This window comes from Zea mays, chromosome 1, assembly GCF_902167145.1.
Source record: "Zea mays cultivar B73 chromosome 1, Zm-B73-REFERENCE-NAM-5.0, whole genome shotgun sequence".
NCBI lineage: Eukaryota > Viridiplantae > Streptophyta > Magnoliopsida > Poales > Poaceae > Zea > Zea mays.
Genome location: NC_050096.1, coordinates 188,073,020 through 188,142,989, shown reverse-complemented (window position 1 = coordinate 188,142,989; position 69,970 = coordinate 188,073,020). Strand labels below are relative to the sequence as shown.

Genomic DNA, 69,970 nt, shown 5'->3' with positions numbered 1-69,970 from the left:
GATAACCCGGAGACTATAGAAGTATGGCAGATGTATTTCGATGGCTCGCTGAAGCTGCAGGGGGTAGGCGCAGAGATCCTCTTCATTGCATCTGGAGGTGAACAACTCAAATATGCTCTTCAGTTGTTATTCTCAGCATCCAATAATGCAGCAGAATATGAAGCTTTGATCCACTGGTTGAACATTGCCATATCACTGGGCATTAAGAGGTTGATGGTATACGGAGATTCACTGGTGGTCATAAGTCAGATAAATAAAGAATGGGATTGCTCGAATGACTCTATGGGCAAGTACTACGCAGTCGTCCGGAAGCTGGAAGACAAATTTGAAGGGCTGGAATTTCATCATGTGGAAAGAGATCGCAATGCTGCAACATACGCGTTGTCGAAACTAGGATCCAGTCGGACCCAGGTTCCACCTGGAGTTTTCGTCCAAGAGGTGCCACGCCCAAGCATTTCCTCAGACCAAGCAGAAGAGTCCAATGTTTTAAGCCAGCCAGAGTCAGACTCTAATGACTGGAGGGAGCCCATCATCAGATATATAAAAAACGAAGAGGAACCGGATGACAAAGCCACAGCAGAACGCATCACAAGGCAGTCAGCCCACTACACCCTCATTGGGGATGCACTGTACAGAAGGGGCGTAAGTCCTCATGAAGTGCATTCCTTCGGTTACTGGGAAGCAACTGTTAGATGAAATCCACATCGGACAGTGCAGGATACACGCAGCATCCAGGACTCTGGTTGGGAAGGTCTTCAGGTCTGGTTTCTACTGGCCGACAACAAAGAGTGATGCAGCCGAGTTAGTTCAGAGGTGTGAAGATTGCCAATTCTTATCAAAGCAGCAGCATTTACCAGCACAACAACTACATACCATACCCGTAACATGGTCATTTGTGTGCTAGGGACTAGACATGATTGGACCCTTCAAGAAAGCTCAGGGAGGATACACTCACGTGTTGGTCGCCATTTACAAATTCACCAAATGGATAGAATACAAACCCATTGTTTCTCTAACCTCAGCCAAGGCAGTGGAATTCATACAAGATATAATATTCAAGTTTGGGATACCGAATAGCATCATAACCGACCTGAGATCCAATTTCACTAGCTCTGAATTCTTTGACTTCTGCGAACAACGAAGCATCCAGATCAAATATGCATCAGTATCACATCTAAGGGCCAACGGTCAGGTGGAAAGGGCTAATGGAATGATACTGGAAGCACTCAGGAAGAAAGTCTTTGACAAGAATGAAAAGTTCGCGGGAAAATGGATTAGAGAGTTGTCGTATGTAGTTTGGAGCTTAAGAACTCAACCTAGTCGAGCTCTGCATGGAAATACTCTTTTCTTCATGGTCTATGGTTCAGAGGCAGTGCTACCTACCGACCTCAGGTTTGGGGCGCCAAGGCTAGTCTTCGAAAACATAGCTGAGGCAGAGGCTACCAGATTAGAGGATATTGACGTATTGGAGGAAGAGCAATTGAATACGGTAATTCAGTCAGCTAGATACCAGCAAACCCTGAGGCGCTATCATGATAAGGCTATATGACATCGATCCTTTGAAGTGGGAGACTTGGTCCTTCGCCGAATTCTAACGGGGAAGGACGACACAAATTGTCACCACTATGGGAAGGGCCATTTATAGTAGCGGAAGTCACTCGGCCAGGATCATATAGGCTTACTCAAATGGATGGCACGGAAATAGGGAATTCATGGAATATAGAGCATCTCAGGAAGTTTTACCCTTAGCAAGATTTCAAAAGCTATCGGGGGAGCATTGTATTCTGTAATTGGAAAATACCTCATCAATAAAAGATTTCATTCTCAAGGGCACTCAAACTGTTTACTATCAATCAGCACGCTTACTCGGCATAGGGTGACCACTATACCCTACTAACAGAGCAATCGACTTAAGTCGGCAATGACTTAAGACGGTGCAACATGCTCATGCTTACTTGACTTATGGTGACCACTATACCCTACTAACGGAGCAATCGGCTTAAGTCGGCAATGATTTAAGACGGTGCAACATGCTCACGCTTACTCGACTTAGGGTGACCACTATACCCTACTAACTGAGCAATCAACTTAAGTCAGCAATGACTTAAGACGGTGCAACATGCTCACGCTTACTCGACTTAGGGTGACCACTATACCCTACTAGCAGAGCAATCGACTTAAGTCGGCAATGACTTAAGACGGTGCAACGTGTTCACGCTTACTCAACTTAGTGTAACATGCTCACAAGGCGATCTATATGCCTTACCAGCTGATCAACTAGCCTAAATTAGAAAAAGATTCCAAAACCAGTGCACTGCATTTACTTCTACAATCATTCATGACAACTGTTGAATTCTAACAGCAGAAACAAAACATTATAGTTTTTAGCGCCAAGAACACATTCTAACATCCTACCGAATATTCAAACGCGTTGATCACACATACATATAGTTCACAAATGCATTCAATGCCTTCTAAACACAGCAAAACATCTCTACTTGGCAATGTCTTTCGCAGGCGCAATCGAGGATGAAGGGCGACTCGAAGCATCAGGTGTAGCCTTGACGTCCGCAACAATGTCATCAGGAACAACTACACCCAGGCCTTCTCATCAAGATTCGCCCCGCGCGGATGGCTTTGTCCATAGCCTTGTCACGCTGGGTCTTCAAAACAGCGCAGTTGTCCTCTGCAACCTTGGCAGCCAGTCGAGCGGCCTCTAGCTCCTGGGCAACTGATCTCTTGGAGGCACGCAGATCTTTAATGACAGAGTCCTTGCTTGACACCAGCTGCCTGAGCCACAGGATCTCATCCTAGGATACTTGCAGTTTATGGTGATGATGATCTAGATCTGTCATGGTGAAGCGGTGGCTCCTCTCCAAGATGGTTAGAGAATTGCTGGCGTCACGATATAACCTATCCAGATTGTCGCGAGAAGCTGCAAGTGCTCGTTTCTCCTCCTACAGACAAGAATCAGTTCTCAAATACCCAGAAATCAGTAAAAGCATAGCAGATCCAATTAAGTAAGCTTACCTCATTAGCCACCCTTTCATAGTCAAGCCGAGCATTAAGAGAGGAATTCAAAGAATTTGCGTCGTCTAAAGAAGCAGAGACCCGGGCCAGGTCGATCCGACCTTGGGAATACTTCTCCTCAAGCTCAGAATACCGCCGAGTTGAGTTGGTATGATACTGAAGATGTTTCTCCTCGGGCTCAGAGTACCGTCGTGTCATATCTGACAAAAAGCAACCGAAGAAAGATACATGGTCAAAAAACAAATTAATCAATCAGCCAAGGAAGAATCAAATATGCCAACCAGCATTCGACACTTTCAAATCAACTATCTGTTTCTGATGCAGCAATGGATTCCACTGCATCAGGGACAGAGCTCCTTCTGGAACAATAGCGCCATGCGATTTCAATTGAGCAGACATCCCATCAACCAAAGTCTATTATTAAAAACAAGTGAGTACGAAGAAAGTAATTTACCAGGAGGAATGACATAATGAAAAAGCTAGTTTACCTGAAGATTAGAAAAGAATGAAGGCAATCCCAAGTCATGAGAAGTTGTGTTATAACTCGATGAAGGAAGATTAACTGGAACAATCTGAAAAGCATCGTCGGGGGTTGATTCAGCTCCACCAGCAGATATCAAAATCCTGTCATCCGGTGCGCCGACCTCTAAGGCGACTCCCTCACTTGAAGCTAAAGAAGTATGCATCACTATCACTCCATCAGAATGTGGTGGAGACAACCCAACGTGGACATCCATGGAGGTATGGGAAGGAGAGCTTGCTCGGACACCCTCGGGGGCTGGGTTGCAGCTCGCACTGTCCATTGGAGCCGGATCACTACCGACAACACCCTTGGGGGCTGGGTTGCAGCTTGCGATACCCACCCGAGCTGGATCATTACCGGCAACACCCTCGGGGGCTGGGTAATAGCCAGCACCACCCTTGGGGGCTGGGTTTTCTGCAACAGCCACCTCTACGGCTGAAGGATCCTCAGTCACCTCCATGAGAGTCGGGCAATCTGGACCAACCTCTTGACACCGAAGACCGCCTTCCAAGGTCGACGATGCGCGAGATGCTACCCGGGATACCTCTAAACTCACATCTGGAATGTCGGAGCAAACATCCATCATATCACCATCAGTCGGCTCTGACAGCATATCCTTAGGAACGACATCCTCAAGGGCCTGATCAAAATCTGTTATGGATAATTCTTGCAGGCTTACAAGAGCAGACAGAGCTGGAGAAGGAATATCACTATCCCCTCTGCTACCTCTATAACGCCGGCTATTCTTGCGAATTAGTGGAACTTCTTCTTCTTCGTCCTCATCAAAAATGCGGACAAAGGATGGTGCAGGATCACACCCATTGGGCTCAGCTGCAATAGGATTACACCCATTGGGGTCAGTTTCAGCAGGGTCACACCCATTGGGGTCAGTCGGTGCACGGTCACACCCATGGGGGTCAACTTCAGTAGGTACACCACCAGTGGGATCAACTCCAGTAAAGACCTCTGCTGGTACTTCTTCACAAGCAGGAGCAGAAGGTCCAGCATCCTGGTCCAAACATGACAACCGCCGGAGCCGTCTCTTTTTCTTCTTCTTCCCTTCAGCATGTGCAGTTGGGCGGCTGACCTGGCAAAGATGCTTTGGGCGAGTACCCTTAGGATTTCGGGTGTCCACTATTCTGTCAAGCTCTGGTATAACTGCAACAGCCATTGTTTCAGCAGGGGCCGAGTCAGAAGATTCTCCAGCCAACATATCGAGCACAACATTCATCTCTGCATCATTCGGACTTGCTGACATCTCAAAATGAACTTGCCTCTCATCATTAGGAAGATCACAAAGAGAAGCAACCAAGGCCTCAATATCTTCGGGAGAGGGTCGCACTCTAAGACCCAGACCACTATCACCAGCAGGAGGATTAGACACGAAATTGAAAAAGGACTTAGGAGGTGGCAGATTCCAAGCAGAGTAGGCAACAGGAGCACCAACATTGGATATTTTGCCTCTCAAGATCATGTCTAGTTGGCTCACCAAATCCTTAGCAGGAATTATCCTATTAGTAACCCAAGTGGAGTCGGTAACACCACTGTACAAGTAAGCCGGGTATGCTTTGTCCTTCAAGGGCTGGATGTTCTTAAAAACAAAATCAGCAACCACAGCTTCGGCGGTCAGACCCCTTTCCTTCAGCATACAGACTTCAGCAAGCAGAACCCTAGCCTCTGTTATTTCCAAGGCAGTAGGTGACTCAATCCAACTTGGAGTGCGCACATCTGGTTATCTTCCCGACCGAGGGGAGGGACTTGCCATGGTTTTCCACGATGAACCACTCAAGACGCCATCCCTTAATGTTGTCCTTAAGCGGAATATCAAGATATTCCGTTTTCCTTCCGCGTCGCATTTCCAGACTCGCACCACCCACGAGTTGGTGCTGACCCCCAGCCATCCTAGGTCGACAGTGGTACATATACTTCCATAAACCAAAGTGGGGAAGAACTCCGAGGTAGGCCTCGCACAGATGAACAAAGATAGAGATTTGCAGAATGGAATTGGGATTCAGATGAGTTAGGTTCAGATTATAAAAGTCAAGGAGACCGCGGAAGAAGGGAGAAATGGGAAGAGCAAGGCCACAGATAAGAAAAGGAACATAAACAACAGACTCGTGGGTATCCTCTGTTGGGACAGTAACCCCACGGCAAATCCACCAAGAACAAAGCTCTTTCGGAGGAAGAATTCCAACATCGACAAGGTAGAGGAGATCCGATTCTGAGACAACAGACATATGGTTACCCGCGAAAGGCAACTGGCTGTTGGGGTCGATGGGAGGAATGACCACCGCAACAGAATTTTGGTTCTTCCGCTTGGGCGCCATCGCAATCTCATCAGCGGATTGAAAGGAAGCGAAATCAGAGGGAAGCAACGTAATGTTTGGAGGCAAAGAGGTGAAGTTAGGGCTCAGAACGCAGAGGCGTGCGGCGACGTGATATAAATGGGGTTTTCCTGGGTCAGACACCATTTCTAAAAAGTGCTAAGTCATCACTCGAAAAAAGCAAGACGTCCTGGCATAACTCGGCAGCTACCTCTAAAGCACCGACGTGGCCCAACATAACTCGGTAGCTACCTCTAAAGCACCGACGTGGCCCAGCATAACTCGACAGCTACCTCTAAAGCGCCAATGTGGCCCAGCATAACTCGACAGCTATTTCTAAAGCACCAACGTGGCCCAACATAACTCAGCTGTTACTTCTAAAACGCCGACATGGTACAGAGCAGCTCGACAGTTATTTCTAAAAAAACGCTGACAATGCATAACTCAGTCGTTTTCTCCATGTAAATGCCGGCAGAACCAAATACGACTCAACAATTACCAGTCATTACTCAGGTGTTATCTCTAAAAACAACGACAATGCTGGGAATGAATACAAGCTATTGATTGACTATAAAAGAACGATGGAAAAGCAAAAAGGAGAGACTCAGAACAAGCCGAAATTTTCTTCAATATATTGATAAGGGAAGTTCCTCCACAAACTCAAAGACCAACTCATTATGAGCCGACCTTCGTTCCCTTTTTCGCTACATTACACTACTACACCACCACACTACTTACACTACTCTATACTACTAACTACTACTACATTATTTCACTATTACTAATAATACTTCTACTGCTACTTATCTATACTAATATTTAAGCCAGTGGCGCTTTGCCACTGGCCCTGCCGCTGCCGCTGTCATCCTTGACGCTGCCGCCGTCGCCCTCATCGTCACCGTCACCACCGCTCCCCTACTCGGACGAGTCGGAGGAGTCCTCCTCGTCCGAGGAAATCTCCGACTCATTCAAGCCCTCGAGCCCAGAGCGCTCGACGGCCCGGATGTACGTCCACACCTCGGCAACGATCCCCTGGGAATCGTCCGAGTCATCGGACGACACCGGGGGAGAGGCGTAGGCTGGCGGCCCCTCGAACTCGGAGGAGAACTCCTCCTCCGAGTACTCGAAGTCACCGAAGTCCTCGGAGGGGGGACTCGGCTCGCGCTTCCGCTTGTCGCCGGAGTGATGCGACAAACTTCCACCTTTCTTGCTCTTGCCCATGGTTGAGTAGAAGAGAAGAGAAAAAGAGGAGAATAAGCAACAAACTGCCGATAGATGTGTGAAGACACCAGTGAAGCAAGCGCTCTATTTATAGAGGTAGAAGGCAACCGCTCATCTCCTACCACGGTCACTGAACAGTCGCAAATATTAAATAAGCAATTCAAATCGTCTGGGAACAAGTCAGGCGTCAGACGCCGTTTCACGTAACACAACACCCATTGGGACTGAAGTCAACTGCTTGGACGATATGATTACACCCAGCGGTCATGTCAAGTTACTACTCAGGGACAGTTTGCTAAACGCTTAGCGCACCAAGCCGTCCCTTGGCTACACCCATTGGGGGGGACGTCCATGAATTTTCAATAGATTTTCTCAAGCAGTCACATCCATACAGTATACGCAATGAATGTATCAAGACAGAAGGAAGATATCGATAGAGATCGGAGGAAAGTCAAAAATAGCTGCTAAAGTACAAGTCTAATCAATAGAAGCATTGAAGCACGAAGCGAAATGAAGACCAGCCAAGAGCCATCTACCGGACGTCCAATCTGTCGCAGACCAAATAAATTTCAAACCTAATAGAGCATGGGCAGACCGCGTTGTTGATCTCAAAGGCAAAACTGTATGCTGATCTCTAAAGCATAAAGCTGATCATATAATGCTGATTTCTAAAGCATGAGACGAAAATATAAGGATGATCTCTAAAAAAGCATGAGATGAAGACCTTTGAGTGGATTATTTTCAGTAATCCACTCAAAGCTCGGGGGCTACAACCATTGGGTGCACCTCCGGTGCACCCAATGAATTATTAACCCCAAAAGATAGAATACTGATCTCTAAAGCATGAACCAGCGGTACAATGCTGATTTCTAAAGCATGAGATGAAGATAAAACAATGATTTCTAAAAAAACATGAGATGAAGACCTTTGAGTGGATTATTTTCAGTAATCCACTCAAAGCTCGGGGGCTACACCCATTGGGTGCACCTCCGGTGCACCCAATGAATCCTGAACCCCAGAGAACAGAAGGCTGATCTCCAAAGCATAAGCCTGAGACAGAGCACCGATTTCTGAAGAATAAAGCGAAGACCGATGAATAACGACAGAAGAGGATAACAGAAGATCGTTTTTGCCGAGTTACTCAGAGTTCAGAAGCAACGATTCGATAGGCCTATTTTCAGAGCATTCCTTACCAAAATCAAAACTGCAAGTTGGACCTAGAATCTTTGGGTCGATTATTTCAAAATCAACTCAAAGATTGGGGGCTTGTGGGGGATAGATATCCCCCGGGTCCACTAGAAGGCAAGAAGGCCTCACGAAAGGCCTCGGTCCCATTATTTCGCAAGGCCATCCCTTCGTGGGCCAGGGGAGGAATGTCTGGCAGAATGGATCAACATGAGATCGGATCGACTCGAGCCCGTGCGACTCACTAAATTCAAACGTTATCCACAGCAGTGATCCGATTCTCCCGCGCAGCGCCCTCAGACGTCGGAACTGGATGATGATAAGTCGGCAGGATTATAGGAAGACAAGCTCAGTCGGTTCACTATTACTTAGGCACATGTTGTTATCATATCCGCATGTAACGCCCCACGGTCGAATATATAAGGCCTAGGGGCACCCCATCAAACAAGATCTCACTCATTAGCTGTCTACTCAGCTCTCTAGTATCCCTCATACTAGAGAACTCCCCTGTAACCCACCACGTAAAAGATCCACACAAGGAAGTAGGGTGTTACGCCTCTCTAAGCGGCCCGAACCTGTATAAAATTGTCCACTGTCTCTTGTGCATCTAGCACGAACCATCGAGATACAGTCGGTAACACCGTCCTACTCCAAAAAGCACCTCAAGGGGCAACCCCAGGTGCGCGGTCGGACCCAAAACACCGACAGTCCGCGGTTGGCAGGAAAGGAGCAACGGCTAGGAAGTGGTTGGTGGCTATAAATACAACCCCAACCACCTCCATTCACTTCATCCAAGCACTCCAATCTTTCACATTCAATATAAGGGCTAGCAATCCATTCAAAGACACAATCAAAGCTTCCAATCTCTCCAAGTTCCACAATTGAGACAAGTGATCATTAGTGATTAGCGACTTAAGAGAGAGAGAGTGATCCGTGTGTTATTTGTTGCTCTTGTTGCTTGGCTTTTGCAATCGTGCTTTCTTCTCTTCCCATTCTTATTCTCAAGACACTTGTAATCAAAGCAAGAGACACCAAGTTGTGGTGGTCCTTGTAGGGGTCTAAGTGACCCGTTTGATTAAGGAGAAATCTCACTCGGTCTAAGTGATCGTTTGAAAGAGGGAAAGGGTTGAAAGAGACCCGGTCTTTGTGACCACCTCAACGGGGACTAGGTTCATTGGAACCGAACCTCGGTAAAACAAATCGACATGTCATCCGCTTTATTTTCTTGGTTGATTTGTTTTCCCCCCTCTCCCGGACTTGGATTTTATTCTAACGCTAACCTCGACTTGTAGTGTGCTTAAAGTTTGTAAATTTCAGTTTCCGCCTATCCACCCCCTCTAGGCGACTTTCATTGCTCAACATAGACCTCTTCCTTAATTGGTCCATTGAGGAAAGCACTCTTCACGTCCATTTGATAAAGCTTGAAGCCATGGTAAGTAGCATAGGCAAATAATATACAAATTGACTCAAGCCTAGCTAACGGTGCATAAGTTTCATCAAAATCCAAACCTTCGACTTGTGAATAACCTTTGGCCACAAGTCGAGCTTTGTTTCTTGTCACCACACCATGCTCGTTTTGCTTGTTGTGGAATACCCATATGGTACCCACAACATTTTGATTAGGACGTGGGACTAAATGACATACCTCATTCCTCGTGAAGTTGTTGAGCTCCTCTTGCATAGCCAGCACCCAATCCGAATCTCTTAGTGCATCCTCTACCCTATATGGCTCAATAGAGGAGACAAAAGAGTAATGTTCACAGAAATGAGCAACTCGAGACTAGTAGTTACCCCTCTCACAAGTCACTAAGTGTTTGAGATGAATTGGGAACTTGGAGAGGCTTTGATCTTTTGAATTGTGTCTAGGAGTGAATGCTAGAGCTCTTGTAATGAATGTGATACTCAGAAATCTTGGATGCTTGGAGTGGTGGTGGTTGGGGGGTATTTATAGCCCTCAATTACCAACAAGCCATTGGGGAGGGCTGCTGTCGATGGGCGCACCGGACAGTCCGGTTCGCCAGCCATGTCACCCAACCGTTAGGGATCGAGAGCTATCGACCATTGGAGGCTTTGTCCTCATGCGACACCGGACAGTCCGGTGCCACACCGGACAGACACTATTCACTGTCCGGTGCGCCTCTGAATCTGCGCTCTGACTCTGCCGCGCACTGTTACGCACTGTTCCTTTGTTCTTTAGCTTTTGCAGTCGACCGTGCGCGAAGTAGCTGTTGCTTCGCTGGTGCACCGGACAGTCCGGTGGCACACCAGACAGTCTGGTGAATTATAGCGGAGTGCGCCTGAAGAAACCCGAGAGTGACTAGTTGGACTCTGTACGGTCCTGGTGCACCGGACATTGTCCGGTGGCACACTAGATAGTCCGGTGCGGCAGACCAGAGCATACTCTTTTTCTTTGCTCCTTTGAATTTGATCCCTAACTTCAATATTTTATTGGTTTGTGTTGAACCTTTATGCACCTGTAGAACATATAATCTAGAGCAAACTAGTTAGTCCAATATTTGTGTTGTGCATTCAACCACCAAAATTAATACTGGGAAAAGGTTAACCCTATTTCCCTTTCAATTTCTTATCTAAACACCTGCTGACCGGCAAAAGCAAAAACCTAGGTTTTACCTTTGACTTCACTTGATCCATAATCAATGGTTAATGATTCCTCAAGAACTTTGTTGTACCTTGTAGTTCAGTCCTGCAATCTTATCACTAAAGGAACTGTTAGTCCACAATCAGTTGCCATTGATTACCAAAACACCACTTAGGGGCCTAGATGATTCACAGCGGCCCGTTCATGAGGTGCCTCGGCCTGGGCACCAGACAGTGTCCTGTGCGCCATTGGCTGCACCATTTTATGTTTTTGCTCCAAACTTTATTGAGTTCCCCAACTTATTTTATTTGTTAGTTTATGTTGAATTTTATGCACCTGAGATAAATGACAAATAGACAAACTAGTTAGTTCATGTGGTTTGTGATGGACGTCAAACACCAAAATCGATTCTAGAAAATGTTTAAGCTCATTTCCCTTTCATACACGCTCCAACAAAAAAATATAGTTAGAACAGAGGGATATGAACAAAAAATGCTGACCTAGCAAAATTTTAAATTATTTAACAAGATAAATATCGAGAACCGTTGATGAGCAAGTTTATTCTTGTTTCCTATATGTATTTAACAACTTACTAAGAGGTTGTTTGAATGCACTAGAACTAATAATTAGTTGACTAAAAATTGTTAGTGAAATTAGCTGGCTAATAAATAGATACCTAACTATTAACTAACTTACAAAAAACAGTTAATAACTGAACTATTAGATAGGGTGTTTTGATGTCTTAACTTATTTTAGCCACTAACTATTAGCTATAGTACATTCAAACACCACATAAATCTAAGTTTAGAGAGTTTTTTAGATAACTAGTGGATATACTCTTAAAATCAGTTTAGAAGTCGTGACGAGCTAAGACAAGCATGCAAAAAATGTTAGAAGGTGTTTGAATGTACTAGAGCTAATAGTTAGGGGGTGTTTGGTTAGATAGGCTAAAGATTAGTCTCTAGTTTTTAGTCACATTTAGTCCTTTTTTTGTCAAACACTAAGACTAAAATATGGACTAAAATGATTTAGTCTCTAGTCTCTCACCTAGGTGCTAAAATAGACTAAAGGCCCATAATTATCTTGTTGTCCAAACCTATCCCTAGTCTCTCTCGCACAGTTGCACGCAGTCTTCTAGTGTTCGAAGGGCATTTGAGTCTTTGGACAGCTACTATTATGACTTTAGAATATGTTTAGTCCATGCAACCAAATAGGTAAGGACTAAAGTTTAGTTCTAGGACTAAAGTTTAGCCCTAGGACTAATTGAAACCAAACATGGCCTTAGTTGACTAAAAAATTACTAGTGGAATTAGATAGCTAATAAATAAATAGCTAATTATTGACTAATGTACTAAAAATAGCCAATAGTTGAATAATTAGTTAGAGTGTTCAGATGTCTCCAACCAATTTTAACTATTAATTATTGATGACATATTTGGTGCACATATTAAATCATCACTATCTACCTCAGATCTAACGTCTCTGGTTGATCATTGTAATTTATAAATAACACCTTCTATTATACCCCACCACGTTAGATGGTGTCCTTAGCAAAATATACCAAACGACTAGAGACATGAGATCTAAGAGGTGATAATTTAATGTGTACACTGTGTGCACAAAACATCAAAGTGCATCAGATATGTTTTCTTAATTATCTAGTGTATTCAAACATTTTTTTACTGGTGTGTCGGCCCACTCAACCGACCGACCCGGCCCACTCAACCGACCGACCCCACACAAAAAGAAACGAGTCGTGGGCTCGTGGCCGAGTCGGGGCCTCGATCTGACCTTCTCTTCAATCGCATCCGCCCGCGTCGTCTCGTCACCCCCGTTGTGGTCGCCTGGGAAGAGGAGGGAGGCCAGCTTGCCGCTAGGGTTAGGGTTTCGGGCGGGAGGGACAGAGGCGGGGCTGCAGCCATGGCGCTCAAGTTCCTGAACAAGAAGGGATGGCACACGGGGTCCCTCCGCAACATCGAGCGGGTATGGAAGGCGGAGCAGGCGGAGGAGGCGGAGCGCCGCAAGACGGAGGAGCTCAAGAAGCAGGTCGCGGCCGAGAGGGAGAAGGCCGAGTTCCGGGCCATGCAGGAGCGCGCCGGCCTCAGGCCGTAAGTGTTCTTTCCCATCCTTCCCCCTTGGATTTTTCCTTCTCTCGGTTGGATCTGACAGGTTGGTCGGTCCGTTGGTCCGGGTCCGGCTAGGGTTTCCTTTCGAGTCAGTGGGGTTCGGGCCATATCTGGCTTCGTCTGATGTGCTAATCGCGCGATGGCTGGTACAGGGCGCAGGAGAGGCTCGACTTCCTCTACGAGTCGGGGTTGGCCGTCGGCAAGAGCTCCGAAGGGTTCCAGGCGCTGCAGCAATCTGCACCGGGGGCAGCTGCCGCGTCCACTTCTGCACAGGCGAGTGCGGCTGATTCTTCCAAGGTACTACTTAATTCCTGCCTCAACATTGATTGTAGTTCGTCTGCGCGTGCGGGACTGTGGGTCAGATGAATTCAGTGTAATTCAAAGCGGGAACAGATAAAAGTATGTCTTTGCCGATGCTATTAAGTAAGAAATGCCAAGGTAAATAGAGTAATGCTGATTATTGCTGTCAGGTGGTTGTGTTAGACTGTTAGTAATTGGAATATTGTTAGCTTATTTCGTAATAAGTCGCATGTTATGGTTGTCAGCACTCAAAACTATTTGTTCTGTGTTAAGAAAAATATCATGGAATATGTTGATGCTGGCATAGATGAGTTCTAATAGTGCTTTCCTCCATGTATTCCTTCTTTTATTAAACATATGCACAGAACTAAGTGGTAGGGGCACAGCTCAAACATGACCTCCTAGCAGTGCATCCTTGAACTGAGAACTGAGTTGCGTTCACTAATCTTGCCTCATAATAGTAGTTCTCCGTGTTAGTGAAACACCTTGAACACGGTTTCAAATTTTAACTTCGTTTCTTGCTTAAACTTGATTTTTTACCTTGAGTTATACTCTACCCTGTTTATGATATCGTTATAATGTTATCATGGTCAGAACATGATCTAATAGTTACATTTCTTCTTTTTTCCTCCACACATTTTCAGGCAGCTACACCGGGAGCTTTATTTGAGGATAAACCCCAATCTGCAAATGATACATGGAGAAAACTCCACTCTGATCCTCTACTCCTAATAAGGCAGCGGGAGCAGGATGCGATTTCAAGGATTAAAAACAATCCAATCAAGATGGCCGAGATAAAGAAATCTGTAAGTTTATGTTTCCTTTCTTAACATGGAATCTTGGCTTCTGAGTAGCGTAACTAGTGAATAGTTGCTTTGTAATTGACTAATTGTTGGTTTGGGATTACAAGGTCATAAATAAGTTCTCAGAAAATATTAGTAGTAACCTCTGATTGATATTTGTTGAACGCAAGGGATGCGGAAAATACTATGGTGCTGTTTTGGTTCACATATTTGTAACATGATGGATAACTGATAACATTAAACTACGTTTGTTTAAGTTCAACCGTAATCTGATGCTATGCTAGAAATTGGTACCGGCTTATTCAAACTTGTTATCGCTGGTACTCGAGTGTTAATCATTACGGTTGCCATTTACGTTACATTTAATTAACCAAACAACATCTATATTGGTTTGTCAAGAAGGTGGATACCCAAAGCCTTTTTTTACAAGCAACTATGACTAATCTTTTTTTTGTAAGAAACTCTAAATGAAAATTATTTTGTTATTCACAAATTATTTGGCAGTATCTAAACGGGTGTTACCTGGACTCAAGTGTGAGTGTAGGAGTTGGACTTGGGTTTGTGTGCATGATTTAGCGAACTCGAAAATAGGATTAGAGGATGTCTATTGTATATATTTTTTAAAACTCAATTTAAGTTCTTTGGCACATAACATGCTGCTAATGAACAAGAACATAGAACAAGTAACCGCCTCCCTCTCTCCCCCTTGTTGTTCTTTTCTCTTGGTGAGTGCAGCCTCCTTGCACCTCTAGTTAGCATGAGTTTCCTGTGCCTTCCTCATCTCTCTAGTGTAGGGCGGGACAAAATACTCGTGGCTCGTGAGCTCGCTCGACTCGTGGTCAGCTCGGCTTGACTCGACTCGTTTCAATTTTGTCACGAGCTGAGCTAACATCTTAGCTTGGTTTGTTAACGAGCCAGCTTGAGCCCAGCTCGTTAGCTTGAATGAGCTATCATTTGTCAGTAAAACAAAGTCTGCACTTCTATTGGATGAACTAATAAGTGATGAACTGTGTTAATTTGTTGTTAAATTGATGTGGTTTATGATATTGTGAGTATAATTGCTCTTTTCTAATGTTAAACTAGTGTAGAATTAACTAGTAATTAATTATATTGTTGTATATATATTTGTATATTATCTTTAGTTCTGGCTCGCGAGCTAAACGAGCTAGCTCGAGCTCGCAAACGAGCCGAGCTGGTTCTCTGGCTCGGTTCCTTAACGAGTCGAGCCAGCTCGAGCTTGACCGAGCCGAGTCGAGTCGAGCTGGCTCGATATCCAGCCCTACTCCAGTGCCCTTCTACAATGGCTCTTCCCTAGGCTCTCTGCTTGATCTCCCTCCATACTTGGTCACTTGGACTTGCCAAAGACAAGTCTAGTGCATGTCCACGCAGGGTACATGCTATTACAGAACAAATTTTGGACTCGCAAGTCCATATAACACTGATCCAAATAACATTTGTGTGGTTGGCTGAATTTGGTTTTAGGAAATCTGTTTTTTTTATAAAGCTCAGTATCCATTTTTAAAACGTTTTCTTTTTAAATGTACTCCCTGACACAATCTTGCTCTTGTATAGGTTGAAGCTGAGAAAAAGCAAAAAGAAGAGAAGAAAGCGAAGAAAAAGCACAAGAAGCATCACCACCATAAGTCAAAGAGTAAGAGGCATCACTCAGATGAGAATTCTGATTCAGATGAAATAAGTGATGGCAAAGATGAGAGAAGGAAGAGGTCTCATTCTTCTCTTCATAAGAAAGAAGAGAACATGTCCAGGCATAAGAAGCAGCACAGAGAAGATTCATCAGATTCAGACGATGAACCGCAGAGAAGAAAGCAGGATGTATCAGAAAATGATGAACCGAGGAGAAGACTACATGACGACAATGAACCGAGGAGAAGATGGCAGGATGACGTTGAACCGAGGAGAAGACTGCATGACGACGATGAACCGAGAAGATGGCAGGATGACGTTGAACCGAGGAGAAGAAGACAGGATGATGGTGAATCAAGGAGAAGATGGCAGGACGACGATGAACTAAGGGGAAGACGGCAGGTTGATGAGAAACCAAGGGAAAGAAGCTACGTTAATCGTCCAAGATATGACCGCTCTGACGCTGATGATAGGAGGAGACACCATTCACCTCGAGACACTAAGCCCAAAAGAGTGGATGATGGCCACAAAACTGGAAATTCCACTTCTGAACACCATTCCCGCTCTGAACAAGGCTCTGGCGAGCAGACAAGGCAAGAGAGCGAACATGACAGGAATAGTGGTCCTTCATTGAACCGACGACGCGGTGGTGTCCACCATATGTCAGAAGAGGAGAGGTTAGCTCGTCTGCACCAGATGCAGGCTGACGCTGAGGTCCACGAGGAGCAGAGATGGAAGAGGCTCAAGAAAGCTGCAGACGACGATGCTAAAGAGGCAACAACTGTGAATGCAAACCAGTTCAAAGGGAAGAACTTCTTGGAAGATGAAAAGAAGAGCATATTTGGAACAGATAAGGGTGGCAGTGCCACGATTGAAGAGAGCATCAGGCGCCGCGCTTTCTACTCGCAGGGTGGGCGTGATGCCGAGGGCAATGCCTTCAGGCGGTGAATATATTGTTTTGTTGTTTGCTGCCTTGTTGGACTCATCTTGCCGTCGTGTTCGTTTTATTATTGTACGTGAAAGTTGAGAACTATGTACAACAATTTCTCAATAACAGCAATTTTATATGCAACTTCAAATTTTTGATACAGAATTTGGCCTAAACTGCACCGAAGAGTGATTGCCTCGGATTTGATCTTGCTGACGTTTCTTCTGGGTTGGTAATGCAAAAACCTTGCTTATTAGACTGTCTCCAGCCGCGTCCCCTAAAGGAATATTCTCTGTCCTTTACAGAACACTCTAAAAGATTCTGTCCTCTATATATTCTCCGTCTCCAGCAGCGTCCTCTAAATTCCGTCCTCTAAAGCTACAGTGTTAACAGATTCACATTTTCCATTTCTTTTTCATTTTTCTTTGTTTTGTTCGCATTTCACGCTGCATAAATGATACGTAAAAATTGTATTCATTAATTTTGAAATTAATAAATTCGAATTGTCAATATTAATTACATTGCTTGTTTTGTTGTTGTGTAATTGTTCTCGATAACGCGCCACATAGTATAATATCCTTGGCAAAATATGTTTTCAAATGGATAAGCTTGCACCGTAAGCCAGTACTCTTCTTCGAGAAGCCATAGCCTAGCTTCCCTTGCACGGCAACCGCATGGCTTGTATCCGAAGCGTACTTCCTCTATAAATATCGAGTGAGCCTTCCATACTTCACTCAACCTTGCCTTTACAAACTCCACAACCATGAATCCCTACTTAGAAAACAATTTTCTTGTGCGGTTGATGGAAGAAATGGAAGAGGAAGAAGAAGAGTTGAAGTTGGCGAGGCACATGGTCAATAGGAGGCGACGTGCACACAATGAGTGTCGTCATGGTGGTTCGATTCCAGGGCGTGTTAGGATTCATCGTGATCACATGAGCGGCGATGCAAGAATCCGAGCGGACTACTTTGGAGCGAACCCGGTGTACACGGATGCTCAATTTCGTAGGAGGTATTTACAATTACCACATTCATTTTACCATGTACATAACTTCATGACCCCTATTATGACACATGAATTCTATGGTAGGTTCCGCATGCGTCGCCATGTGTTTGAGCGCCTTGTTGATGTTGTGCAACAAGTGGATCCATATTTTATTCAGCGTCCAAACTGTGCGGGTGAGATTGGTCTTTCTGCTCTACAGAAAGTTGTTGCTGCTGTTCGAATCTCTTCTACAGACAGTTATTCAGCGTCCAAACTGTACGACGTTAGAACCCAACACTTTGCAACAATTCAAGAGTCTGCTCGAAAAGATATTGAACGAGCTTTCGGTGTACTCCAGAAGAGATGGGGTGTGGTCCGTGGCCCTGCATACGGTTGGAGTCCTGAACACATTGGGGACATCATGAAAACATGCATAATATTGCACAACATGATAGTAGAAGACGAAGGTCCATTGTCTTTGAACACAACCTTTGAAAACATCGGAGTTTACATTGTTGTGTCATGTCTGTTCTTATCTACTGTCGAACTGTTATTGTGTTGACATGTTTAGTTTACATTGTTGTAGTGTCTGTCGTAGTGTCATGTGTGTTCTTATCAAGTGTGTGTACTGTCTGTCGTAGTGTCTCATGGTGCTGTTTCAATTCAATAACAAGAAGTACTACTGTCATGCAACCACATGTGTGTAGAAATGCTAAACAAAAAGTACACCAAGCTCACAGTTAATGAAACCAAATAGTTCAACACATATAGTAAAACATTCAGGTACAAACCATGACAAATAGTTCAAAACAAATACTTGAAAACAAATAGTTCAAACAAGACCTAAAAAAATATGGTACAAACCAGATTAGGGTCTGACGACAGCAACCTCACAGAAACAAGTCCGACTACGCCTCATTCATAAATGACAAACAAACATATTAAGTAAGGAACCATCACTGGCCAGATGAAGTAGACCCAGTAACCCTTGCCAGTATCTCTTGTTGCTTGGCTTCATAGTACTTGCGGAGTAGAGGGTTACATTTGCTCAAATCCATGCTTAAGATCATTATCTCCTCTTCCTTGTCCTCCTTTAGTTTCTGCCTTTCAAGCCTTAATTTCTCTAGGTTCAACTTCTTTTCTAGGAGCAATTTCTGCCTCTCATTTCTGTTCATTGAATCCAACTTCTTTTCCTCAGTTGTAACAACTGTTTTGTACACTGACAGGCGCTCCAAAGAAAGATCTCCCATGCGTGTCATGAACTCAGAATCTGATGAAGATGTGTCCACAGATTTAGTCCTCTTTGCCTTTTCCTTAGAAGAATCTCGACCCAGTGGCCTCTTTGATGTGAAGCTTGATGGTACAGATTCTTCTGCATCCACGTTGACTGTGTTAGAATGTGTGGGATTAGCGTTGGCTTGCTGATTTTGTTGACCCATGTGGTTGTCCATCCATTTTGGTTGGTCCTTAAGAATGGCCCAACAGTGTAAAAAGTGGAAAGGCTTCTTCTCAATTGCTGCAAACCTAGAAGCTGCTAGTGATGTCTGCCACATCAAACAACTGGTTACAACAGGAACATACTAACAAACCTACAATAGTGATGTCAAAATGTTACATTAAAGATGTACCTTGTCTGCGTCACTGAGTCCACTAGGATTCTGTCGGAGGACTGCCATCATGTATCCAGCAAAAGTGGAACACTGTGTTTTGATAGTATCTCATCTACTCATCAAAGATTTTGTGGACCTTTCGGGCAATGTTCCTCGTCTTGAGTTGTATGCTTCAGTAATTCTACTCCAAAATCCTTGACGTTTCTACCCTGTGTTAATAATGGGATCGCAACTAACAGCAAGCCATGCATGGCATACCCTTGTATCCTCTTCAGCAGTGAAGTTTGCTAGCTTAGTTCTTTGAGTTGGCTTTTTTAGTAACAGCTGGTGTTCTTGAGCCCTCGGGTTGCCCATCAACTGGAAATTCAGAATGTTGTGTTTCGATAGGCTGCTCGTCAATCTGGCTAAGGAAGCTTCCATATTGAGACATCACATGGTTCCAATCACTCCCCATTCTATGCAATAGAGGCAGATCAAACATGATATAAATGAGCATGTAGTGAACATGTAACATGGTATAAAGTAAGGCAAACATAGTCCAACAAAACACAATAATTATTGTAGTAACTGAACCGGTTTCAGTTTACATAGACCAGAACATTTAAATCCCCCAAAAGCATGATCATACCAACCGACAAGTAGACCTGAACATAGACCTGAACATGGTACAATACTTGTACTTAAGTTAAATTGGTGACTCTTCGTCTATCAGTAGGTCGTCTTCTGAACCATCTTCTATCAGAAGGTCCTCTACTGCTTCCTCTTGTTGTGGATGTTGTTTCACTTGACTATTAGCCATATTTTCTACCTCCCACTGAGTTTGCACTGCTACGTCTTCAAGATCCTTGGCGAGGTCGTCAATCTCAACTAGTGCTCGGTTCAATTCGTCGACCAAAGGTGAGTTGAAAGGCTGGAAGGCTGATTTGACGACATCAACGATGTCACAACTACGCTTTTGAACAACTCTGAGCAGAGTAGCCAGTGCTTTACGGAGCTTTTCGTTCTCCGAATCCATGGCTACATCAAACACAGTGTTGAATTAGTTAACACCGACTACAAATCAGGTATCTTATACAAACTAGTGCATAGAAGGGATTCCAAACTATGAGTACACAGTTGAAATGAACCCTTAATCAATGTACATTCCATCTATGTCAACCTGTTATAAATTTGCAGATTAGTTTACCATGGTCGCATAAAAAATGCATGCTGAGGTTTAGACCCGACAAAACAACGAGGAACAAAACAGGACTCCATTGAAGAATTAATGTTGAGTAATTTGAATCCGGACAGAACCTCATCATCTGGGACGAAGAACCCCCAAACCCGAAATGGATCCCCCCAAAACCGGTCTAAATTTAAGCATCCGGACACAACAATAAGCCATTGATGCATTAATTTGAAGCGCATTATTTACAATGCTCCAGATCCTAAACCCTAAACATCCCACAAACCCTAATCCATGCCCCCAAATACAAACAATACAATACGGTAATGAATCAGTACTAAACAAAAAGGATTTGTGTAGTTCGTACCTCGCCCTTCGCGGATCTGCCTCGGTGGACCGAATCGAAGAGGAAGACGACGGCGGCGACGAGCTTCTCTTCCTTTTGCCGGCTGCCTTGGACGAAGTCGGCGGACGACGAAGCCTTTTGCCGATGGCGACTCTCCGGCGACGAGCAGGGGGAAACTGGCTTGGATCTTGGGTTGCGGTGACTCGCGCGGCCTCGGTTCGAAGGGGTGCGAGCTCTACGCCGGCAGACCCGCCTCCGCACGCCCGCTTCTCGCCCTCCTGCCTCGATGCCGGCGGCGAAGCACGCCGGATCGAGGGCTCGGCCCCGGAAGATGCAGTCGCCAGCGCGGGGTAGGAGGAGGCGGAAGTTTCCTCGCGGCGGCTGGTGGAGGAGTAGCGCGGATAGCGCACTCTCGGACGCCTCCACATTTAGAGTGCCTGCCACATCCTCTAAAATTTAGAGGACGCTATAGAGTCCCTTGCTGGAGCCGTAGGGGACCTGACAGTCCTCTATATTTAGAGTTCAGAACCGTATACAGGCCCTTGCTGGAGGCAGCCTTATATATATGGGTCAATTCCTGGCTTTTTATTAACTGGCCAGTCATGGAATTTAATTTTGGCTCAGCTCTGCAAAAACCTTGCTTATATGTATGGGTCAATTCCTGGCTTTTATTAACTGGCCAATCATGGAATTTATTTTTGGCTCAGCTCAGTTTGAAGAAAACTCCAACTCGTCCTTTTGGTGGCGCCCATACCAGTCTGTTCCCTCAGTCTAAGGCCCGTTTGGATCTTTGAAATTAAATTCTATTCTAAAAGCATCTTCTATATTAGCTCTCTATTTAACTCTCCATTTATCTTTTTATAAAGATTATTTAACTCTCTATTTATCTTTTTATAAAGATTACACTATATATGTAATATCTCAATCCAACAAAATTTTCTATTTAATTTGACTAGACAGCGTGGCTAGCTAAATTTCGCTAGTGAGAGAACCATTTTGGAGTCGAATAAGTTGATAAGTCAGATAGCTAGTCTATTGGAAATTTATTTTATTATTTTGTAGCTAAAATTTGGCTTGACAAGCCATTTAACTAGTCTCTTGGAGATGCTCAATAATAGTAATTTAGACACTTATCAATTAAGGCCCTGTTTAGAAGGCTTCACTTTAAAAAATATAGTTTGGGTTTTTCATATTCACCATGAAACAATTTCAACAAATTGGTAAGACGGGGTTCAAAAGTGTATGATAGACTCTAGCTTTTGTAATACAATTAATTTGTGTGAGTTTCTTTAATGATTAGCGGGTGGAGAAAGAGACATGAATTAGTAGGTCATATAACCAATGGTCTGGTGATAATTTTTGTGCAACTTCATGAGAAGATATGAAAACAATGTTTTTTGAAACACATTTTGAGGAGCTTCAAAAATTTCATGAAACTAACCTCTAGTTTTAGTTTTTTTGAAGTTAAAGCTCGTGAAGCTAGACCCGTTTGATAAAAGAAGCTAAAATAGATTTGAAATTCTTGAACTAAAGCTCTTCCAAACAGGACTTAAGTTAATACGGTTTTATACAAAATATATTTGTATGCTATTATTATTAAGATATCGAAGATATTTATGTGCTATATATTTTTCATCGTTCACTCCATAAATTTGAAATACACTTATATATGAATTTTTAAAAGTGGTGGAATGTCAAAATTCCAAGCTAAATAACTTATTTTATTAAGTAAATTCTAATTTCTCTAAAATGAATGGATTCAAATGGCCGGTAATTGCATTTCTCCCTTTTCGGTTTTATTTGTTTCATAGCACCTATAATCTTTTAGTTAAAAATAATTGTAGATCATTTTATCAAGTAGGCACAGAAGTTCCTCTTTTTGTTACTTCATTTTGTCAAGTTTTTTCTTAGACACAACTGATTTGGGCGTGCGCATTACATTATGATATAAAAGGTTACAAAGCGCATTATTTATTGCCTGTTGATACAAATCAGTATTCAAACTCGAAACAAGTAGGGGTTGATCCTAGGGGTGTGTCCCCAAAATAAATAGTTTATTAATCAACCATTCTTTATTTATGTTGTGCGTCCCGTAAGTGTGTATGTATAGTACCCCTTTGCCACTATTGCCTACTGTGCCATGAATGCTTCACATCAACTGGATGTTGTTCCCTCGCTTCCTAGTTGCTACACATTCCCCCACTTCCTAAAAATAAATATAAGAATCAACAGGCAAATACAAAACGCTACTGGTTTCCAATTCCATTTCCATGACCACAGGTGCAGTCACTCGGCTTGCTAGTGTGCTGCTTCCTTCCATGGAAGCTCTAATGCCTTGGACCGGAGGGCTCACAGAGGAAACTCTTTCTGAAGAGCGTCAAGGTTGCGGGCGTCGCATGCAGCAATCATGTCCGCTCGCGAAGCATTGCTGGTTCACATGTAGGTATATTATTAGTTAGTTAACTAAATCAGCACTGCCTTGTTGTAAGGTTCACATGTAGGTAAATCAAGCGTACAAGGCATACCTAAGAGAGATCCTCAGGTACTGCCAGGCATTGTCAGCTTTTGGGTTCATTGCAACTGCCCTTACATAGTATCGAATGGAATCCTCATACAAACCCTGCATAGGCAACATGCAAGAAGTTGCGTCCATAGGGGTTATTATCAGGTCATGTGTCAGTTTTAATGTTTTATACCTGTCGCCATGCGTGCAAAAGTACCAGGTCACAAGAATGCATAGTTCCATTCCATCAAGGTTCAAGTATTCTTAAAGAACCAGTTGCACAGACGTTAACATCCTATTAAAAAAAAAGGACTACCTGGTTGGCATAGCTGATTCCCATATTCGCCCATGCACGCACGTAGTTGGGTTTCAAGTCCAGAGCCTGAAAACAGAAGAAGGTATTGTGATTACTTCCAGATTTCAAATATACAAACAAGTGTTATTACACCATCATGGTCAAATCTTGTTTACACCATCAACACTACTCCAAGAAAATTTGATGCCAAGTACTTCAGATTTATGACAGAAACAATGGGAGATAAGAAAAATTTTCCACGGAGGGCACAAGGCCACAAAAGTTGTAGCATGAAACCTCTTCTTCCATGTCTACATTTTATGTCCGTATTCATTTCAAAGCAATAACAAGCCCAACAAGACCAGTGATGCACTATTTAAGAAACTATGTCAAGACACCAATCATACCATCTTTTACTGCTAGTTTTGTAGGTCATACAGATTATAATAGCCAGAAACATTCCCTTCAAAATGACTAGTCAAAGACCAACAAAATACCGGAGCAACAGTCATGTAAGGCATCAGACACGATATAAGCAGGAATATATACAAATTCAGCTAGCTGTGCGGGCAAAAAGACCAACGTTGAAACATTAAACATGTTCCTGAGCTAATTACCTGCTGATACGCCAATATTGCATCAGCACTCTGGATGCTGTTTGCTTGGGTTGCACCAAGCTTGTTCCAGAGTGAATAGTCCTGTGGTTTGAGCTGTAGTGCTGTCTTAAATGAAGCTATAGCTTTATCATACTCTCTTGATAGGTTGTATAAGACTCCCAGAACTATATGAACATCTGCATCTTCAGGTGACATCTGAGCAGCTTCATTAAACAATCTAACAACCTGATGATGCCAACATTTAGTATGGCAGAAGTAAATTATTAAGAGAAATTAATATATTGAAAGATATTAGAAATCAGCAAAAGTACATCTCTACAGCAAAAAAACATATAATCTTGTACATAGGATACCCATCCGAAATCTGAAGATGCCAGAGTGGGTAAAATCGCAATTGCAACGCCGGTGAATGGTATGATCACAATTGCTCCATAAGTTAATTGACTAAACTGAAACATACACACTTATAGCATGCAGTCGTATACTTACATCAGGACCATAAGGTGAATCAGTTGACTGCAGAGGGACAAGGCCACCATATTTTGGTTGATTCTGAAGCCACCTATAAAGATATCTTAATGCTTCCCCCTGCTCCAATTCTGCATCCATTGCTAGAAGAATTAAACCCTTTCAAGATAACATATAATTTGGTATTTTGATTAATCTTCTACGTGAACTAATTTTCAGAATGTTATTGCATAATTGCTATTCCATTATTTAACATAAATCTTGGAGGAGCATAGAAAAGTTTTCTTTTCTTTGAACATGGAAAAGGAAATAGAACTGTTTTCCCTCAAACATGAATCATTTTAATAAGTTTTGTTTAATTGTTCACTGTTCCTAGTGAAATAGCTCCACATCAGTGCAGAAATAAGATTACTTCCAAATCACAAGTGCCAATAGACTCAAGAGTGCTAGAGCAGATTAAGCAGGGTGTCAAATTACTCCCACAATTCGAAGCACTAACCATTTGTGTGACTAACACCAAGAGCAAGAAGAACTTCAAGGTTTGTTGGATTAGCTTCCAACGCACGCATCATTGCTGCAATGGCCTGAATTCAAAGCAAAAGATTTAGACAAAAATCAGCTTCATGATAGAAGTATGGAACCCCTAGGTCATAAAAACAATAGTTTACAATGCTAAAGTTTAACAAAAGTACAATTTCCTTTCAGATTATATACTGAGCTATAGCCTACCCCAGCTTGCTTGGGACTAAAAGGCTATATACTGAGCTATAGCCTACCCCAGCTTGCTTGGGACTAAAAGGCTGTGTTGTTGTATTATAAACTGAGCTACATGCATATCATGCGTGTATCTATTGCAATCTACACAGAACTGCAATGAAGCATGGTTCACATATTCCTCATGAAAAGCATTCTGCAAGCAGGACAACTATAAACAAACAAATTCAGTCTTTCTTTTGCCTCTCTGATTTGGTTAAACAATTCTTTAAAAACTCAGCTGGTGGGGAAAGACCTACCCCATGTTTTTTTACTCTGAGAAGAAACCTCAGCCGATCCGGCTGAGAAAACCACCCAAACCCCAGCTTCACCCTACGCAACTACCCCCTGGTAGGAGGGCCCAAACCAACAAAAGGCGCCACAGGCTGGCGCGTTGCTACTACTTTTTGTGTCGCTAACAGAGCTTTTGGTGCCACCAACCCTGGCCAGTGTCTCCCTCAACTAGGGAGCTTACTGCTACGCTACAAGAATTTTGGCTGGTTAAACAATTCTTAGAAATTGATCTATTCAAAAATCATCAGATAAAGAAGATACAAAAAGGACAGCACATACATGTCTCAAGTGTAGGGTTGCCTATCGTGTATTTTAATATGATCCTAATTAATAAGAAAGGTTTAAACATTTAAAGGAGCTATATCACCTGTTGGTCATCATCATTTTCTGCATGTGTTACGCCTAACAACCTCCAACCTTCTGTGTTATCAGGATTCTTCAAAACTTCAGCCTCTAAAGCAAGAACAGCTTCACTTAAGAGGCCCTTGCGGAAGAGCTCCTGTCCTTCCTGCATTGGATTAGGGTGACCAACATACGGGTTGTTCTCAGAAAAAACATAAACCCCTCGAGAGGCGCCCGGACTTTGTTTGAAAGATGACAAGTGTTCTTGGAACCTACAAAGAATGAAAAAAGGATTGGTACAATAGTTATACCAAAGGGTTCCCTACAAAAATCAACATAATTCACCAATGTCAATATAAACTAATTAGATAATTGTATTAACAATTTACCAAACTAGATGCATGTTGGAACAGATAACTCGGTTACAAAGTTATTATCTGATACAAAGATAGGTTTGATAAAACTCATGAAATACAGATTTTAACTCAATTATAATAATATCCCATGACAAAGCAAATGTATAGAGGCACATGAAATTTCTACTTACTCATCTACCCATGGATCAGCAGAGCTTTCGCCAAAACCACCTCCACTGAATTCCTCTGCCCATTCGTCAGTAACATTTAATTTCGAGAACTCATCAACCCAGTTCTCATTTAGTGCACCATGATTAGGTTGACTAGAGAACTCGCTAACCCACTTATCCGCCCCTTGTGAAAGCTGGAGAATAAAGAATAGTGGAGAGATATCATCAGAGCATGGCTGATTGTGTGAACAAAGCAAAAAGTGTGAGGCTGCCAACAACCAACACCACGTATGCCAGAACGCTAGACGGTTTGTATAAAGGATGTTCATTTGATCAGTGTCCTAGAGAGAATGACATCCAACCACCAGGATCTGGGGATATCTAATCAGAAGCTTCAGCTGTCCTGCTAGTCTATACAGAATGAAATCATCCTGACAATTTCTAGTTTTTCACGTGTTCCTTGGTATGGAAGCTAAAATGTTGAATGCCATGAAGTACCAACGATGAACAATGTATGAATTTTCATTTCTGATGATTATAGAAAACTGATCCTCATTAAGCATGCCATGCATATATCCAACCATCTAGTATTACCTCTTCATGTGCAAACTGATCTGCCCATGAGTTTGCATTAGCAATGTACGGTGTTTGAAATTCATCAGCCCAGCCACTGGATTGGGATGCTGAACCTTCTTTTACTTGATTATCTTCTATAATAAGTTCACCTCGGCTCATCTTTGAAACAAACTGGAAGAACTTAGAATTCTTCCCAAAAAGAAAAAAAGAGATATTGTCAGGTCCTTACAGGATGATCCAGATTACCTATGGTTAACCTAAGGCTGGCTGACATGGAGTCCTAAAAAATACTTACTGAATAACAATGGTTCGGATATGACACAATATACTAACTATTTCGCAGTATACAATGTGAACAATCAAAGAAGCAATGCACGCCATCCCCTCTCTGCATATCTAGTGAGTTACCCTGTGTCACTCCAGAAAGCAATACCATATTTTGATAATTACGGCATGTTTTTTTCTCAAACACGCAGGAGAGCTGCGTAGATAATTACGGCATGTTCACTTTAAAGAAATCAAAAGCCCTGCACAGTGCACAAAGCGACGTCCAATAGAATTTGCGAAAAAGTTACTAAACTGGTGAATATGTGTCATCCATTGAAGCTAACAAGTTATCTATAAAAATAAAATGCAATAAAGCCCTCTATCACAAAATTTCACCAGATATGATAGGAAAAACACTCGACTTAGCTTGAATATTTAATTATCTAGATGAAATGCATTCACATGTAGTAAAAGATATATCAAGATGTGCAAATTGCCATGGATTTTAACTATTAATGCATCACATCCAGCCAATCAAGTGTGTGCAGAGACTAATCATAACATAGTGAAGTACAAATTATCTAGCAAATCATAGTGCACATATAAAACAGAGCTTTATATTGTTGTCACATTTTGGAAAACTTGTGCTAATAACTAAACTAATAGGGGTAACTGGTAAGATTGATAAAATAAGAAAGGGGTTCCTATGGAGAGGAAGAAAGGAAGCAAAAGGAGGGCATTGCCTGGTTGCTTGGGGAAAGGTTTTGTAGACCTCTGGATTTTGGAGGGCTGGGAATTTCCAGCTTCTCTGAACTTTGTTGGGCCCTTCGCATGAGATGGTTATGGTTGAAAAAACAGACCCCACTCGGCCCTGGACAGATCTTCCTATACAGGTCCCTAGTAAAGTTAGAGCTTTCTTTTCAGCGGTTCTCACGTCTGAAATTGGCAATGGAGCTAATAATTTATTTTGGACTGAAATGGATTAATGGAGGAAGGATCGCTGATATAGCCCCACGACTTTTCAGTTTAATCCCAAAAAGAATAACTGATAAAAAACCGTGCAAGAGGCCTTGCTGAATAGAAGATGGGTTGCTGATATTAGGGGAGCTTTGACAGTGAGTGTTCTGTCAGACTATTTAATTCTGTAGAACTCTTTTGCCGATGTGTTGCTGCAGTCCAACATTGAAGACAAGCATATCTTCTCTATAACGACCAGTTCTCTGCAAGTGCTGCCTATTATGGCCTCTTTGTTGGGTCTTGACCCTTCGATCACTATAAAAGAATATGGAAACCTTGGGGCCCTCCTAAGTGCAAGTTCTTTTTGTGGATGGTGACCATGAACAAATGCTGGACTGTGGACAGACTGGCAAGGAGAGGCATGAATCACCCAGCCAGATGCCCTCTTTGCGACCAAGAACCTGAGACCATAAATCATCTGCTGGTCTCCTGTGTTTTCTCTAAAGTCTTCTGGTACACCATACTAAGGAAGTTTGGCCTTCACAGCTTAGCCCATCAGTATGGAGACTATATCTTTCTTCAATGGTGGGAGAGATCTTCAGATATCGTTGCTGGTCCTGAGAGAGATGGTTTGAACTCTCTCATTATCTTGGGAGCCTGGATGGTATGGAAGCATAGAAACAGAGTGGTATTTGATGGAGTTTCGCCCAGTCTCCCTCTTCTTCTGGAGTCTGCTAATGAGGAAAGAGAGAAATGGCTAGTCACAGGAGCCAAGGGTTTATCCATTTTGGCTGCTCCTAGCCACATTGTTTAGGGTTGTTGAGTCCTTTATGGATAGTTTTATGTAAGCATGTTGTTGGCCTCCGTAAGGAGTGTCTGTACCCAGGCTCTTTTCCTGTCCTTTGTTATCCTACCTTTGATTAATATAATGGGGCGCAACTCTCCTGCGCTTTTCGAGAAAAAAGAACTAAACTAATAGGGTTCGGTGGAGACCCTTAGACCATCTCCAGCAGCTTACCCATACCCATATTCAAACTACACTCAACAAACGGTGCAATCTACAGTGCAAAACGGTGTTTTTGGTGACCATATGGGTACAATAGTTCACCCATATGAACACCAAAAACACCGTTTGCACTGTAGATTGTACTGTTTGTAGAGTGTAGTTTGAATATGGGTATGAGTAAGCTGCTAGAGATGGTCTTAGGGGCAGCAATTCGCATCCCTAATATTTATCAATGTTGAATAATGAAACCCTAACCAGGGTTGGGAGATGTAGTAATAATAGAAGAGTTGGGCCTAGGCCCATTACATAATCAGCACCCACATAATCACAGTCCATTACACTAATCAGTACACAGTAGCGCTAGTTGGAGAATGAAACCCTAACCCTAACCAGAGTTGGGAGATGTATTAATAATAGAGGAGTTGGACCTAGGCCCATTAGATAGTCAGCACCCACATAATCACAGGCCATTACACTAATCAGTACACAATACTACAGTAGCGCTAACAATCAAATCAGGACATCACTTATACCTGAAACTTGGGATCATTATTACTTGCTAAAGTTTGTGCAAGCACTCGGGATTGCTCCATAGCAGCCAGGTTGGCCATGTTCGCTCCTCCCATCTGGCGCATGGCCATCTGAGACTGATGCTGCCACAATATAAAGAATTAATGAGAATTTGATGCACAGATATTAAAATAATAAAATGAACTTGTCAGGCACAAGGATAATCAAAGAAGGGGCAACTCAATTTCAAGAATCCAGACTGTATATAGAATTGGATTAGGAGTAAATAACACTGAGAAGGAAAATCCATAGTCAATCCACGCCCTACGGTCCTAAATATTTCCAAGATGCCTTGTCTAGTGAACTTGTTATTAATATGGAGGACAAAAGAGCATATTTCAGAATTGATATTTTAGGTTTTGGGAATGCTAAACAAGAATCCTGAAGGCTCTGACCTGTTCAAACTCAGAGGCCCACCCATTGGGGCCATATTGTTGTTCGAAAGAGTTCGCCCAATTTTCTGGATTATTATTTTGCTTGCCAAACTCAGTAATCCATTTATCAGCAGCATTATGCATTGGGGCAGGACGCGTAGAACTTTGGGACTGCTTCCAGTACTCCTGTAGTTCTGGGTATTGCCCATGCATAGGTCCTCTCATACGGTTGTCAATATCAAGCGAATGCAGCAAAGTATTGACCTGCCAAACATAAAAGAGTGAGATCATCAATATACAAAAAGTGAAATACAAAACTTGGAATGCAAAATTGAAGGACCTATGTAATTTTGAGTTTGAGAGTGCTATATGATTCTAGTTAAACACATCACACATGAATGGAATACAGAAACATTTTGAGCAAACCTCAAACGGTCCTAGGTAATTTTGAGTTTTGAGAATCATATGGGGTACAAATTATAAGTTACCTGACTCTGTATATATTCTTCTGGTTGGTCAGAAAAAATATGCCGTGCCATTATGCAGCTACGATCACGAATGCATTGTTTGTCGCTTTCAGATAAACCAAGAGCAGCTGGTACCGGAAGTGGTTGAAATGGCACACCAGCTGGGCCACTTGTGAGAAAGGAATGCAAGACACCGGACAACACTCTTTGTGGTGGACCTGAAATTAATTTTGTTGACATTCACTATAATGTTTTGTATTTCAGCATTGTAAACGGTAAAATTAGGAAAATACCGTGGACCCTGAGTCCTGAGGCAATTCTCCATTTTCATATAGTAAGGTAGCATAAAAATGCATCTAATTATAAAAGCATAAAGGATTGTTCTCAATATATTAAACTTCAATCCTCGTAATCCAACATAACTTGGCATAAGAAAAACCCTCCAATGCATTTGAATGTTCTGGAGTATGTGAGAACTGTATATTAAAGCAGGAACTAGTGTGTACTATCGACACAACCAAATCATTTGTCCCAAGCAAGAAAGAGTACGAGGTATCAAGTATGACACAAGTGAAATGAATCCGAACATGGGCCACACAATAATAACTATTACGTTGTACATAATTACATCATTGCTCAACAAGTTAGGAACAATATTGTCAAGAAAAAAATTGGTGTGGCACAACGAATTCACGAATTTATCATACTGTTATAGGTGCCATGTGGTACACAGGTAAACATCTGGTCAAAGGAAAGGCTAAAATCTAGAAATTTACCATCCAATGGCGGCTGAAACTGAAAGGTTGTCCCTGCATTGTTATAAATTTGCTCAAAATCTGGAAATTGTGCTTCTACACCAAGTTGAGGAACCCTCGGAGGCCGAAAAGACTCAATCCAATCATTAGCAGGACCACCTCGAATAAAGTCAGCACCCTGCAGGTGCTCAGCTACAGTTATGACTTAGGAGCACCTGGAAGGAACACAAAGGAATGTTTGGAATAACCCTTACCCGTGCAAGAGGTCGCTGGTCTTGTTTGAACTCATTTTCTGAACCAGGGATGTTTGACAAAGGAGCAGACACGCTAAAGTCAGATGTAGATGGGACATTAACAGAACCAGGAAGTTCCTTTATTGACTGCACAAATAAAAGGTGGTGTAGTTACAGAAAGATATGTATTGATGTTTAATACAACGTATAAACAATAAAGGCATTTGGATATCAACCACTGAATAAATCTATAGGTTCACTCCTATTCATGTATCACTGAAACATAAGGTAGGATTAGTAGATGGACCAGAAATTCTTACTTGGGATGGCTAATTACTGAGCGCACTTGAACTGGAAACTAAACATGCTGCCAAATGAAGCAAAATTGTATTTTTTTTTCATGTCACGAGAGGGAACTACCTCGTGTTTGATATATGAACTAACTGGCATTGGAAGGTTGGAACTTGGAAGGCTATGAACTAACTGGCATTGGAAGGTTGGAACTTGGAAGGCACTCAAGTATCAGGAACAGTCACTGCGACTGTAGACAAAAAACGTCGTTGCTTCAACGACCTATACTGGGAAATTTCAGTTCCAGCTAAGGGCGCGTTCGTTTTCAGCGGATCAGCTCATTCCGGACCTTATTCCGGGTGAAACCAATGCACCTGGTTTAGAATTTGGTACAGCCCATTAAAAGTGTTCGTTTTGGCCCGAACTGGAATTGAAACTGGCCCGGATTAAAATTTCCCTTCACGCCACGGCCTGGAACCAACCCTTGTGTCGTACCCTCCGGATCGAAGCCTGGACGACGCGACTGGCACGGCGGCGGCGCACAGCCCCGACGACGACCCTCCCCGCTGCCTTCTCCCCGGTGAGGATCTGCTCTCTTCCTTCCCTCTCCTATCCTCTGCTCTCGCTGCCCCAAACTCTCGCCCTCGATCTCGCTCCTCTCCGCTCTCGCACCGCGACGCTGCGACTGCGCTCCCGTCCTCGTTGGGGTCATCACAGGCCACCTGGGCGTCGGCCCCGTTGGCGGCAGCGGCTACCCCTGCCGTCGTCGCGTCGTTGTTGGCCGGCTGCTCGGCGCCAGTGAGCATCTGGACGACCTGCTTGAACGAGGTGGTGTCGGCCTGGACGAAGATGGTGGGGAACAAGGTGGCGTCGATGGTGCGCGGGATGGGTCTGGGGGACTGGGGGAGGTGTCGCGGCCACGCCCTGTCGCCCTCTCACTCTCGCGCGTGATCTGCTGGTCCGTGCGCAAGGGATTTTGATTTCGCCCTGTTGAATGTCCGTTGGAAGTCTGAATAACTGCTTGCCTCAAATGAATACATATCAGATATTACATCCTGAATTGCCTTTCATTTCTAATTAATATCATATGGAATTCCTTCCCAACGTGTTACTACTTACTACAATCGCTCTACAACTGATCCATTGGTTTGTGGTTCGTATTACCGTTAGCCTGAAATTACGTGAGATCATTGTTTATTCCGAAAATGCATGTCACCTTGAGTTCCACGCTATTGCTTGCTGCTAGCTAGTATCATTGTTCAGCCTCTCAAGTTCTTGTTCAGAAACCTGCACTTCTCTGCTTGTATATATATCAAGTCGCGGCGAATGTATTTGAACTGGTTGCCTGCCTGAAACGACTGAATTCGGATGTGCATGACACTTCTGTTTGATCCCACATCAATCAATTGTTCTATTTCCGTCCAATTAGTTCGACTCTTGAGTCTTGACCATCATGGTATTCGAGATCTAGCTACTACTCTGCATGCATAAGCTAATATATCATGCCATGTACGTTCATATCCCATGATCAGTTTTGCATCGATATGTAGTGAATATCCCATGAAAGCTAATATATCAGGAGTTTTGCATCCTGAGCTGTTTAAATCATACTCTGTTGTCCAGATTAGCTTTCCAAATCTGTGTTGTTTAAATCATTCTCTAACTACAAACCTACAAATCTGCGTTGTTTATCCCGATTCATTTGTGTGCCTAGATTCATGTGTTTTCTTCAAGAATTTAGTGTATACTTTATGATCATGTATGTCAGCTACTTATTTGAGTTGTTACATGTAGATCTCTACGACACCAATTATAGATGGGGAAGGTGAACCTCCTCCCTCTTGAGATCCTGTACCAACTCCAAAAAGTATTAAATTCTTTGTACGTGTATATGGTTTACTTTAGTCCTTATTACTTGTACTTTTGAAATAATACATGATTTGCTTTAAGTCTATTTTATTATTTAGCTTCTATCTGACAAAAAATATATATTCTTTAGTTCTACACTCAGATGAGACAGGCGAGGTTAAGGTTCGACGACTCCTCGAGGGACATGCCAAGAACTATCAAGTTACATTGTTGTTTATTTTCCCTGTCTTATTGGGAAGCAAAGTATTGGAAAAAACTGCATTTATTTGATGATCCACTAGAAGTTTAGGCTATGTCCCACTCGAGTCTTTATACTGTGGTGTTGTTTCTTGTTATGCTATGTTCCCTGCATGATTTTTGTTTTTGGCATGTCTACAACTGGTTCAGCTGTTCGGCTGCTCATTATGGTTGCAGTCAACCATAAGATTGTTGTCTTAGCACCTTTGATATGTCTTAGCAAAAACTGCTAGTTCACTCTTTGATATGTCTAGATTGAACCAGTTCACTCTTTAATATGTCTTAGCATTGAACTTGTTTTAGATTTAACAAATATTCTTGTCACGGTGCCAGCAGTATATTAAATCTGCATTGTGCAATATATTGTCAAACAAGACTTGGGTTGCTAGCTTTAACTGCATGGAATGGAATTAGTCCAGGCTGAAACGAACAGACTTTAGTGGCCACCAGGTTTCATTCCAGAGCCGGATCTATAACAGACCAGGTTTCAGTGAACCAGCCGGATCCACTCTATTTGGACCAGGAATAAATACATGCCTGTTTTCGAACCAAAGCAAACGAACGCGGCCTAAACGGACACATCACAGCCAGAGCCAAATGGTGGCGCAGTGCAGAGACCAGTAATTTTCTTGGGCGCATCTAGTAGACTGGCAGTGGTGGTATACTAGGCATGACACCCATACCAACCTAAACATCACGGGAGCAATCAAACTACCAACTTTAGGAACGGTTCGGCTTCCGGAACAATCAGGGCAATTGCTCCGTCCATCCACAACAGCTGTCCAACCTAAGCGACAGGATCCAAGCCCCCGCGGCATCGGCTAACCCTCTAGCCCTCTACGCCCGAAACTTTGCTGGCAACTCTAGGGCGGCCACGGAGGCTCACCTGCGCCTTGGAGGACTGGCCGAGGAAGGCGTTGGCGAGGGCGTTGAGGGGGTTGGACGACGAGGCGCCGTCCGGCACGCAGTTATTCTGGCCCGTGACGAGGTGCCGCAGCGCCATCTCATCCGCCGGACGGGCGCACTCTCCGACGCTGGAAGCGCGAGGCTACGGCCGCCGATTCGATCGCCGGCGACGTGGGGGCGGTCCGCCTCGAGGGGAGGGGGGAGGGTGAGCTGGGGCCTGGAGCTGGAGCCGTGGAGGAGCCGGAGTCGCCGTGGAGGCGTTGTTGGCTTTGCGGGTGTGACCTGACGTCCTGAGTCCTGACCCGATAAGCCACAGCCCAAGCTGCCCACACAGGGACAGGGCTTTGTAAAACGCGCCGGACACGTGACAGATTGGCCCACGTATGGTACGGTACGGGTCGTTGTGTTGTGGAAACGCCTCGTCTTTTATTTCAAAATCGAACCCTAGCCTGCGCCACATCCCACATCTGTGAGACACGAGCCGCCGCCAGAAGACCACCGCGCGCCCCGGCCCTTCTTCCACGCCTCCGTCTTCCGCGCCTGGCCACGGCCCACCGCCGTCCGCCCTTCGACGCCTGACGCGCCCCGGCACCGCCCAGGCAAGGCGGCCGCCGGTAGCTACGGACAGCCCACCGCGTCCGCGGCACCGCCCACCGGCAGCAGCTACCGGCAACCGCGCCCGCGGCTCTGTACCCAGGTGCAGATCGCTTATCTGAATAAATTCCCTACGCGCCTAATGTTTGGCCTGCTGAATAGAGCAAAATGCTAGATACTTATCTGAATTTTTGCTATTTTTTTGCTCGGTTCATAAATCCATCACGCGGTTGTCAGCGCAAAATGCTAGATATTTATCTGAATCGCTCTATTAGTTTGTTTCATGCGTATATTAGAGTTGAAAATTTTGTTCCCTTAAATAATCAGTAATATAGCGCTATGATATCTTTATTTTCTACTAGGGAGTAGCCTATCATGGGGAAGAGGCCGAGGACAACTCTGCGGCGCACGCCAGCACGGGGCCTTCCAAAGTCCAAGCGGGCCGACGAGCTGCCATCGATGCCTGATTCTGACAACGACGAAATTGATGCATGTAAGATGGAGGAGCTGTGACCCCCCCCCCCCCCCCCCCGCCCTCCCTCCGTTTCTGAAGAACATGCATTTGTTTGTTCCTGTTGGCTCATGCGAGCTTTGTCGTTGTTTTGTCTCTGATTTCTGGTTCGCAGTTCACAAGCAGCGGGACATGATCCCTTTCGACGCCAATGATGGTTAGTGCTCTAGTTTATGCTATCGGGGATTTTTATTTGCTTTGTCCATCTGCGGTGCAGTTTATTAAGACGTTTCGATTTTCTTTCTTGTTGTTCTTTCCCCCATGTTTCAGTAAGGGAGTCGGAGGATGATGATGTGGAGCAGCCCGTGTTTGACCTCAAGGTTATTTTTACACCTCACTGACTCAGTTCTCCATAAGTTCACATTGTATGTAGAATGGTACAAATTATATAGCTGGTAACTTTCAAGGGTTTTGCTGATTAAATGCAAGTATTGCTGTTTGGTTGGATAGAACAACCGCTTTACATTGTTTTCAGTCATTTATTTTGCTCATTTAGCCAAGCCTAGTGCTGCAACAGTGGATTGGTTGTGCTGCTTTCTCATACGATTTGTTGTTGATGTGTTTTTTCCATTTCTATTCGATGATAGCTTATTTTGGGGGTAACATGTTGCCACTGTATTTCTGGGTTTTGGGTTGTCATTGATATACACTATACAGAGTGCTGCCTTCTCCTTTATAAAGGGCACTGTTGGTCTATGGCTAGTGTCGAACATGATATATGCTCAATTTCTCATAATTGTCATTGTGTTGCTAATGCGAATGGAATGTGATATGTTACACCGTGCTGTACTGCTGATATATTATGTAATGTAAATGAACCTGATATGTTAAATGCCAAATGAGTAAAAATCCGTGTACCAAAAAAGGTATTAAACGTTTGCCTAGATGCAATTAGTTGGCAATCGGAGCCCTGCTGGATCGATTAGGCCCTGTGTTGGCCAATAAGCTCTGGCCGGGACTAGGCTCTTGGCCTACGCGTGAGGCAGCACGGACACGGGAAAAGCGGCGGCAAGGCAATCTTGCACTAGAGTGGGTGAACTGGAAGAAAAAAGAGCACGTGCACAGCACATCAGAGGGCAGGAGTGTGGAGCAGAGGGTGGGTGTGGATGGGCAGATAAATATCTGGTGGCGATGTTACAAGAGAAGCAAAGTGCCATTGCTCCTTGCATTGCTGTCAGCTGCGAGCACGCGTGAGTCAGCTAGGTGTGGTGGGGCTGTTGAGCCTTGGGGAGTCAGTGATAGCAGTTCATGTGCCCCCTCGTGTGGAAACTGGTGGATGGAGCACGCCTTTGCAGTGTGTTTATGTGTCGTGTGTGACCTGCAGCTTTTGAGCTGTCTCTGTGAGATACATTTCTATTGTTTTCTCTTGAACTTGCTTCTATTTGCAAAACTCATTATTTCCCTGTTGTCGTAATTTTCTTCTGATACACTGTTCTCAAATGCTAATAACCCGTTGAATGTACATTGTTTGTGCTGCCTTGTGTATTGTTTTGTTTGCCCTGAAATTGTCTCTGTTCACTCTGTTTTTTTTTCTTCATCCATGCTGATGCCTCCTGATCTTGCTCCCAGCAGTAAATAAAATTATAAAAAAGCAGAAATGCTTAGTCATTTTTAATCTACACCTGGGCTCTCTAGGTACTAGTCTGTGGCCACTGCCTAGTGCCTTTTTGAACCTTGGTAAAAACCTGTACTTGTTAATCTTATTCTTATCTTCTATATGTTTGACATATTCTATCAACTTAATTATTTAGGGTGTTTCTGATAGCGAAAGTGATGACAGCAAAGGAGAATTGTCCGGTGACATGGCTGAAGCTGATTATGAAGGATGGGACAAAGGGTATATTTCGAAATGTAAGTTTATGAATGTCTTATGTAATATCTATGGGCATATTACTATTCTGTTAGTATATTTCTTTGTTTCTGTTTAGCAATATATCTCTGGCTTAAATAATTAGGCCCACAACTCTACATATTGATATAGGTGAACTATTGCAAATATATACTTAGCCACCATTCCGCCAACAAAGCTATTTTTAAGTATATAACTGCACAAATTCCATACATATATGATGTTGATGCAACTGTGTTGAATAAATCCATCGGCACATAAAATGCTATTGCTGATTTCTTATACTTCCAGAATTTATGTAGTGCTTTAGTGCAAGCCTTGGTTCAATTATTACAATTTGCATTACTGTTAATGAATAAATAAGAAAAATATTGAACCACATATTTAGCCGTTCCTGTTTCTTCTGATATGTGGTGTTTGCATATACATAACATGGTGTGTTTGAATAGTAAAAAGAGCACAGAGGGCTGTCAAACAAATTGCTGGAGGTGATGATAGCATGGATGAGCAGGAGGATGAAACACAAGAAAATGTTTGGGGCAGAGGTAAAAATGCATACTATGCTCCTGGTGAACAATCTGGTGATGATGAGGTGGATTACGAGGAGGCACAAAGGATACAAAAAAATAAGGAAAAAAGGCTGTCTATGAAGGATTTTGGATTAGAAGATGGTGAAAGTGATGAAGAGGGTAATGCAACAAAGGTGATTGTCTTTTTTCCTCTTTGTTTTTCTTGTTACTGTCTCTAGTTTGCTTCAACCATGGGATGGCTTTAAGAATCATCTAAACTTGCCTCAGGAGATCTTCTTATCAGATAATAAGTTATGCTCCATTATACAATTATACAATTTTAAACTATTTTAGGTAACAGTCCAGATTTCCATCCCTCAACTCTGAGAGTTAATTTTCTTTTCAATCCTCAACTCTGAGGCTTTTCTCTTTTCAATCCTCAACTATTGAAACTTGGTTTTAGGTGATGTGCTGTGCAAAGTGACCTAAGGTCAAAATAGTTTTTGATTTCGAAAAATAGTAAATATTTTTGAATACTTCTGGAATTTTCTCACTTGCATTATGTGGTATTGCCAACCTGCATATGCAAGACAATCAGGCTGGCACATCGGGCCATGGTGTCAGAACAGGCCTGCAAGACAATCCCAAGGGTCATTTTGGATGTTATTTGATACTTTAAGTGCTATATACTACCAAAGGGGTTATGTTGTCAACCCTAAATATGTTGGGAGGTTATGTAGACCTTTTCATATTGTTTGCTTACTGACATCCATTACATCCTCCACGTAATATGCAATGCCAGAAAAAACTGTCTTAGAAAACCATCACAGGGCATTATTTAGGCGGTTTTCAATACTTTATGGGGCAAAATGCTTGGTTTTCTAGGTGAGGGGAAGTAGATGAATGCCATTAGTTTTTTTTGGTGGGGACTGGGGTGTGGGACTGTGGGGTGTGGTTTAGTAGACATTTTCCTTTATATTATTCACTATCTTTGCCTTGTTGAGCAATGAGGATTTTGATTTCCATATCTTCTACCTGCTCATTGGGCTAATACTTTATCTGAGTATATATGTGTTTGTTGATGCATACATCAAACAATACCCTTCTGCAATTATTTATCCATTGATTAGCAGGTATCCAACCATGAATCCAAAATGAAAGAAGACTTTGCTGTCTTATCAGGCGATGAGAAAATGGATGTGCTATACAGGTTTGTTTTTTGACTCATACTATGTGTCTAGTTCCTTCGTAAAGTCTGTCCTGATGACATAATGGATGTACCGTTCACCAGTGCTTGAAGAAACTTCTTTTTACCTTTGATAATGATTATTGTAAATGGTTAGTTCCACTCAAATCAACATTAAATAGACATGTCCATTGATGAAATTTTGAGATCTGTAATGCAGTAATGCTTATAACATCTAAATTATGTACTACTTGAAGTGTGACATTGTCATTATGTGTTTAAGTGCAATGAATGCTGACATTTATTTATATATTAATTTTGTGCACTTCTGCTTCTGAACTTATCAGTTCTGCCCCTGAACTCGTTAGCTTGTTGTCTGAGTTGAAGGATGCCCATGAAGAACTTAGGGCCATAGGACAGCTAACAAGTGAGGTAAATTACTGCCGCACTCACAATTGAAACAATGTTCTTGTTTCTTATTCTAATAGTATTCGCTGAATAATTGTGTAGCTTGAAGACTTTAACTTACATGTGTGGAAGAACTCTGAAACTTGAAACACCAATATTTGCTAGCTTACCAGTAAAGGCTTGTTTGTCTTCACTTTAGCCTTTTATTGCATATTATTCATGAAGCTTAGATGTTTTGCACTATTGAACAAAAGGTAAAATATGGTTGTTCAAACAGGACCATATCTTGTCCCTACAATAAAGCTAAAGATTGTTGCGAATATCCTAAAAGGGTGAAAGTATTCATATTTTTTTATTTCTTTTTCATCTACTACGCCATCTTTGGCACTATTCTCCATTCCACTGATACTTTCTTGCTTAGTTACTGACACACACAAGCTTGAGCTTGCTCTAGTATGGCTTGGTTCGTGATCACCATTTGTTCATGGTTCATGTCGGTGATTCGTGGGGTTTTGCGGTTTATGTTATATCAGATTAGTTGAATTTGCTTGTTTCACTACTATGATTCACTGCTAAGTTATGTGGTTTTTTATCTGAGTGCTTATAGCCTGTTTAGTATCCCTTCTCCGTATCGCTTTCCTTGATAATTGGATATTTTTGCAGGTCACGTCTTGTCTAGGCAAAGATAAAATGCAACCTTTTGAAGTGAAGAAAGCTTGTTTGCTTGCTCATTGTCAAGCTATTACCTTCTATCTCCTTATGAAATCTGAGGGGTTGTCCGTACAGGATCATCCTGTAATTTCTCGCTTGATAGAGACCAAGAATATGGTAGAGAAGGTTTGTTGTAGTAAACCTTATTTCTATCTGTACTGAATTCAGAAAGCATGCCTGTGCTGCCCTTTATCTGCCCGATGAATTCTCCCCTCCTTTTCTTCTTGATGCTTATTGGCTTGGTATTCTAATCAGTCTTACTAGACCAAAAAAGAGTTTGGTAGAATTCGTAACATGTAAGAATTTGTTCTGTCATTGCATATCATTATTTAAGGGCTTATTAGATAAGTTCTCTTTCTGAGTCGATTGGAAAGTTTTGGACTATGCGTTACGTGAAAGATTCAATGTCTTCACTATTGCAGATAAAGCAAATCACTTTGAATCCAGTGAGCCAAAAAGGGTGCGCTGATGACCATAGTATGCATTGTGGCACCATCCAAACAGATAAGATAGTCTCATTGGACAAACAGGAGGGCAAATTTAGCAATGTACTAGCACTGGATAAAGTGAAACAAGTACTGTTTCTGCTCTCTTGTATCTATTACTTTATTACCTTGGCACTCAAAATAACATATGATTGATAATTTAGGGTGCTGAAGTCTCTGAATCAAGAAAGAGTGAGCCTTGTAATAACGATTATCATGAAGTTAATGAACAGAAGAACAAGGTTAATCTAATATGAACATGTAGTGTTCATTGTTTTCCTGGTAAGTTTGAGTGTAACTGCCTGAATTTGAAATTTACAAATGACAGGATGAACGAATGGGCTTGCATAGCCTTGAAATGTTGAAGGTAAGAGCAAACCTTGAGGAAAGGTTAAAGAAAAAAGGGCTCTATAATTTGACACGCTCGAAGCCAGAGAAGTCGTCAAAAACCAGGACAACTAGTGATAAGTGAGTTATTAGCTATGCATTTCTTCTGTTACATAATAACGTTTTTTTTTGTTTCTTTGTGGTTTTAGTAATATTTGTCTGTTATATGTAGAAGTGGCCTGCAGACATTGGATGATTTTGATGATGAAGTGCTGAAGAATAACCAAATGATGAAGCCTAGCAAGCTTGTTGCAGCAGCTGCTAAATCAAATAAAAGCATGGTATGATACACTACTCAGTTACAGGTTGTATGTTTCTTGTTCTGCCATTGTGTGGTCCTAGGTTATGGAATGGGATAACATGTAAATCCCCATGCATCAATTGTCTTAGTCATTTTAGGTCGGAAATGATTTCGTGTAGCTATATCTTGACATTAGTGTCCAGGATATTTGTAGTTTCAAAGTAATTTGTCTAGTGAGTTTGAAATTGATGGTGAATTTTACATTCTGATTTTGGATTCTTGTAAGTTTTATTTCAGTTTTAAGCATCTCACCTAAGAAAAAGTATAGGGGGGTAGCATAAGTTGTGTCTTAAGCTTTATCCGGAGTTACAGGATTTTGGTTGTCCGTGTCTAAACCTTTGTTTTGTATCTTCAAGTTTGTTTCTGGTGATGATGACCTTCCGAAGAGAGATAATATCGGAGAAAGACGGAGAAAACATGAGCTTCGCGTCCTATCAAGAGTAGGGGCTAACTCAGCAGAGGATCATGAGCTGCCAGATGGTGACGCTTCTGAAGAGGAGGACCACCATGAGTTGCCAGAAGGTGGTGATGAATCTGAAGACGACATCCATCGGGATGTCAAAAGAAAGAGGACTGAAAAGCTATCAACCAAGAATGCTCTGTACTCGCCGTAAGTTTCACTGATATGCCACACCATGTAACAAATAAGGCCGCTTCTGGTGAATGCTATGCTGCTGCTTATACCTTTTCCCATATGACAGAACTCCGGGCGTTGAACATCTGGAGGAAGAAACAGAAGGCGATGGCAAGAGGACGATTTCGTATCAGGTTAATCTTCACCTGGTGCATCGTGTAACAACACTATAGAATCCGGTTCCCTGTCACACGCTTCTAAGTAAAAAATCCAAACCCTTGCAGATCTTGAAGAACAGGGGGTTGACTCGTTCCAGGAATAAGAAGAAGAAGAACCCGCGGAAGAACTACAGGGTAAGTGGCATAGCATTGCAGTTGTAGTATATGCGTGACCTGTGAGGGAATCCAAACTCTGCCAGGGCGGTAACACATTAGCTTTTCCTTTTTGCAACTCTTTTCAGGATAAGCACAAGAACAAGCTTGTCAAGCGGAAAGGCCAAGTGCGTGATATCAAGAAGCAGTCTGGTCCGTATGGAGGTGAAACGTCTGGCATCAACCCGAATGTCAGCCGCAGTGTTCGGTTCAAGAGTTGAGTTGATGCAAGTAGTATATTTAGGTTGGACATGGAAGGAGTTGTTTCTGGTCTTAACTTGGCATTTTCTTTATTTTTTGTTTGCATGTCATTCGAACGCATAAACTCCAGAATTTGTCTTACGGTATTAGATGAGTACAATTTTGCTTGCGAAAAATATCATTATCACCGTTGCCTGTGTGTGTGAAAACTAGGTGGTATAATTATCAAGGAAATTTGTATATTATTTCGAACCATATATATTAGTAGGGGCTGTTTATTTAGATAAATGTCCTTACCGTGAGACATTGCTAGTAGCATGACAGCATGCATAACATGGCAGCCTTTCATTCTTGACAATAACCAGCTGTGGAACTGATATGGGTCCCTAGGTAATTCTACACATATGCAGCCTGTTCACTTGGCTTTAATCCGAACCCGCTTAGACCTTGTTCGTTTGTGTTGGATTGGTGGGTTAGAAGAATTCCTAGCTGGATTGCTTCTCTAATTTATATAAACTTTAATTAGCTGGAACGATTTCAGGTGCAATCCGACACAAACGAACATATACTACTTCTACAGTGTTTTTGTCTTTAGATTTAAGCTGCAACAGTTTGAATAGCTGTCTTTAATTTGAAGGGAACAACATGATGGTTCTACGTTGACAGCAAACAAAAAAAGTGGTGCCTGATGCGGACTAGCTGAGTAGCTGACCAAAATAGAACCATAGAGGTAGATATCTTGTTCGTCTGTGTACGAAAATTAGTATAACACCAGACTTCTTATTGTTTTGACAACCATAAATCAGACTTCTCATTAATATATTTGCAGTGAGTTTACTAAAATTTAGAAGAAGAAAGAAAGATATCCATTCCGTTCCAGTCCATTTGGCGGCCCAGCCAGCGCATGTGGGGTCCAGTCCAGAGAGGTCTAGAACACCGCGCCACTCTCCAGAAACCACCACGTCCTTCTTTTCTCTTCTTCCTCCTCCCTCGTGATGTGGCCTTACCTGAATTTAAGAACGCCGCTACGGTCACCACTCCCGTGCACTGTTGCACTGACCATCGTCTCACTCATCTCATCACCGCTTTCCGTTTCGCTCGTCCGATCCTCATCACCAGCTCGGGAGGGAGGTCGGGAGAGAGCACGGACGATGTGGCACGCCGCGGCGGCCCCCAACAACCTTCACCCGGCCGTCGCCACAACATCGTCCCCTGCCCTTCGCCGTGCGAGGTGGCCCATCGCTCGACCCTCGTCGTCGGTGAAGGTCCAGTCCTCCACCAGGAACGGCAATGGCTCCGCTGACAACCTGGACCACCTGCAGAGGGCGTCCAAGGGCAGGCAGCAGCGGCAGGGGGCGAGTGCTCCAGGCCCGAGGGCTAGAAGGGTCGTCCGCACCACACCATTCGGTGAGTACCTTGACTTTTGGGGACGAGACGATAACGATACTCTGCTCCGGTAACTTAAACCACAGTTCAGCACCAAATCAATCGAATTGCGCGCGTGCTTTCAGGGCTGTGGTGGGACAGCTTCCCGGAAGCAAGGACGCTGGACCAGATGGTGCGGACCATCATGGACGCCGACGACGCTGACACCGACACCCGCTTCGGCGGCGTCGTGCCTGCGGCGGCGGCGGCGGCCCCCACCGCCGTGCCGCGCGCCGACCACGGGCGGACGCCGTGGGAGGTCAGGGAGCGCGCGGGGGAGTACCTGGTCCGGTTCGACATGCCAGGGATGGCGCGGGACGACGTGCGGGTCAGCGTGCAGGACCGGACGCTCGTCGTGGCCGCAGAGAAGAAGCAACAGCCTGCTGCTGACGGCGGCGGCGACGAGGAGGGAGATAATGAGGAGGAGGCGTGGCCGCCGGCGAGCTTCGGGCGGTACAGGACGCGGGTGGAGCTGCCGGAGAACGTGGACGTGGAGAGGATCGCCGCAGAAGTGAAGGACGGAGTGCTGTACCTCACCATCCCCAAGCTGTCGGCGGGGGCCAAGGTCGTCAACATCCAGGTGCAGTGATGCTGTGGGTCAGATTCATCAGGACGATGAGCACCTGCTGCCGTGCTTTTCGCAGCTTCTAGAATCTGGATGCTTGGGACGAGAGCGATATCGATCTAGCTACCACTCTTCTTTTCACTCTTCTTTTTCTGTTTCGTTCCTCGATTTTGTTTGCTATGTCACACATGGTAAATCTTGGTAGTTGGTGCCAGAAGATAAGGTGTAATCTTTGACCTGTTTGGAACAAATTCCAGAATCGAACGCAAGAGAATTTAAATATTATTCTGCTGCAAGCAACAAAAGCCGCCTCTTAAATATTTGGATGTGCCTCTGCACTTCTCCAAGTTAAAAAGTTGGAAAGGCTGGCTCCTCTCTTATGGGGGAAACCTGAAATTGATTTATTTGGTGTCTATTATCAAATTTCCTAATGGTGTGTTTGGTTTGAGGTCAAAGTAGGATGAGTCGGGGGCGCCACCGTCCCCTCGATTTTTCCCAAAAATCACTCCGGTGTTCACCTCGCCCCCGCTTGACTCGAGTTATTGATATGATAAATTCGCATATTGGGTACTTGTTTTGTTTTGGGTGACTCTGAGGAGAAGAAGAAATATCAATCTTGCTAATTGGCAATTGATGGCACGGAAAAAAATGGTGGTATGGGTATCTCTCAACTTAGAAGTCTAAGCTTATGCCTTTTGGCGGCATGTATCTTTCGATATCACTTGAATGAGCACTATATGAACTTAGGTCTCGTTTAGTTAGAGGGACTAATTTTTAGTCTCTGGTTTTTAGTCCCGTTTAGTCTATATTTTACAAAACAGAAATATTAAAGTAGGGACTAATTAGTTTTAGTCTGTAGTCCCTCACATGAATGCTAAAAGGGACTAAAGGGCACATTTACTTCAATTGCTCTTATCTAGAAAACTGGTGTGGAACAAGAAAAGAGGTATTTTGGTCTTTATGTGTTGCATTTAATGTATTTAGAATCTGTTTAGTCCTTACAACCAAACAGAGTATGGACTAAAGTTTAGTCCTAAGACTAATAGAACCAAACGAGCCTTTAGAATTTAAGCTTATGCATTTTGGCGGTATGTATCTTTCGATATCACTTGAATGAGCACGCTCTTTGTGTTTAGATTGTGTGAACTCAAACATGTTCTGTTGTTCTATATAAGAAAATATCTCCTTTTTGGAAAGGAGTTCTTTAGGCCCCTAAGGTGGCTCATATGGGGGTTAAGTGGAAAGTAGCTAATGGAAAAAGAATCGGATTTTGGGAAGACATTTAGTTTGGTAATTCAATTCTAGCTATACAATTCTGGCCTTTATATATAATCAATAATAAGTAGGAAGCCTCTATTAGTGATATGTGGGATGGGGGTGGAGGTGAAGCTGTCTTTTCAGAAGAAGTGTTTCTGATTACATTAGGATGATGTGGTATGATTTGGTCGTTTTGCTCGAAGGGATATTCTCGATTCAATCATTATATGACTTCATCAGCTTAAGAGGAATTCAACCGGTTTTTATACCTGCAGTGTGGAAACTAACAGTTCCACCTAGGATACATGTATTTATGTGGTTGTTATCAAACAATAAGCTTCTCATTACCATATATTAAAGACGGTAGAAAATCTGTCTCCACGTTCGTCCACGTCATCCTTTCTATCATCAGCCGCATGATTGGCATCGAACGTTGACGAACCAGTTTCCCATTACTGGCACTTCTTCCTCTAGCTTCCAGACGACACCTCGTCACCCTGCGGAGACACGATACTTTCAGATGTCGTGAGGAGAAAAAAAATAAAAATAACGCGTCTTACTCCTGCTCCCAGCCGACCCCCCTCGAGACCTTGACGGCGGTGACATTGGACCTCGCCCGTCTGCCTAGGATCCTTACAGTTTTTTGGTGGTTCGAACCATCATCCGCCGTTCTACGATATCCAATCGTCTCTTCCCCTCCATCTGCGACTTCCATAGCATGACCATGCCATTGGTTCTTCTCATCGAGCTACACGTCGCCAACATCCCCATCCACCCCATCCTCTCCCTTTCAAATGGCACCGTGACATCTGAATAATGGGTCGTCGCCACTAACGCGCTCACCGCTCGACCGGGCCTGACTGGACTTGCGGAAATGAGAGAGAAGGTGCCAGAGGCGAGGGATCCAAAAACTCACCTGTCGCCAGCATTATCCGGGTGGGGGAGGTGGCGGCGCATCCAGGATGAGAAGGGAAAGGGATGGTGCTCGGCGGCGGCATGGAGGTGGTCGTCGTAGTTGGGGACAACACCGTTGTGATGCTGCTAGGCGCCGCCGAGTGCGACGATATCACCGTCACTGTCAACTGCCCCAACCAGAATGACCTGGCTGCGACCTCTGCCACACCATCTCGAGTTCGGTCTCCCCATCACTCGCGGCAGTACGTCCTGTTCCCCCTTGCTTCTTCTGATGGAACTCAGATCAATTCAATCGAGTCACCCCTTTCACGATCCATCTCTGCAAGAAAACGATTTGTTTGTCCTGCCTTTCCTTCAAGGCTGTAATTCAGATCCGGGGCACCTATATTGAAGTTTCGATCTACTCTCAACCTTTGGCGTGGTGTGATTCTGACTGTTCGTTGTCCTCTACCCACAGCGAGAATGCTAGACTGATAGAAATAAATGAAGAATAGGAGCATCAGTATAGAAAATTGAAGGATCCCATTACTAGGGAAGCAAACGTGTGTGAGGAACATGCGGAGGGTTAATGATTGCACGAAAAGCATCCATGTGGTACATCCCAAGATTTTAGATACTACATAAGAACAAATCCTTAAAATAAGTATAGAATTTCAAAGATCAAAAGAACTCCCTGAAGAACAATGGTAAAATAAGTTGCTTGCCTGAAAGTCTGAAAGGGAATTAGGCTTACACCTATTTTCCTAATTGATTTTGGTGGTTGAATTGCCCAACACAAATAATTGGACTAACTAGTTTGCTCTAGTCTATAAGTTATAGAGGTGCCAAAGGTTCACACTTAGCCAATAAAAAGACCAAGAATTGGGTTCAACAAAGAGAGCAAGGGATAACCGAAGGCAGCCCCGGACAGTGTCCGGTGCACCAGGGGACTCCAAGCCAAACTCTTCACCTTCGGGAATTTTCAGAGGCGCTTCACTATAATTCACCGGACATGTCCGGTGCACACCGGACAGTGTCCGGTGCTCCAGAGGACAGCGGCTCTGAACTCGCCAGCTTCGGGAATCCGCTCCGCTATAATTCACCGGACATGTCCGGTGCACACCGCACTGTCCGGTGAGCCAGCGGAGCAACGACTACTTCGCGCCAACGGTCACCTGCAGAAGCAATTAATGCGCGCCAGAGCGCGCAGAAGTCAGGCACGCGCGAAGTGGCGCACCGGACACTCTACAGTACATGTCCGGTGTGCCACCGGACATCCAGGCGGGCCCAGCAGTCAGAGCTCCAACGGTCGGAACCTAACGGCCTGGTGACGTGGCTGGCGCACCGGATACTGTCCGGTGCACCATGCGACAGACAGCCTCCACCAAACGGCTAGTTTGGTGGTTGGGGTTATAAATACCCCCAACCACCCCACATTCAAGTCATCCAAGTTTTCAACCTTCCAACCACTTACAAGAGCTAGGCATTCAATACAAGACACACCCAAGTGATAAAATCCTCTCCCAATTCCACAAAAGCTTTAGTGTTAAGTGAGAGTGATTTGTTGTGTTCTTTTGAGCTCTTGCGCTTGGATCGCTTTCTTCTTTCTCATTCTTTCTTGTGATCAATACTCAATTGTAACCAAGGCAAGAGACACCAATTGTGTGGTGGTCCTTGCGGAAAAGTTTTGTTCCCGGTTGATTTGAGAAGAGAAAGCTCACTCGGTCCGAGGGACCGTTTGAGAGAGGGAAGGGGTTGAAAAAGACTCGGCCTTTGTGGCCTCCTCAACAGGGAGTAGGTTTGCGAGAACCGAACCTCGGTAAAACAAATCCTTTTGTCTCACTTCCTTATTCGCTTGCGATTTGTTTTTACGCCCTCTCTCGGACTCGATTATATTTCTAGCGCTAACATGGCTTGTAGTTGTGATTAACTTTGTAAATTTCAGTTTCGCCCTATTCACCCCCCCTCTAGGCCACTTTCAATTGGTATCGGAGCCCGGTACTTCATTAGAGCTTAATCGCTCGAAATGATGTCGGGAGAACACGTCAAGAGGGAGATGGAGACCGGCGACAAGCCCACTACAAGTCACGGGAAGGCTTCATCGGAAGAGTCCCGCAACAAAAAGAAAGGGAAGAAAAAGAAATCCTCTTCCCACAAGTTGCATCGGAGTGGCGACAAGAAAAAGAAGATGAGGAAGGTGGTCTACTACGAGACCGATACTTCATCACCTTCTACCTCCGGCTCCGACGCGCCCTCCCTAACTTCTAAGCGCCATGAGCGTAAGAAGTTTAGTAAGATCCCCTTACACTACCCTCGCATTTCTAGACATACTCCATTACTTTCCGTTCCATTAGGCAAACCGCAACCTTTGACGGTGAAGATTATGCTAGGTGGAGTGATTTAATGAAATTTCATCTAACCTCACTCCACAAAAGTATATGGAATGTTGTTGAGTTTGGAGCACAGGTACCATCCGTAGGGGATGACGATTATGATGAGGACGAGGTGGCCCAAATCGAGCACTTCAACTCCCAAGCCACAACCATACTCCTCGCTTCTCTAAGTAGAGAGGAGTACAACAAGGTGTAAGGATTAAAGAGCGCCAAGGAAGTTTGGGACGTGCTCAAGACCACGCACGAGGGAGACGAGCTAACCAAGATCACCAAGCGGGAAACGATCGAGGGGGAGCTCGGTCGCTTCCGGCTTCGCAAAGGGGAAGAGCCACAAGACATGTACAACCGGCTCAAAACCTTGGTGAACCAAGTGCGCAACCTCGGTGAAAGGGAAATGTGCCCTTGGGCCATTTCTAAGTATTTTGGTGATTAAGTGAAAACACAGGTGCCAAAATGTGAAAATATGCCCATGGATGGACAAGTTGCAAATCACAAGTAAAGGTATGTTTCTAAGCCTTAGTACATTGGTTTTGTGTACTAATATATTTGTCTAAGTGTTAGAAACAGATAGAAGAAGAGAAGAGAAGACTTGGCTGTGTACAGCCAAGAGGCTGTTTCGGTCTGGGGCACCGGACTGTCCGGTGGTGCACCGGACAGTGTCCGGTGGTGCACCGGACAGTGTCCGGTGCGCCAGGCTGCCCCAGCCGAAGAGGCCGCTCTCGGGTTTTTCTCCGGCGACTTCGGCTAAAATTCACCGGACTGTCCGGTGTGCACCGGACTGTCCGGTGAGCCAACGGTCGGCCGGGCCAACGGTCGGCCGCGCGATCGGCGCGCGACACGTGGCCGAGCCAACGGTCGGAAGGAAGCACCGGACTGTCCGGTGTGCACCGGACATGTCCGGTGCGCCAACGGTGCGCAGATCTGACTCTGACAGCAACGGTCAGATGCGCTGTTTAAGGAAACAAATCGGGCACCGGACAGTGTCCGGTGTGCACCGGACTGTCCGGTGCGCCACGAGACAGAAGGCAAAGATGGCCTTCCAGATTTGTTCCCAACGGCTCCTAGCTGCCTTGGGGCTATAAAAGGGACCCCTAGGCGCATGGAGGAGCACACCAAGCATTCCTACAACTCTTCTAAGCACCAAGACATCAATCTCACGCATTCGTTTCATTGTGATAGCATATAGAGCTCTTGTGGAGTTGTGAACTCTTTGTGTTGCGTTGCGAGCTCTTGTTGCGACTTGTGTGCGTGTTGTTGCTCTGATTTTCGAGTCTTGTGTGCGTTGCTCATTCCCACCTTACTCCGTATTTCTTTGTGAACTCAATTGTAAGGGCGAGAGACTCCAAGTTGTGGAGATTCCTCGCAAACGGGAAAAGATCAAAGGAAAGAAAAACACCGTGGTATTCAAGTTGATCATTGGATCACTTGAGAGGAGTTGAGTGCAACTCTCGTCCGTTGGGACGCCACAACGTGGAGTAGGCAAGTTTTGTACTTGGCCGAACCACGGGATAACCACCGTGTCAACTCTGTGATTGCTTTCTTGTGGTTATCGTGTTTTGAGTTCTCTCTAGCCACTTGGCCATACTTGTGCTAACCCTTAACAAGTTTTTGTGGCTTAAGTTTTGAACTTTTACAGGATCACCTATTCACCCCCCCCCCTCTAGGTGCTCTCAATTGGTATCAGAGCCATTCTCTTCAAAAAGGGGACTAACCGCCCGAAGAGATGGATCCTAAGGGGAAGGGAATTGTGATCAACGACAAAGAGAAGGAGTCCTTCGTCAACGAGCCAAGGGATGACAAGTCCAATGACTCGGGCTCGGGCCACAAGCGAAGAGATGGGAAGAAGAAGAAGACAAGACGCATCAAGGAGATCGTCTACTACGACAGCGATGAGTCCTCTTCTTCCCAAAAGGACGACGACCACGACAAACAAAGGAAACCGGTTAATTCTAACTTTTCTTTTGACTACTCTCGTATTCCGCAAAGTTCAAATTCACATTTGCTTTCTATTCCACTCGGCAAGCCCCCACACTTTGATGGGGAGGACTACGGATTTTGGAGCCACAAAATGCGTAGTCACCTATTCTCTCTCCATCCTAGCATATGGGAGATTGTAGATAGTGGAATGCACTTTAATAGTTCGGATAGTCCTATATTCATTAATGAGCAAATCCATAAGAATGCACAAGCTACTACTGTTCTTCTAGCCTCATTGTGCAGGGATGAATATAATAAAGTGAGTGGCTTGGATAACGCCAAGCAAATCTGGGATACCCTCAAGATCTCTCATGAGGGAAATGACGCTACCTTGCTCACCAAAATGGAGTTGGTGGAGGGCGAGCTTGGACGGTTCGCGATGATAAGGGGCGAGGAGCCAACTCAAACATACAACCGGCTCAAGACCCTTGTCAACAAGATAAGGAGCTATGGAAGCACGCGATGGACGGACCACGACGTCGTCCGCCTAATGCTAAGGTCCTTTACTGTTCTTGATCCTCATTTGGTGAATAATATTCGTGAGAATCCCAGGTACACCAAAATGTCGCCCGAAGAAATTCTTGGAAAATTTGTAAGCGGGCGGATGATGATCAAGGAGGCAAGGTACGTCGATGACGCGTTGAACGGTCCAATCCACGAGCCTCAACCCATTGCTCTCAAGGCATCGAGGAGCAAGGAGGCACTACCAAGCAAGGTGGCGCAAATTGAGGCGGCCGGGCTTAATGATGAAGAAATGGCTCTCATCATTAAGCGCTTCAAGACGGTGCTAAAGGGTCGCAATGGACAGCCGAGCAAGACTAAGACCAAGGGGAAGCGATCATGCTTCAAATGCGGTAAGCTTGGTCATTTTATTGCTAACTGTCCTGATAATGAAAGTGACCAGGAAAAGGGAAACAAGAGGGAAAAGAAGAAGCATTATAAGAAGGCAAAGGGCGAGGCGCATCTAGGCAAGGAGTGGGACTCGGATTGCTCCTCGTCCGACTCCGACAATGAAGGACTCGCCGCCACCGCCTTCAACAAATCAACCCTCTTCCCCAACGAGCGTCACACATGCCTTATGGCAAGGGAGAAGAAGGTATGTACTCGCAACTCTACCTATGCTTCTTCAAGTGAGGACGAATCTAGTGATGAGGATGAAGTAGATTATTCATGTTTGTTCAAGGGCTTAGATAGATCTAAGATAGACAAAATTAATGAATTAATTGATGCCTTGAATGAAAAGAATATACTTTTAGAAAAGCAAGAGGATTTGTTGTATGAAGAGCATGATAAATTTGTTGAGGCACAAAAATCCTATGCTTTAGAAGTTAAAAGAAATGAAATGCTTTCTTTTGAACTATCTACTTGTCATGAAACCATTTCTACTTTGAAAGGTGTCAACAATGATTTAAATGCTAAATTAGAAGTAGCAAATAAATCCAATTCTTGTGTAGAACATGTTGAAATTTGTACTAGGTGTAAAAATTTTGACATTGATGCTTGTAGTGAACACCTAGTTTCAATTTCCAAGCTTAATGATGAACTGGCTAGTCTTAATGCTCAACTTAAGACTAGCAAGAATGATTTCGATAAGCTAAAATTTGCAAGGGATGCCTACACAATTGGTAGACACCCCTCAATTAAGGATGGACTTGGCTTCAAGAGAGAAGCTAAGAACTTAACAAGCCATAAGGCTCCCATTCCCGCCAAGGAGAAAGGGAAGGCCCCTATGGCTAGTAATGTGCAAAAGAACCATGCCTTTATGTATTATGATAGGAGACAAACTAGAAATGCTTATAGGAGTTATAATGCTTTTGATGATTTTGACTCTCATGCCATGTTTGCTTCTAGTTCTTCCTATATGCATGATAGAAATATGTCTAGGAGAAATGCTATTCATCATGTGTCTAGAAAGAATGTTATTCATGCTCCTAGGAAAGTAGTGAATGAACCTTCTACAATTTATTGTGCTTTGAATACTTCATTTGCAATTTGTAGAAAGGGTAGAAAAGTAATTGCTAGGAAGTTAGGGGCAAAATGCAAGGGAGACAAAACTTGCATTTGGGTCCCTAAAGATATTTGTGCTAACCTTGTAGGACCCAACATGAGTTGGGTACCTAAAACCCAAGCCTAAATTTGCCTTGCAGGTTTATGCATCCGGGGGTTCAAGCTGGATTATCGACAGCGGATGCACAAACCATATGACGGGGGAGAAGAAGATGTTCACCTCCTACGTCAAAAATAAGGATTCCCAAGATTCAATTGTATTCGGTGATGGGAATCAAGGCAAGGTAAAAGGTTTAGGTAAAATTGCAATTTCTAATGAGCACTCCATATCTAATGTGTTTTTAGTTGAGTCTCTTGGATATAATCTGCTATCTGTGAGTCAATTATGCAATATGGGATATAACTGTCTATTCACAAATGTAGATGTGTCTGTCTTTCGAAGAAGTGATGGTTCACTAGCTTTTAAGGGTGTATTAGACGGCAAACTTTATTTAGTTGATTTTGCAAAAGAAGAGGCCGGTCTAGATGCATGCTTAATGGCTAAGACTTGCATGGGCTAGCTGTGGCATCGCCGCTTAGCACATGTGGGGATGAAGAACCTTCACAAGCTTCTAAAGGGAGAACACGTGATAGGTTTGACTAACGTGCATTTCGAAAAAGATAGACCTTGTGCAGCTTGTCAAGCAGGTAAACAAGTGGGAGGAGCACATCACAGCAAGAACGTGATGACCACTTCAAGACCCCTGGAGCTGCTGCATATGGACCTCTTCGGACCTGTCGCCTATCTGAGCATAGGAGGAAGTAAGTATGGTTTAGTTATTGTTGATGATTTTTCCCGCTTCACTTGGGTGTTCTTTTTGCAGGATAAGTCTGAAACCCAAGGGACCCTCAAGCGCTTCCTCAGGAGGGCTCAAAATGAGTTTGAGCTCAAAGTGAAAAAGATAAGGAGCGACAACGGGTCCGAGTTCAAGAACTTTCAAGTGGAGGAGTTCCTTGAAAATGAAGGGATCAAGCACGAGTTCTCCGCTCCCTACACACCACAGCAAAATGGTGTGGTAGAGAGGAAGAATAGGACGCTCATCGACATGGCGAGGACGATGCTAGGAGAGTTCAAGACCCCCGAGTGCTTTTGGACGGAAGCCGTGAACACGGCGTGCCACGCCATCAACAGGGTCTACCTTCATCGCCTCCTCAAAAAGACGTCGTATGAGCTACTAACCGGTAACAAACCCAATGTATCGTACTTTCGTGTATTTGGGAGTAAATGCTACATTCTAGTAAAGAAGGGTAGAAATTCTAAGTTTGCTCCCAAAGCTGTAGAAGGGTTTTTATTAGGTTATGACTCAAATACAAAGGCGTATAGAGTCTTCAACAAATCATCGGGTTTGGTTGAAGTCTCTAGCGACGTTGTATTTGATGAGACTAATGGCTCTCCAAGAGAGCAAGTTGTTGATTGTGATGATGTAGATGAAGAAGATGTTCCGACGGCCGCTATACGGACCATGGCGATTGGAGAAGTACGGCCACAGGAACAAGATGATCAAGATCAACCCTCTTCCTCAATTATGGTGCATCCCCCGACTCAAGACGGTGAACAGGTTCATCAAAAGGAGGCATGTGATCAAGGGGGAGCACAAGATAATCATGTGATGGAGGAAGAAGTGCAACCGACACCTCCAACCCAAGTTCGAGCGATGATTCAAAGGGATCATCCCGTCGATCAAATTCTGGGTGACATTAGCAAGGGAGTAACTACTCGATCTCGATTAGTTAATTTTTGTGAACATTACTCTTTTGTCTCTTCTATTGAGCCTTTCAGGGTAGAAGAGGCCTTGCTAGATCCGGACTGGGTGTTGGCCATGCAAGAGGAGCTAAACAACTTCAAGCGCAATGAAGTTTGGACACTGGTGCCTCGTCCGAAGCAAAATGTTGTGGGAACCAAGTGGGTGTTCCGCAACAAATAGGACGAGCACGGGGTGGTGACGAGGAACAAGGCTCGACTTGTGGCAAAAGGTTATGCCCAAGTCGCAGGTTTGGATTTCGAGGAGACTTTTGCTCCTGTGGCTAGGCTAGAGTCAATTCGAATCTTGCTAGCATATGCCGCTCACCATTCTTTCAGGTTGTACCAAATGGATGTGAAGAGCGCTTTCCTCAACGGGCCACGCCATCAACAGGGTCTACCTTCATCGCCTCCTCAAAAAGACGTCGTATGAGCTACTAACCGGTAACAAACCCAATGTATCGTACTTTCGTGTATTTGGGAGTAAATGCTACATTCTAGTAAAGAAGGGTAGAAATTCTAAGTTTGCTCCCAAAGCTGTAGAAGGGTTTTTATTAGGTTATGACTCAAATACAAAGGCGTATAGAGTCTTCAACAAATCATCGGGTTTGGTTGAAGTCTCTAGCGACGTTGTATTTGATGAGACTAATGGCTCTCCAAGAGAGCAAGTTGTTGATTGTGATGATGTAGATGAAGAAGATGTTCCGACGGCCGCTATACGGACCATGGCGATTGGAGAAGTACGGCCACAGGAACAAGATGATCAAGATCAACCCTCTTCCTCAATTATGGTGCATCCCCCGACTCAAGACGGTGAACAGGTTCATCAAAAGGAGGCATGTGATCAAGGGGGAGCACAAGATAATCATGTGATGGAGGAAGAAGTGCAACCGGCACCTCCAACCCAAGTTCGAGCGATGATTCAAAGGGATCATCCTGTCGATCAAATTCTGGGTGACATTAGCAAGGGAGTAACTACTCGATCTCGATTAGTTAATTTTTGTGAACATTACTCTTTTGTCTCTTCTATTGAGCCTTTCAGGGTAGAAGAGGCCTTGCTAGATCCGGACTGGGTGTTGGCCATGCAAGAGGAGCTAAACAACTTCAAGCGCAATGAAGTTTGGACACTGGTGCCTCGTCCGAAGCAAAATGTTGTGGGAACCAAGTGGGTGTTCCGCAACAAACAGGACGAGCACGGGGTGGTGACGAGGAACAAGGCTCGACTTGTGGCAAAAGGTTATGCCCAAGTCGCAGGTTTGGATTTCGAGGAGACTTTTGCTCCTGTGGCTAGGCTAGAGTCAATTCGAATCTTGCTAGCATATGCCGCTCACCATTCTTTCAGGTTGTACCAAATGGATGTGAAGAGCGCTTTCCTCAACGGGCCAATCAAGGAGGAGGTGTACGTGGAGCAACCCCCTGGCTTTGAGGATGAACGGTATCCCGACCATGTGTGTAAGCTCTCTAAGGCGCTCTATGGACTTAAGCAAGCCCCAAGAGCATGGTATGAATGCCTTAGAGACTTTTTACTTGCTAATGCTTTCAAGGTTGGGAAGGCCGATCCAACTCTTTTTACAAAGACATGTGATGGTGATTTGTTTGTGTGCCAAATTTATGTCGATGACATAATATTTGGTTCTACTAACCAAAAGTCTTGTGAAGAGTTTAGCAGGGTGATGACGCAGAAATTCGAGATGTCAATGATGGGCGAGTTGAACTACTTCCTTGGGTTCCAAGTGAAGCAACTCAAGGACGGCACCTTCATCTCCCAAACGAAGTACACGCAAGATCTGCTAAAGCGGTTTGGGATGAAGGACGCCAAGCCCGCAAAGACACCGATGGGAACCGACGGACACACCAACCTCAACAAAGGAGTCTCGAAGGAGGATTGAAAGGGAAAAGGTGGACTTGGACCATGAAAGACTTCCACTGCACTCCGATGAGAGGGTAACTAATTCCAAGTTCATCTCATGAAATCTTATTGCCATTTGCTCTTAATTGAAGACTTTGGTGAGGCAATGGGGTTAAAAGGCCAAGATTGATCCCGTTTTGGTGCTTGATGCCAAAGGGGGAGAAAATAAAGGCCAAAGCGATAAATGGATCAGCTACCACTTGAGAGATTTTGAAAATAGTAGAATAGAGTTTTTGTTTTGTCAAAAGCTTTTATTGTCTCTTATTGTCTCTTTTGTCAAAAGTTGACTTCTTGTGGGGAGAAGTATTGATTATGGGAAATAGGGGGAGTTTTTGAAATCTTTGATCAATCTCTTTTTGAATGACTCTCTTTATACTTCAACATGTGTGTTTGACTTAGAGATAGAGATTTGAATTTGATTTGCAAAAACAAACCAAGTGGTGGCAAAGGATGATCCATATATGCCAAAATTGAATCAAAACCAATTTGAGTTTTTATTTGAAGTGATTTTGCACTTGTTCTAGTTGCTTTATGTTGTGTTGGCATAAATCACCAAAAAGGGGGGAGATTGAAAGGGAAATGTGCCCTTGGGCCATTTCTAAGTATTTTGGTGATTAAGTGAAAACACAGGTGCCAAAATGTGAAAATATGCCCATGGATGGACAAGTTGCAAATCACAAGTAAAGGTATGTTTCTAAGCCTTAGTACATTGGTTTTGTGTACTAATATATTTGTCTAAGTGTTAGAAACAGATAGAAGAAGAGAAGAGAAGACTTGGCTGTGTACAGCCAAGAGGCTGTTTCGGTCTGGGGCACCGGACTGTCCGGTGGTGCACCGGACAGTGTCCGGTGGTGCACCGGACAGTGTCCGGTGCGCCAGGCTGCCCCAGCCGAAGAGGCCGCTCTCGGGTTTTTCTCCGGCGACTTCGGCTAAAATTCACCGGACTGTCCGGTGTGCACCGGACTGTCCGGTGAGCCAACGGTCGGCCGGGCCAACGGTCGGCCGCGCGATCGGCGCGCGACACGTGGCCGAGCCAACGGTCGGAAGGAAGCACCGGACTGTCCGGTGTGCACCGGACATGTCCGGTGCGCCAACGGTGCGCAGATCTGACTCTGACAGCAACGGTCGGATGCGCTGTTTAAGGAAACAAATCGGGCACCGGACAGTGTCCGGTGTGCACCGGACTGTCCGGTGCGCCACGAGACAGAAGGCAAAGATGGCCTTCCAGATTTGTTCCCAACGGCTCCTAGCTGCCTTGGGGCTATAAAAGGGACCCCTAGGCGCATGGAGGAGCACACCAAGCATTCCTACAACTCTTCTAAGCACCAAGACATCAATCTCACGCATTCGTTTCATTGTGATAGCATATAGAGCTCTTGTGGAGTTGTGAACTCTTTGTGTTGCGTTGCGAGCTCTTGTTGCGACTTGTGTGTGTGTTGTTGCTCTGATTTTCGAGTCTTGTGTGCGTTGCTCATTCCCACCTTACTCCGTATTTCTTTGTGAACTCAATTGTAAGGGCGAGAGACTCCAAGTTGTGGAGATTCCTCGCAAACGGGAAAAGATCAAAGGAAAGAAAAACACCGTGGTATTCAAGTTGATCATTGGATCACTTGAGAGGAGTTGAGTGCAACTCTCGTCCGTTGGGACGCCACAACGTGGAGTAGGCAAGTTTTGTACTTGGTCGAACCACGGGATAACCACCGTGTCAACTCTGTGATTGCTTTCTTGTGGTTATCGTGTTTTGAGTTCTCTCTAGCCACTTGGCCATACTTGTGCTAACCCTTAACAAGTTTTTGTGGCTTAAGTTTTGAACTTTTACAGGATCACCTATTCACCCCCCCCCCTCTAGGTGCTCTCACTCGGGAGCAAAAAGTGGGATGACCACAAGATGGTTAAGGTTATTCTAAGATCACTTATTTTCCTTAACCCTACTCAAGTTCAATTAATTCGTGGTAATCCTAGATATACACTAATGACTCCCGAGGAAGTAATCGAGAATTTTGTGAGCTTTGAGTATATGATCAAGGGCTCGAAGAAAATCAACGAGCTAGATGATCCCTCCACATCTGAAGCACAACCGGTCACATTTAAGGCGACGGAGGAGAAGAAGGAGGAGTCTACACCAAGTAGACAACCAATCGACGCCTCAAAGCTCGACAACGAGGAAATGACGCTCGTCATCAAGAGCTTCCGCCAAATCCTCAAACAAAGGAGGGGGAAAGATTACAAGCCCCGCTCCAAGAAGGTTTGCTACAAGTGTGTAAGCCCGGTCACTTTATAGCAAAATGTCCTATTTCTAGTGACAGTGACAGGGGCGACGACAAGAAGGGGAGAAGAAAGGAGAAGAAGAGGTACTACAAGAAGAAGGGCGGCGATGCCCATGTTTGTCGCGAGTGGGACTCCGACGAAAGCTCCAGCGACTCCTCCGACGACGAGGACGCCGCCAACATCGCCGTCACCAAGGGACTTCTCTTCCCCAACGTCGGCCACAAGTGCCTCATGGCAAAGGACGACAAAAAGAAGAAGGTTAAATCCAAATCCTCCACTAGATATGAGTCTTCTAGCGATGATAATGCTAGTGATGAGGAAGATAATTTGCGTACACTTTTTGCCAACCTAAACATGCAACAAAAGGAAAAGTTAAATGAATTGATTAGTGCTATCCATGAAAAGGATGATCTCTTGGATTCCCAAGAGGACTTCCTTATTAAAGAAAACAAGAAGCATGTTAAGGTTAAAAATGCTTATGCTCTAGAAGTTGAAAAGTGCGAAAAATTATCTAGTGAGCTAAGCACTTGCCATGAGACCATTGACAACCTTAGAAATGAAAATGTTAATTTGTTAGCTAAGGTTGATTCAAATGTTTGTAATGTTTCAATTCCAAATGATAATGTTGAGTTGCTTGCTAAAATAGAAGAATTGAACATTTCTCTTGCTAGCCTTAGGATTGAAAATGAGAAATTGATTGCTAAGGCTAAAGATTTTGATGTTTGCAATGCTACTATTTCTGACCTTAGAAGTAGAAATGATATATTACATGCTAAGGTTGTAGAATTAAAATCTTGCAAACCCTCTACATCTACCGTTGAACATACTTCTATTTGCACTAGATGTAGAGATGTTGATATTAATGCTATTCATGATCATATGGTATTAATTAAGCAACAAAATGATCATATAGCAAAATTAGATGCTAAAATTGCCGAGCATGAACTTGAAAATGAAAAGTTTAAATTTGCTCGTAGTATGCTTTATAGTGGGAGACGCCCTGGCATTAAGGATGGCATTGGTTTCCAACAGGGAGGCAATGTCAAACTTAATGTCCCTTCTAAGAAATTGTCCAACTTTGTTAAGGGCAAGGCTCCCATGCCTCAAGATAACGAGGGTTACATTTTGTACCCTGCCGGTTATCCTGAGAGCAAAATTAGGAGAATTCACTCTAGGAAGTCTCACTCTGGTCCTAACCATGCATTTATGTATAAGGGTGAGACATCTAGTTCTAGGCAACCAACCCACGCTAAGTTGCCTAAGAAGAAAACTCCTAGTGCATCAAATGATCATGACATTTCATTTAAAACTTTTGATGCTTCTTATGTGTTAACTAACAAATCTGGCAAGGTAGTTGCCAAATATGTTGGGGGCAAACACAAGGGGTCAAAGACTTGTGTTTGGGTACAAAAAGTTCTTGTGTCTAATGCCAAAGGACCCAAAACCATTTGGGTACCTAAAGTCAAGAACTAAAATTGTTTTGTAGGTTTGAAAGGGAATTAGGCTTACATCTATTTCCTAAATGATTTTGGTGGTTGAATTGCCCAACACAAATAAATTGGACTAACTAGTTTGCTCTAGTGTATAAGTTATACAGGTGCTAAAGGTTCACACTTAGCCAATAAAAACACCAAGAACAGGGTTCAACAAAAGAGCAAAGGGATAACCGAAGTGTGCCCTGGTTTGGCGCACCGGACTGTCCGGTGTGCCACCGGACAGTGTCCGGTGCACCAGGGGACTTCACGCTGAACTCCTCACCTTCGGGAAAATCCAGAGGCGCTCCGCTATAATTCATCGGACTGTCCGGTGTACACCGGACAGTGTCCGGTGCTCCAAGGAAGAGCGCCTCAGGAACTCGCCAGCTTCGGGAAATCGCTCCGCTATAATTCACTGGACTGTCCGGTGTACACCGGACTGTCCGGTGAACCAGCAGAGCAACGGCTACTTCGCGCCAATGGTCATCTGCAGGCGCATTTAATGCGCGCCAGAGCGCGCAGAAGTCAGGCACGCGCGCGCTGGCACACTGGACACTCTACAGTACATGTCCGGTGTGCCACCGGACATCCAGGCGGGCCCAGAAGACAGAGCTCCAACGGTCGGAACCCAATGGCCTTGGTGACGTGGCTGGCGCACCGGACATGTCCGGTGTGCACCGGACTGTCCGGTGCACCATGCGACAGACAGCCCCACCAAACGGCTAGTTTGGTGGTTGGGGCTATAAATACCCCCAACCACCCCACATTTAAATCATCCAAGTTTTACCACTTCAACTACTTACAAGAGCTCTAGCATTCAATTCTAGACACACCCAAGTGATCAAATCCTCTCCAAACTCCACACAACGCCCTAGTGATTAGTGAGAGAGCTTTGCTTGTGTTCTTTCGAGCTCTTGCGCTTGGATTGCTTTCTTCTTTCTTTGATTCTTCATTGCGATCAAACTCACTTGTAATTGAGGCAAGAGACACCAATCTTGTGGTGGTCCTTGTAGGAACTTTGTGTTCCAAGTGATTGAGAAGAAAAGCTCACTCGGTCCGAGGGACCGTTTGAGAGAGGGAAAGGGTTGAAAGAGACCCGGTCTTTGTGACCACCTCAACGGGGAGTAAGTTTGCAAGAACCGAACCTCGGTAAAACAAATCCGCGTGTCACACCTCTTATTTGCTTGCGATTTTTTTGCACCCTCTCTCGCGGACTCAATTATATTTCTAACGCTAACCCGGCTTGTAGTTGTGATTATTTTGAGAATTTCAGTTTCGCCCTATTCACCCCCCCTCTAGGCGCCTTTCAATTGGTATCAGAGCCTGGTGATTCATTAGAGCCTAACCGCTCGAAGTGATGTCGGGAGAACACGCCAAGAAGGAGATGGAGACCGGCGACAAGCCCGCTACAAGCCATAGGAAGGCTTCATCGGAAGAGTCCCGCAACAAAAAGAAAGGGAAGGACAAGAAGGTCTCCTCCCACAAGTCGCATCAGAGTGGCGACAAGAAAAAGAAAATGAGGAAGGTGGTCTACTACGAGACCGACACCTCATCGTCATCTACCTTCGGCTCCGACGCGCCCTCCATAACTTCTAAGCGCCATGAGCGCAAGAAGTTTAGTAAGATCCCCTTACATTATCCTCATACTTCTAGACATACTCCATTACTTTCCGTTCAATTAGGCAAACCGCCAACCTTTGACGGTGTAGATTATGTTAGGTGGAGTGATTTAATGAAATTTCATCTAACCTCACTCCACAAAAGTATATGGAATGTTGTTGAGTTTGGAGCACAGGTACCATCCGTAGGGGATGAGGATTATGATGAGGATGAAGTGGCCCAAATCAAGCACTTCAACTCCCAAGTCACAACCATACTCCTCGCCTCTCTAAGTAGGGAGGAGTACAACAAGGTGCAAGGACTAAAAAGCGCCAAGAAAGTTTGGGACGTGCTCAAAACGGTGCACGAGGGTGATGAACTCACCAAGATCACCAAGCGGGAAACGATCGAGGGGGAGCTCGGTCGCTTCCGTCTACGCCAAGGGGAGGAGCCACAAGACATGTACAACCGGCTCAAAACCTTGGTGAACCAAGTGCGCAACCTCGGGAGCAAAAAGTGGGATGACCACGAGGTGGTTAAGGTTATTCTAAGATCTCTTATTTTCCTTAACCCTACTCAAGTACAATTAATTCGTGGTAATCCAAGATATACACTAATGACTCCCGAGGAAGTAATCGGGAATTTTGTGAGCTTTGAATTTATGATCAAGGGCTCACGAAAGATCAACGAGCTTGATGATCCCTCCACGTCCGAAGCTCAACCGGTTGCATTCAAGGCGACGGAGGAAAAGAAGGAGGAGTCTACACCAAGTAGACAACCAATCGATGCCTCCAAGCTCGATAATGAGGAAATGGCGCTCGTCATCAAGAGCTTCCGCCAAATCCTCAAACAAAGGAGGGGGAAGGACTACAAACCCCGCTCCAAGAAAGTGTGTTACAAATGTGGTAAGCCCGGTCATTTTATTGCAAAATGTCCTATATCTAGTGACAGTGACAGGGGCGACGACAAGAAGGGAAGAAGAAAGGAGAAGAAGAGATACTACAAGAAGAAGGGCGGCGATGCCCATGTTTGTCGGGAGTGGGACTCCAACGAAAGCTCTAGCGACTCCTCCGACGACGAGGACGCCGCCAACATCGTCGTCACCAAGGGACTTCTCTTCCCAAACGTCGGCCACAAGTGCCTCATGGCAAAGGACGGCAAAAAGAAGAAGGTTAAATCCAAATCCTCCACTAGATATGAGTCTTCTAGTGATGAAAATGTTAGTGATGAGGAAGATAACTTACGCACTCTTTTTGCCAACCTCAACATGCAACAAAAAGAGAAACTTAATGAATTGATTAGTGCCATTCATGAGAAGGATGATCTCTTAGACACCCAAGAGGACTTCCTTATTAAAGAAAATAAGAAGCATGTTAAGGTCAAAAATGCTTATGCTATAGAAGTTGAAAAATGTGAAAATTTATCTAGTGAGCTAAGCACTTGCCATGAGACTATATACAACCTTAGGAATGAGAATTCTAATTTGTTAGCTAAGGTTGATTCTATTACTTGTAATGTTTCAATTCCCAATCTTAGAAATGATAATGATGATTTGCTTGCTAAGATTGAAGAATTGAACATTTCTCTTGCTAGCCTTAGAGATAAAAATAAAAAATTGCTTGCTAAGGCTAAAGGTTTTGATGTTTGCAATGCTACCATTTCCGACCTTAGAAGTAAGAATGATATATTGCATGCTAAGGTTGTAGAACTAAAATCTTGCAAACTATCTACATCTACCGTTGAGCACACTACTATTTGCACTAGATGTAGAGATGTTAACATTGATGCTATACATGATCACATGGCTTTAATCAAACAACAAAACGATCATATAGCAAAATTAGATGCTAAAATTGCCGAGCATAACTTAGAAAATGAAAAATTTAAATTTGCTAGAAGTATGCTCTATAATGGGAGACGCCCTGGCATCAAGGATGGCATTGGCTTCCAACAGGGAGGCAATGTTAAACTTAGTGCCCCTCCTAAGAAATTATCCAACTTTGTTAAGGGCAAGGCTCCCATGCCTTAGGATAATGAGGGTTACATTTTATACCCTGCCGATTATCCTGAGGACAAAATTAGGAGAATTCATTCTAGGAAGTCTCACTCTGGCCCTAACCATGCTTTCATATATAAGGGTGAGACATCTAGCTCTAGGCAACCAACCCGTGCTAAGTTGCCTAAGAAGAAAACTCCTAGCGCATCAAATGATCATGACATTTCATTCAAAACTTTTGATGCATCTTATGTTTTGACTAACAAATCTGGCAAGGTAGTTGCCAAATATGTTGGGGGCAAGCACAAGGGGTCAAAGACTTGTGTTTGGGTACCCAAAGTTCTTGTTTCTAATGCCAAAGGACCCAAAACCATTTGGGTACCTAAAGTCAAGAACTAAACATGTTTTGTAGGTTTATGCATCCGGGGGCTCAAGTTGGGTAATCGACAGCGGGTGCACAAACCACATGACAGGGGAGAAGAAGATGTTATCCTCCTACGAGAAAAACCAAGATCCCCAATGAGCTATCACATTCGGGGATGGAAACCAAGGTTTGGTCAAGGGTTTGGGTAAAATTGCTATATCTCCTGATCATTCAATTTCCAATGTTTTTCTTGTAGATTCATTAGATTACAATTTGCTTTCTGTATCTCAATTATGCAAAATGGGCTACAACTGTTTATTCACTGATGTAGGTGTCACTGTCTTTAGAAGAAGTGATGATTCAATAGCATTTAAGGGAGTGTTAGAGGGTCAGCTATACTTAGTGAATTTTGATAGAGCTGAACTCAACACTTGCTTAATTGCTAAGACTAACATGGGCTGGCTCTGGCATCGCCGACTAGCACATGTTGGGATGAAGAATCTTCATAAGCTTCTAAAGGGAGAGCACATTTTAGGATTAACCAATGTTCATTTTGAGAAAGACAGAGTTTGTAGCGCATGCCAAGCAGGAAAGCAAGTTGGTGTCCATCATCCACACAAGAACATCATGACGACTGACAGGCCACTTGAGCTCCTACACATGTAGAGATGGCAATGGGTACCCGCTACCCAAAACCCGGTGGGTTTTTGCTCTATTAGGGTATGGGTTTAGGTCAATTTCTCTACCCATGGGTTTGTTAATGGGTTCAAATGGAAACCCAACGGGTACGTGGGCATGGGTTTGTTCTTCCACTACCCATACCCGCAAACCCATGGGTTTTTAAAACCTGCCTTAAAATCAATATTCCTTATAAATATGTCTCATAATATTATTAATTAAATATGTTCTAATTGAAATAAACTTCATGTAACAAATTTTAAGCTAAAATTAGTTATCACTTGTTCTTTTTATCTTAGCTTATTAATATATTGATTGTCATTTACATGATGAATTATTTTTTATGTTGATGTTAGTGGGTATAGGTGTACATTTGGGCCGCCCGGCCCCGCCCGGCTCAAGCCCGAAAAGGCCTGTATTGTTTGAATTTCGGGCCGGCCCCGCCCGTTTGAATTTCGAGCCGTGCCGGGCCGGCCCATGGGCCTAGCCCTCGGCTCGACCCGTAATTGGTTAAACGTGCCGGGCTCATTTCGGGCGGCCCGAAATTATAAAAGCCCGAAATTCACATTAGGGCCCGAAATTCAGTTTTTGGCCCGAAATTCACATTAGAGCCCTAAATTCAAAAAAATAATAAAACAAATAAAAGATAAGACAAATAAATTTGAACAAAATCAAACTTAATATTTGTATTAAAGTTACCACGGCTATGCAACGACTACCTCGTTTATAAATCATTTTGTTAGAAGGAAAAAGAGTATAATCAGCTCTATGCAAAGTTCGTAAGTTCAGTTTATTATCTAATGTTCATAACAAAAGCAAAATTACATCACACACTCTAATTCAAAGCTACAAAAAACATCTAACTAGCATTATCTCTAGCTTTGTGTTCTTTATCAAGTATATGAAAGTGTGGAATGAAGTGTGGTTTTAATAAATATATGGGCCTTTTCGTGCCTCTATATGGGTCATTTCGTGCCTGCCTTAAACGGGCCGTGCTCGTGCCCACCCATGGGCTGTGACCTCGGCCCAAACCCGGCCCGATATAACGGGCCGTGCCGGTCCGACACTAAATTATTTTGGGTCGTGCCGTGCCTGGGCCGTGCTTTTTTTTCTGTGCTTCGGGCCGGCCCATCAGGCCCGGCCCAAATGTACACCTATATTAGTGGGTATGGGAAATCCGTTGGGTACCCGAAACCCGCATGGGTATGGGTTTGGGCAAAATTTTATACCCGTCATGGGTATGGGTTTTTTAGCGGGCGTATTTTTTCTTCGCGGGTATGGGTTTGGGCAAGTAATATCCAGCTGGTTTTTACCCATTGCCATCTCTATACACATGGATCTATTCGGCCCGATTGCTTACATAAGCATCGGCGGGAGTAAGTACTGTCTAGTAATTGTGGATGATTATTCTCGCTTCACTTGGGTATTCTTTTTGCAGGAAAAATCTCATACCCAAGAAACTTTAAAGGGATTCTTGAGACAGGCTCAAAATGAGTTCGGCTTAAGGATCAAGAAAATTAGAAGCGACAACGGGACGGAGTTCAAGAACTCTCAAATCGAAGGCTTTCTTGAGGAGGAGGGCATCAAGCATGAGTTCTCTTCTCCCTACACCCCACAACAAAATGGTGTAGTGGAGAGGAAGAATAGAACTCTATTGGACATGGCAAGAACCATGCTTGATGAGTACAAGACTTCGGATCGGTTTTGGGCCGAGGCGGTTAACACCGCTTGCTACGCCATCAACCAGTTGTATCTACACCGAATCCTCAAGAAGACATCATACGAACTCCTAACCGGTAAAAAGCCTAATATTTCATATTTTAGAGTCTTTGGTAGCAAATGCTTTATTCTTGTTAAAAGAGGTAGAAAATCTAAATTTGCTCCTAAGACTGTAGAAGGCTTTTTACTAGGATATGATTCAAACACAAGGGCATATAGAGTCTTTAACAAGTCCACTGGACAAGTTGAAGTTTCTTGTGACGTTGTGTTTGATGAGACTAACGACTCTCAAGTAGAGCAAGTTGATCTTGATGAGATAGGTATTAAAGAGGCACCGTGCATCGCGCTAAGGAACATGTCCATTGGGGATGTGTGTCCTAAGGAATCCCAAGAGCCTCCAAATGCACAAGATCAACCATCCTCCTCCACGCAAGCATCTCCACCGACTCAAAATGAGGATGAGGCTCAAGTTGATGAAGGAGAAGATCAAGCAAATGAGCCACCTCAAGATGACGGCAATGATCAAGGGGGAGATGCAAATGATCAAGACAAGGAGGATGAAGAGCAAAGGCCGCCACACCCAAGAGTCTACTAAGCAATCCAACGAGATCACCCCGTCGACACCATCCTCGGCGACATTCATAAGGGGGTAACCACTAGATCTCGTGTTGCACATTTTTGTGAGCATTACTCCTTTGTTTCCTCTATTGAGCCACACAGGGTAGAGGAAGCACTACAAGATTCGGATTGGGCGGTGGCGATGCAAGAGGAGCTCAACAACTTCACTAGGAACGAGGTATGGCATTTAGTTCCACGTCCTAATCAAAATGTTGTAGGAACCAAATAGGTGTTCCGCAACAAGCAAGACGAGCATGGTGTGGTGACAAGGAACAAAGCACGACTTGTGGCCAAAGGATACTCCCAAGTCGAAGGTTTGGATTTCGGTGAAACCTATGCACCCGTAGCTAGGCTTGAGTCAATTCGCATATTATTGGCCTATGCTACTTACCATGGCTTTAAGCTTTATCAAATGGACGTGAAAAGTGCCTTCCTCAATGGACCAATCAAGGAAGAGGTCTATGTTGAGAAACCTCCCGGCTTTGAAGATAGTGAGTACCCTAACCATGTGTATAAACTCTCTAAGGCGCTTTATGGGCTTAAGCAAGCCCCAAGAGCATGGTATGAATGCCTTAGGGATTTCCTTATCACTAATGGATTCAAAGTCTGAAAGGCCGATCCTACTTTATTCACTAAAACTCTTGAAAATGACTTGTTTGTATGCCAAATTTATGTTGATGATATTATATTTGGGTCTACTAACGAGTCTACATGTGAAGAATTTAGTAGGATCATGACACAAAAGTTCGAGATGTCTATGATGGGGGAGTTGAAGTATTTCTTAGGATATCAAGTAAAGCAACTCCAAGAGGGCACCTTCCTAAGCCAAACGAAGTATACTCAAGATATTCTAAGCAAGTTTGGAATGAAGGATGTCAAACCCATCAAGACACCCATGGGAACCAATGGGCATCTCGACCTCGATGTGGGAGGTAAATCCGTCGATCAAAAGGTATACCGGTCGATGATAGGTTCTTTACTATATTTATGTGCATCTCGACCGGATATTATGCTTTCCGTATGCATGTGTGCAAGATTCCAAGCCGACCCTAAGGAAGCTCACCTTACGGCCGTAAAACGAATCTTGAGATATTTGGTTTATACTCCTAAGTTTGGGCTTTGGTATCTGTCGGCGTTTCGAGACCGGGGGGTCCCTGGGCCGACGAGTAAAATGTCGCCGCGTGCCCCAGCCCAGATGGGTTGGCGCGAGACGGAGCGCGAAGGGGGGAAAAAGGCAGCCGGAGCGAGAGAGAGAGAGAGGTGGAAATCCCGCGGCCTTCGTGTTCGTCCCGCGCCCAGGTCGGGTGCGCTTGCAGTAGGGGGTTACAAGCGTCCACGCGGGAGGGGGAGCGAGCGGCCTCACGCGAGCGCCTGTCTCGTCCTCTTCCCCGCGTGGCCAACCCTCTGTAAGAGGGCCCTGGTCCTTCCTTTTATAGGCGCAAGGAGAGGATCCAGGCGTACAATGGGGGTGTAGCAGAGTGCTAACGTGTCTAGCGGAGGAGAGCTAGCGCCCTAAGTACATGCCATCGTGGCAGCCGGAGAGGTTTTGGCACCCAGTTCGAGTGGTGTCGTGGCCGTCGGAGGAGCGCTGGAGCCTGGCGGAAGGACAGCTGTCGGGGCTGTTGAGTCCTTGCTGACGTCCTCTTGCTTCCGTAAGGGGCTGAGAGCCACCGTCGTCATAGAGCGTGCGAGGTGCCATCATTACTTGTCTGGCGGAGCGAGCCAGATGGGACGCCGGTCTTGTTCCCCGTAGCCTGAGTCAGCTTGGGGTAGGGTAATGATGGCGCCTCCTGTTGACGTGGTCGGTCCGCGCCCTAGGTTGGGCGATGTGGAGGCTCCTCCGTGGTCGAGGTCGAGTCTAT

The 69,970-nt window shown here is 44.1% G+C and overlaps 5 protein-coding genes and 1 long non-coding RNA gene across 12 annotated transcripts; 5 read left to right on the top strand and 1 right to left on the bottom strand.

Moving 5' to 3' along the window:
* Positions 1 to 12,661: 12,661 nt before the first annotated feature.
* Positions 12,662 to 16,882, top strand: LOC100383562 (CBF1-interacting co-repressor CIR N-terminal). The gene is made up of 4 exons (NM_001176210.1): positions 12,662 to 12,990; positions 13,161 to 13,305; positions 13,953 to 14,114; positions 15,684 to 16,882. The coding sequence occupies exons 1-4, from the start codon at positions 12,803 to 12,805 to the stop codon at positions 16,701 to 16,703; spliced, it is 1,515 nt and encodes a 504-aa protein (NP_001169681.1). The 5' UTR covers positions 12,662 to 12,802; the 3' UTR covers positions 16,704 to 16,882.
* Positions 16,883 to 17,342: 460 nt separating this feature from the next.
* On the top strand, positions 17,343 to 18,363 carry LOC103641547 (uncharacterized). Its single transcript, XM_008664896.4, has 2 exons — positions 17,343 to 17,694; positions 17,773 to 18,363. Exons 1-2 carry the CDS (start codon positions 17,447 to 17,449, stop codon positions 18,227 to 18,229), a joined length of 705 nt encoding a protein of 234 aa, XP_008663118.1. The 5' UTR covers positions 17,343 to 17,446; the 3' UTR covers positions 18,230 to 18,363.
* A 4,376-nt stretch (positions 18,364 to 22,739) lies between these two features.
* On the bottom strand, positions 22,740 to 35,419 carry LOC100191477 (Peroxisome biogenesis protein 5). Of its 4 annotated transcripts, none has more exons than XM_008668752.4 (15): positions 35,078 to 35,415; positions 31,816 to 31,941; positions 31,583 to 31,739; positions 30,828 to 31,024; positions 30,361 to 30,603; positions 29,929 to 30,042; positions 27,184 to 27,354; positions 26,611 to 26,783; positions 26,089 to 26,335; positions 25,174 to 25,258; positions 24,696 to 24,805; positions 24,207 to 24,431; positions 23,611 to 23,676; positions 23,317 to 23,411; positions 22,740 to 23,219 (listed from the first exon to the last, which is right to left on the bottom strand). In XM_008668752.4, exons 1-15 carry the CDS (start codon positions 35,192 to 35,194, stop codon positions 23,141 to 23,143), a joined length of 2,205 nt encoding a protein of 734 aa, XP_008666974.1. In that variant the 5' UTR covers positions 35,195 to 35,415; the 3' UTR covers positions 22,740 to 23,140.
* Positions 32,219 to 34,267, top strand: LOC109943476 (uncharacterized). The gene is made up of 2 exons (XR_002266291.2): positions 32,219 to 32,665; positions 33,880 to 34,267. It is a non-coding gene; the product is annotated as an uncharacterized lncRNA (long non-coding RNA).
* A 61-nt stretch (positions 35,420 to 35,480) lies between the features above and the next one.
* Positions 35,481 to 43,441, top strand: LOC100381768 (Sas10/U3 ribonucleoprotein (Utp) family protein). Of its 4 annotated transcripts, none has more exons than XM_008645347.3 (17): positions 35,481 to 35,794; positions 36,054 to 36,184; positions 36,318 to 36,359; positions 36,473 to 36,522; positions 37,954 to 38,053; positions 38,501 to 38,754; positions 39,694 to 39,770; positions 40,094 to 40,178; positions 40,818 to 40,991; positions 41,288 to 41,440; positions 41,515 to 41,592; positions 41,679 to 41,818; positions 41,910 to 42,018; positions 42,395 to 42,648; positions 42,740 to 42,806; positions 42,897 to 42,965; positions 43,073 to 43,441. In XM_008645347.3, the coding sequence occupies exons 2-17, from the start codon at positions 36,067 to 36,069 to the stop codon at positions 43,202 to 43,204; spliced, it is 1,902 nt and encodes a 633-aa protein (XP_008643569.1). In that variant the 5' UTR covers positions 35,481 to 35,794; positions 36,054 to 36,066; the 3' UTR covers positions 43,205 to 43,441. The 4 variants fall into 4 exon arrangements, with proteins under 4 accessions (XP_008643569.1, XP_020393341.1, XP_020393339.1 ...); XM_020537752.2 differs by having other exon boundaries at positions 35,486 to 35,794; positions 39,691 to 39,770; positions 41,913 to 42,018; XM_020537750.2 differs by having other exon boundaries at positions 35,486 to 35,794; positions 39,691 to 39,770.
* A 759-nt stretch (positions 43,442 to 44,200) lies between these two features.
* On the top strand, positions 44,201 to 45,478 carry LOC100281798 (uncharacterized). The gene is made up of 2 exons (NM_001154718.2): positions 44,201 to 44,591; positions 44,696 to 45,478. Exons 1-2 carry the CDS (start codon positions 44,336 to 44,338, stop codon positions 45,196 to 45,198), a joined length of 759 nt encoding a protein of 252 aa, NP_001148190.2. The 5' UTR covers positions 44,201 to 44,335; the 3' UTR covers positions 45,199 to 45,478.
* The last annotated feature ends 24,492 nt before the right edge of the window (positions 45,479 to 69,970 follow it).

What these genes read in the sequence shown, in the direction of transcription:
- LOC103641547 (XM_008664896.4), top strand. Translation starts at nt 17,447, where the DNA reads ATGAATCCCTACTTAGAAAACAATTTTCTTGTGCGGTTGATGGAAGAA. An exon ending in GATGCTCAATTTCGTAGGAG is followed by an intron (nt 17,695 to 17,772) that starts GTATTTACAATT and finishes ATTCTATGGTAG; the next exon opens with GTTCCGCATGCGTCGCCATG.
- LOC100191477 (XM_008668752.4), bottom strand. Translation starts at nt 35,194, where the DNA reads ATGGCGCTGCGGCACCTCGTCACGGGCCAGAATAACTGCGTGCCGGAC. An exon ending in GCCAGTCCTCCAAGGCGCAG is followed by an intron (nt 31,942 to 35,077) that starts GTGAGCCTCCGT and finishes TTATTTGTGCAG; the next exon opens with TCAATAAAGGAACTTCCTGG. An exon ending in TACCTGAGGATCTCTCTTAG is followed by an intron (nt 23,220 to 23,316) that starts GTATGCCTTGTA and finishes CATGTGAACCAG; the next exon opens with CAATGCTTCGCGAGCGGACA.
- LOC100281798 (NM_001154718.2), top strand. Translation starts at nt 44,336, where the DNA reads ATGTGGCACGCCGCGGCGGCCCCCAACAACCTTCACCCGGCCGTCGCC. An exon ending in CGTCCGCACCACACCATTCG is followed by an intron (nt 44,592 to 44,695) that starts GTGAGTACCTTG and finishes GCGTGCTTTCAG; the next exon opens with GGCTGTGGTGGGACAGCTTC.
- LOC100383562 (NM_001176210.1), top strand. Translation starts at nt 12,803, where the DNA reads ATGGCGCTCAAGTTCCTGAACAAGAAGGGATGGCACACGGGGTCCCTC. An exon ending in GTGCGGCTGATTCTTCCAAG is followed by an intron (nt 13,306 to 13,952) that starts GTACTACTTAAT and finishes ACACATTTTCAG; the next exon opens with GCAGCTACACCGGGAGCTTT. An exon ending in TGGCCGAGATAAAGAAATCT is followed by an intron (nt 14,115 to 15,683) that starts GTAAGTTTATGT and finishes GCTCTTGTATAG; the next exon opens with GTTGAAGCTGAGAAAAAGCA.
- LOC100381768 (XM_020537750.2), top strand. Translation starts at nt 36,067, where the DNA reads ATGGGGAAGAGGCCGAGGACAACTCTGCGGCGCACGCCAGCACGGGGC. An exon ending in CAACGACGAAATTGATGCAT is followed by an intron (nt 36,185 to 36,317) that starts GTAAGATGGAGG and finishes TCTGGTTCGCAG; the next exon opens with TTCACAAGCAGCGGGACATG. An exon ending in TAGGACAGCTAACAAGTGAG is followed by an intron (nt 40,179 to 40,817) that starts GTAAATTACTGC and finishes ATATTTTTGCAG; the next exon opens with GTCACGTCTTGTCTAGGCAA.